The sequence below is a fragment of the Mesoplodon mirus genome (assembly GCF_964341445.2).
Source record: "Mesoplodon mirus genome assembly, chromosome: 18".
NCBI classification, from domain to species: domain Eukaryota; kingdom Metazoa; phylum Chordata; class Mammalia; order Artiodactyla; family Ziphiidae; genus Mesoplodon; species Mesoplodon mirus.
This window is the reverse complement of record NC_138994.1, coordinates 53,945,337-54,008,962: the sequence shown is the minus strand read 5'-3', so window position 1 is coordinate 54,008,962 and position 63,626 is coordinate 53,945,337. Positions and strand designations below refer to the sequence as shown.

General features: G+C 50.4%; 5 protein-coding genes across 7 annotated transcripts in view; 2 read left to right on the top strand and 3 right to left on the bottom strand.

Annotated features, from left to right (window-relative positions):
* Positions 1-3,523: 3,523 nt before the first annotated feature.
* On the bottom strand, positions 3,524-5,232 carry SEBOX (SEBOX homeobox). The gene is made up of 3 exons (XM_082604262.1): positions 5,170-5,232; positions 4,846-5,006; positions 3,524-4,673 (listed from the first exon to the last, which is right to left on the bottom strand). Exons 1-3 carry the CDS (start codon positions 5,198-5,200, stop codon positions 4,293-4,295), a joined length of 573 nt encoding a protein of 190 aa, XP_082460388.1. The 5' UTR covers positions 5,201-5,232; the 3' UTR covers positions 3,524-4,292.
* Positions 5,233-6,481: 1,249 nt separating this feature from the next.
* On the bottom strand, positions 6,482-9,652 carry VTN (vitronectin). Its single transcript, XM_082605027.1, has 9 exons — positions 9,549-9,652; positions 9,252-9,375; positions 9,039-9,158; positions 8,615-8,962; positions 8,398-8,537; positions 7,987-8,143; positions 7,668-7,820; positions 6,911-7,267; positions 6,482-6,679 (listed from the first exon to the last, which is right to left on the bottom strand). The coding sequence occupies exons 1-9, from the start codon at positions 9,561-9,563 to the stop codon at positions 6,567-6,569; spliced, it is 1,527 nt and encodes a 508-aa protein (XP_082461153.1). The 5' UTR covers positions 9,564-9,652; the 3' UTR covers positions 6,482-6,566.
* Positions 9,653-10,812: 1,160 nt separating this feature from the next.
* On the top strand, positions 10,813-29,814 carry SARM1 (sterile alpha and TIR motif containing 1). Its single transcript, XM_082605026.1, has 9 exons — positions 10,813-11,529; positions 15,957-16,572; positions 19,226-19,438; positions 19,745-19,836; positions 19,949-20,184; positions 22,336-22,438; positions 22,515-22,704; positions 27,312-27,433; positions 27,511-29,814. Exons 1-9 carry the CDS (start codon positions 11,060-11,062, stop codon positions 27,638-27,640), a joined length of 2,172 nt encoding a protein of 723 aa, XP_082461152.1. The 5' UTR covers positions 10,813-11,059; the 3' UTR covers positions 27,641-29,814.
* Positions 29,815-30,040: 226 nt separating this feature from the next.
* Positions 30,041-38,285, bottom strand: SLC46A1 (solute carrier family 46 member 1). Its single transcript, XM_082603522.1, is given in 6 exon segments — positions 30,041-31,690; positions 31,692-31,731; positions 32,269-32,425; positions 34,189-34,272; positions 35,396-36,248; positions 37,615-38,285. Coding segments are annotated over 6 exon segments (1,428 nt in total). The 5' UTR covers positions 37,843-38,285; the 3' UTR covers positions 30,041-31,624.
* A 13,892-nt stretch (positions 38,286-52,177) lies between these two features.
* Positions 52,178-63,626, top strand: part of SLC13A2 (solute carrier family 13 member 2) — a 43,787-nt gene continuing 32,338 nt past the window's right edge. For 2 of the 3 annotated variants that reach the window (XR_014291826.1, XM_082602882.1), the window contains exon 1: positions 52,198-52,231. The gene's annotated coding sequence lies outside the window, so the exon portion shown is untranslated. Of the gene's footprint in view, positions 52,232-63,626 lie in introns of all 3 variants that reach the window. The other variant, XM_082602883.1, reaches the window with a different exon arrangement.

The following is a 63,626-nucleotide window of genomic DNA, read 5'->3' as shown; positions in this document are numbered from 1 at the left end:
GCCTGTGCAGCACAACAAAGGGTAGCCCCTGCTCACTGCAGCTAGAGAAAGCCGGCGCATAGCAACAAAGACCCCACACAGCCAAAAATACAAATAAACAACAGAGAACCACAGAATTTTTAAATGCCACAAAAACTTCGATTAATTTTCCCAACCAAGCAATTCACAAAGACACTGATATTCAGGAGGATCACCTGGCCTGTCCAAGGCCACAGAGCTTATTAGAGCCAAGACAAACCCCTGGCTCTTGGCTGTCATGTCACCATTCTCCACACTTAACACTATTCAGTCTCTTCCTAAAGTTAGAAAATTGGTCAAATGAAAGTACGTATGAAGTACTAACATGGAGTGGGAACTCCTCACCATGTGCTTAATAATTGTTAGCTCTTTTTTTCTCTTCTTGACCTTCAGGAGTCTGAAGTTGAAGTATTCATTGTGTCTGATGCAGTTCCTAATTTTCTATATTCTCTCTCCTTTCTTTTACTTCATACTTAGGGTGCTCGAGGAAAGAGTGGACAATACTGCCTATACTTTTGTGGGGTCACTATTAAGCTTTGGTGTTAGGGAGCCTGACAACTCATGTGCCATAAGACAGACTTGGGGATTAAATTGATCATCACTTTGCTCTTTGGCTTTAGTCAGTAATATAGAACCATCCTCCATTTCAACTCTTCTTAGAGAAAACATTTCACACACTGACCTAAAGATACCTGGAGAGTTCTGATGATCTACATCAGGGATCAGCAAAAAGAGGTATTTTAAAAATATGTAGGGACTTCCCTGCTGGCACAGTGGTTGGGAGTCTGCCTGCCAGTGCGGGGGACACGGGTTCGGGGCCTGGTCCCAGGGGATCCCACATGCCACGGAGCGGCTACGCCCATGCGCCACAACTACTGAGCCCGCATGCCTGGAGCCCGTGCTCGGCAACAGGACACCACAGTGAGAGGCCTGCGCACCACGGCGAGGAGTGGCCCCTGCTCGCCGCAGCTAGAGAGGGCCTGTGGGTAGCAACGAAGACCCAAGGCAGCCAAAAATAAATAAATAAATAATAAATCTATTTATTTTTAAAAAAATAAAAAATAAGTATCTAAAAAAAGCATACCAACAACCCTTTTAGAAAGCAATTTATCTCAGCCATAAAAAAGAATGAAATAATGCCATTTGCATCAACATGGATGGACCTAGAGATTATTATACTGGGTGAAGTAAGTTAGAGAAAGATATAATATCACTTATATGTGGAATCTAAAAAAATGATACAAATGAATTTATTTACAGAACAGAAACAGATTCCTAGACTTAGAAGACAAACTTATGGTTACCAAGGGGGAAAGAGTTGGGGGAGGGATAAATTAGGAGGTTGGGATTAACATATACACACTTCTATATATAAAATAGATAAATCAACAAGGACTTACTGTGTACCACAGGGAACTATACTCAATATCTTGTAATAACCTATAATGGAAAATAATCTGAAAAAGAATAGATATATCTATATGTATAACTGAATCACTTTGCTCTACACCTGAAACTAACACAACACTGTAAATCAACTATATTCCAGTATAAAATTAAAAAAAAATTTTAAAGCACCAAAACCAAATAAATAAAGTTCAATAGGATCCCCCTAAAAAATAAATAAAAATAAAAGCCACCCACACAAAAAAGTGATTTATCAATATCTGTAAGTGATGTTTGTAATACATGCCAGTGTTCATCTCAGAGTTATGTCTAATAATAAAATTCTATATTGGAGGGAACTCCCTGGCAGTCCAGTGGTTAGGACTCTGCATTTCCATTGCAGGGAGCATGGGTTTGATCCCTGGTTGGGGAACTAAGATCTTGCAAGCCGCGTGGTGCAGCCCAAAAAAAAAGGGGGAAAGATGAAATTTGGTAATTTATCAACTCCAGGGTGAGAAGGGTGAGAGGCGTTGAACTAGGCAGACATGAGCCTTCACTTCACAGGCAACATGGAGACATCATGATTAGGACTTGTTGCTCCGTGGGACTGGGTTCAATCCCTGGTTGGGGAACTAATATCTTGCAAGCTGAGTGGTGCGGCCAAAAAAAAAAAAATTCTATATCGGATTCAACTTAAAAATCAGCTATAAGATGATTAAGTAGATTATAGTAATAAATACATTTTAAAATAAAAATTATTATACAAAGATATTATTGTGCAAAATAAGTTGTTATACAACCCTGAAACATGAGAGGAAAAAAAAAAAAAGCTTATACTGAAGCTTTGTGGAGAGTCATGGCTGTACTTACCTCTGCTAAACTCCGTGGGCCGGGGTGCCAACATATCTTCAAGTTTTCACAGCCTCCATGTACCTGGATTCAGGTTGGAAGACTTCCAAATTTTAGATAAAGAGCAGGCCTTCTTTTTTTTTTTTTTTTTTTTTTTTTTGCCAAGCAGTTTGTGGGACCTTAGTTCCCCGACCAGGGATCGAACCTGGGCCTACAGCAGTGAAAGTGCCAAGTCCTAACCACTGGACCGCCAGGGAATTCCCATGGAACAGGGCTTCTTAAATAGCTTCTGACCAGGGCATCTTCTCAGGATGCCATTGGAGTCAATTTCCCACACAGTCCTCTTTCTTGGGATGGCATCCTTACCTGATCCCAGCCCCCTACTCACAAGCCAATAGGTTTCTGTGGCATTGAGTAATTTAGAGCTCCTTTATGGGCTGGCTTCTGGGACTAAAGCAGTCAAAGCCTTAGTGCCTGCTGAGGAAATGGCCATGGTGCAGGTGGCCTCCATCTGCAAGAGCAGAATGAGAAATAGGAATCAGGTGACCTGTCCTCTAGTTCTCATCCCAGAGAAGGGAACTCCGCTCTCAGCCCCAGTCACTCCCTCTGTCTCACTATACTATGCTTTCTCCAGCACAGTCTGGGTCCAGGGCTTCCCAGGGAGAAAGGGAAGTCTTTGGCAGGAGGCCAGAGGAGCAAGAAGTTTGGGAACTTCCCAGTTTCTCATGGCCCGCCGTAGGGAGAGTGAGCGGGAACTAGCGTGCATTGAGAGTTTTTACAACGTGCCACGCACCACGTGAAGCCCTTCACCTACGTTATTGCTTCTCGTTCCCAAAACAGAGAGGAGATGAATATTATCATCCCCATTTTTCGGGTTCATAGACTTTTGCAGAATTCCAAGACTACATAGCAGCCAGGATTTGAATCCAGCACAGACCAACGGCAGATCCCAAGAGTTTCTTTCTGAGGCAGAACAGCTCCAGAAGTGGAGGCAGCTGGAGTATCCTGGAACAAGTGGGACCAGGAGCAGGGGATGCAGCTGAGGCTCCCATCTCTCCAGGGTCTGTCAGCCAGAGCCCTAAGCCCTTCGATTAACTCTCCCTCTAACCAATCCCAGCAGAAGCCTGGATAATACCTCTCACCCAGAATCTGGGGGGAACCTGGCCCTATTTAGGGATTAGGTGATGGAGATAAATTTCAAAAGCAAACGCCCCCCCCCCACGTCGTCCCAATTCATTTGCAGCACACAACAATCCAGATTAAGGTACAGAGTTTGGGTTTTATTTGGAGATTAGTTGGTATTACAGATGACAGTGATATCAAAACCCAATGCTACCACATGCACCACACCCACCCCATCCTGAATCTGTCAGGTTGTCTCTGCAGCCCCAGGTCAGAGGGCAGCCAATCTGATATTTGTGAAAATTAAATCAACGTAAGCCCTGCGTTCCTATTTCTACTTTATTACTTTAATATCACTCCCTCTTCAGATCCATGGTTCTGATTAATTCGTCCAGGTGGCAGGAGGACAGGAGAGGGGGCCCTGAACTGTAAAAGGATTGATCCCTGCAGTCTAAAATTAGGCTAAGCACTCTCCTAGCTCACTTGACAGTCAGTTAGGTAATAGCCTGAAGGGCCCTTGGGTGAGGGGCAGCTGCCCATTCTCCTTTAGAGGGAGGACGTGTTGTCAGCTGGGATGAGAAGAATTGGGGACCAGGCCTGGCAGGAGAAGTGGGAAACATGGGCTCCTACCTCATCCCTCTGTCAGGTACCTCCTGCCGAGATGATGGGCAGGTGTCCCTGGAGGGGCAGGGTGCTGGGTAGCAGAAGCCAGGCCCTTGTCACTCCATAGCACCCGCATCTAGGCTGGCCTGGAGGACAGCAGAAGAGAGGGATCCCTGAGCTAAACTTTCTTCCCATAAGAGAAGCCCCTTGTGTAAAAGGAGAGGGCAGGGGATCCACCTCTGGTGTGTTCAGTCTTAAGGGGCAGGATGGGCTACGGGAGCCAGAGGAAGGGACTTGCAAGTTCTAGACCTAGATTAGGAGTGGTCCAGGTTGGTGACAATGGCCGAGGCATAGATGAGGTCAGACAGGCTGCCCAGTGAGGTCTGGGGAGTAGCTCGCTCTGAAGAGACGTGGACCCCGGAAGCCCCAGCTGGTCCCCACGGGGCTGTAGCTTTAGCCCCTACCCAGCCCTGCCCTGAACCCAAGCCAGGAGCTGGACAGGAGGCATGTCGACACACAGAGGCACACTGAGCTGTGCTGTTGGAGGGTGGAGGCTGGCTAAGGGTGCGGGGCTCCCAGGACTGCTGGATGGTGTCCGGAAGAGAAAGGGATCTCTGGGGAGGCTCGGGCCTGGGACTTAGGCCTCCTGGCTTCCTATTCTTGATTCTCTTGGCTCTGCGGTTCTGGAACCACACCTGGTAAGGAAAGAAGGAGTCTCTCTGGTGCCAGCATCCCCTCCCCCCAGGTACAAGGAAAACAGAACCTGGAGGCAGGATATCCAGAGAGAAGGGACTGTGAGTCAAGCTTAGAAATCTGCTGTGTGAGAGCACCCCGACCCTGAGGAGGGGCGAGGGGGTCACAGCTCACCTGTATCTTGGCCTCAGGAAGGCAGGTGACCCGGGCCAGGTGCTCACGGGTGCCGATGTCGGGGTAAGGCCGTGCTGCAAACACCCGCTCCAACTCCAGCAGCTGTCCTCTGCTGAAGGTAGTCCTCTTTCTCCGGTGGGGACCCAACCCACTGGCATGGCCTGCAGGCCAGGACGGGGTTCAAGTCAGGACTCCTTGCAAGAGCCTCCACTGCAGCATCAAAGCCAACAGACCCTGAAGCCCCTACTCCCCACCCCTCTTTAACCTTCCCCATCATACCTTCCCCACATCCTTGCCCTGCCCACCCTTTCCCCACCAGATCACCTGCAGGGGACGCGTCCACTGGGCTGGCCATGGGGCCGGCACAGTTAGGAGCCCGATGGCCATGCCAAGGCTGTGCCCACACCGCTCCCCTCAGCGTGGAGTTTTATCCTGCTCAGAAGGCTGGCCCCGCCTCCAGGAGGCGGGAGGTTTAGCCTCCAGCTCGAGGAGGGCTGAGAAGCCCCGGAGGAAAAGGGGGCTTGCAGGGGTATGGGTGAGGCAACCCTGTTCCTCTGGGGCTTCACAAAAGAAGCTGGCCCCAGCCCGCCTCCTCAAAGCTCAAACTCTGGCAGTCTGTGTCCGAAATCCTGTACTTTGTGAAAATCCTCCCAGGGCTCCGTCCAGGAAGCCAACGAGATCCCTCTCTAGATGCTCCTCCTGGGGCTCTGGTGCTGGCTGCCTTGGGGGAGAGTGGGTGGAGTCCTATCCCACAACTGAGGATGGGGCTGGGGAAGCTGGACAGGATAAGAAGCTGGACAGCAGATGAGTGGCAGCCACCCTCCCCTCAGCAGGGCTGGGAGCAGATGTCGCCACCAGATCACCCTCAGTTCTGCTTTAGAGCTTTGCCTGCACCTAGCCCTTTGTCCCTGTCCCTTCAAGAGCCCAGATGGACTTCCTACAGTCCGGGAACTTGGAACCAGAGGAGGTTCCACAAGTACCTTTGAGGGGTTTTGAGAAAGATGTTTGTTTTTACAGTGTACTCATCGTTTGGAAGTCTTCTGGGCCACTTTTCTAAGAGAAATAGGTGCATTTGAATTTCCTTTCAGTTCCTGCCCTTCCCGTCTCTCCTGCCTCAGGGCTCTGTACCCCAGACCCAAGACAGAGACCTCAAAGGCCCATTATCATAGGGATAGGTTGGGGGGAGCACAGTGACCGCTTCCTCAGGGACCCAAGGGTCTGAGGTAACAGCATTTCAGGTCCAGGATGGGCAGAAAAGCTGAGCTGGGACCCTCCACCTCCTGCCCCCCTGCCCCTTCCAAGACCACGGTCAGTGACAAGAGGCAAAACAAACCCAGGGCTGGGTAGGGTAGCTTGGTGACTCCTGTCATCCTTAGAGGGGTCCAAGCTCCTGCTAAGCTGCTGGTGGGTTGCTGGGGGCTGCTCCGTGTGCGAGGAAGGCTTGCTCTCATGAGGCTCTCCCAACCCACAGCTTTTCTGGCTCATGGAGAGGGCCTGAGCCCAACACAGGTGGACACAAAGAAGCATCTTCTCTGTCCCCTCCCCCAAGTCACCCTGACTGCCCAAGTCCCCCTCCTTTACCCAGGCAGATCCCTGCCTCCTGCCTGTCCACCCCAGTCCGGACAGTAGTCTTAAACTCAGGGCCAAGGGATCTTTATTGAGCTGGGAGGAGGATGTTGGAGGAGGGAGCAGCAGAGGCCCAGCTGTTTGGACTCGGACTTCTACTCGTGGGCAGGGACTGGGCAGCCCAGCCAGTACTGGGCGATGGAGCGTGGGTAGGGAGGGATCACAGCATCCACTCGCCGCGTGCGAAGGTTCACTCGGTAGTACTTGTCTGGAAGAGAGTTTGGGAGAGGGTGCGTGAGACCCTGCCTGGCCCTGCCCATCCTGCCCTAAGAAGACCTGGGTCTCTCCCGGAAGGGTAAGTGAACATCCGCAATGCACCAGAGGACTCCCGGCCTGGCATTTTGGAGTCACCACTCAAGGGCTGTGTTCAACCCATGGGGACTAGGGACAGCAGGGATGACCCAGCTAGACCAGCTACAGGGCTGGCAAGGGCTCCCACCTCCTGAGAAGAAGTAGACGCTCTGGGTGGGCTCACAGTTGGCAGGCACAAGCCAGTCCATGTCGTAGTCATCATAGTTATAGTCTCCCAGGCCTATCTCCTCACTGGAGAACCAGGACAGCCAGGTGGAACGAGATTGCCGGTAGGGGTTCTGGCTGCGTCTGCGGCCGTGGCCACGGCCACGGCCACGGCGTGAGCGGTAGCGTTTACGATTGCGACGCACAGACTTGGTCATCTTGGTCCGAGAGGAGCGGGGAGCTGAGCCTGAGATGTAGATGTGGCCAGCCATGGCCGCATCCACTTGTCCAGGCAAACCACGCCAGTCCTGGCTGATGAGCCTGGGCTTTCCAGCACCACCTGTGGCAAGGAAGGGGTTAATGGGGAGCCTTGGAGGTCAAGGATGGGCTATGCCTTGTCCAAGGACACACAGCAAGTTAATGGCAGAGCCCAGCATCCCAGCCTTCCCACTACCTTATCAATACGCTTTCCCCTGGCCTCCCTCCACCATATCCCTCCCCGGTTGCCTCAGCTACAGCTCCTCCTTCTACTGGCTGTGCTAGGCAAAGTCCAAGGTGTGGGGTCCGGGTGGAGGCAAGCCTCCCCTACAAAGGTCAACAGAAGCAAAGTCTGCCCTGAGCAAACAGCTTTTGACTGATAGATGCACAGTCACAGCCCCTCAGGCCAGCTCAGCCTTACCTCTACCCTGGGGGATGCCAGCCCTCTGGATGGGGAAGCAAGACTTGCCCTCCCTCCGTACCAGAGGAGCTGCCCCAGAAGAGAAGTCTGAAGATGTCCTCCCAGCTGTCCCGCTGCATCAGGGCAAAGTGTTCAAACACGGCCGACTGGGAGCTGCCATCGCACTCCTCTTGCCTGGGCTGCTGCTGGAACTCATACTCCCAGTACTGTTTCCCTGGGGAAGGGTGGCCATGAGCAAGACTGGAAAGCCCAGAGGCTGTGGAAGTTAGGAGCTCCTGGCAAGGGGGGTGGGGATAACCTGAGGCCTGTCGCCAGTGAAGTTTAAAGAAGAACATGACTGCTGCAGCGTGTGCGCACCCTCCCTGCCACCTCCCGAGTACCCTTGAAGAAGTAGACCCGCTCCCGGCCACTGTAGCTGTGAGCAGGGAGGGCCAAGGCTGCGTCCACGTTGTCCGGAATGCCCTCGAAGCCTTCAGAGATGTTGCGGGGGAAATCGGGGTCCAGGACACCATCCTCAAAGCGCCAGTACCGACTGCCCTAAGGGGTCGGGAAGGAGGGTGAGGAGGCAGTTGGCTGTGCACAGAGGCAGAGTCCCCGCCCAAGGCGGCAGCCCTAGTTCCAGGCTTGTCACCCAGGACCTGGAGACTTGGGCTTTTGGGTCCCCATAGAGCCCCAGTCAGGGACCACAGGCCAGAATCCAGCCTTTTTGCCCACTTTGATCCCGGGCACAGCAGCCCTCAACCTCTGCCTAGATACGCTCGACCCTGACCCACAGCCCGTGGGCCTGGCACCTTGAAGAGGTAGGTCTTCCCCTGACAGTTGATGCGGGTGAAGGCAGCATCAATGGGACCCTCGATGCCCCAGACATCGCGGATGAGCTTGGGGTACCCAGGCCTCACTGCCTTTTCATCCAGCTCATAGCAGTAGAGCCCTAGAGGGAGGGAGGCTGTGTGAGGGAGGATGCTCCTGGGGCAGACCCCTACCCCCATAACCTGCCCCTCGAGTCACCTCGGAAGGCAAAGAGGGAACCATTCTTGAGGTCGGTGAAGGCATCAAAGGGCTTCCCACTGCACTGCTCTTCCTCTGCTGGGGACTCGGAGATCCCTAGATTACCAGGCTCGGGCCTGAGGGGCCCCACCTCAGGCTCTGAGGCCCCCCACCCAGGTCCTGGGGCTTCTTCCTCAGGGTTCAGAACAGGTGCCTGCTCAGAAGTCTCTTCAGGCTGGGCCTGCCAGACAAAGGTCTGGGTGGGGCTCTCTGGCGGTGCCTGGACGCTGGTATTGGATCTGGTCTCCTCGCGGTAGTCATGGAAGCTGTACTCGTCTTCTGGCAGAATGAATACATCCCCACGAGTCACTGCAGGCAGGGAGGGTGGTAGTGAGTCTCCAGCTGCAGAGGGGACCCCAGGCCCGCCCAGCCACTCTGAATGCACCTTGGGGCTTGCACTCGACCACGTAGTCGGAGCAGCAGCTCTGGTAGTAAGAGCAGAGCTCGTCACACTGACACTTCCTGTCGGCGTTGAAGCCCTCAATGCAGCGGCCCTTGCACGACTCTGTGGGGAGGGGGTATCAGTTGGCACGGCCAAGCCCAGACCACCCTTGCCCACCCTACCTTGACCCAAATGGCCACCAACACCCTCCGGCACCTTGGTCAGCCAGAACAACCCACGCCAGCAGGGCCAGCATCAGAAGGGGCCTTGGGGATGCCATGGCAGGTCCTCCAGCCTCGAGCCTGGTGAAGTAGGTTCTCTGCGGTCTCTGCTCTGATGCCTGAGGAAGGGACGGAGTGGCAAGACAACCAGAGAAGAGGAGCTGCCTTTTCTACTGCTCTGTTTGCTCAACCCCCAGCCCAGCCCCCAGTGCCCCAACCCCAGAGGCTGTTGCAGCAGAGGGTCATGTTCCTGGAACTCCGGGCCTGGGAGAGCTGTGAACAGGATCCTTACCAAGCTCAGGGGCATCTCCGAAGAGCACTAGCACAGTGAATCTGGAGGGCGGAAAGAAGGCCCACTCTGCCGCTCACGGGCTGTGGGACCTTGGGCAAACTGCTCTACCTGCCTTAGCTCTCTTTTTGGCAAAATGAGACTCATCATACTTGACTCACAGGGTGTTGGGAGCTAAAGCAGACAAAATGCCCAGCTCCTGGAGTAGCTCCAACTTCATTCTCCATTAGTGGTTATTGACCTGTGATCTGTTTGATCAGGCACATCCCTGGCTGGATGGTTCACCCACCCCTTGTGTATTTAGGGCAGTGAAAGAGGGGGTAGGAGCTGGGGACATTTTTTTTATCATAAAAGAACAAAGTTTCATTTCTGGGTTCATCTCCAGGGTGCACTGATGTCCCCAAGCTGGTCTTCACAGCACGGTAAGTTGGGTGAATATTAACCCTTTGGACTGGATGTGATTCCTGAGCCTTCCACTAATTTACTGCTTCTCAGCAGGCCACTCCCTGTCCCCACCCTCATCCTCCCCCATCGGTAACAAGTGGCCCAGTTCCCCACACTTTTAGGCTCCAGTGAGAAACAGGATCCCTCTACCTAGAAAATGCTCACTGGCACACAACGCCTGCTGTTGTGCCCACTTTCAGGGGTTCACATACCTCTGGAAGTCCTCCCACCACCTGGAGGGAGTGATCCTCAGAGATTCCGATGCTTTTTTTCTGTTCTATAATCAGAGGGGAGTGTGACTTTGGAGAATCTTCTCCATGGACCTCAGTCGGTTCGGGTGTTAAATGGGAGCCGTAATTGCTACCTCGTAGGCATGATGTGAGACTTAATTGAGAAACAGGCATAAAGTGTCTCAGAATTGCTATTATGATTGCATTAACCACTAGTAGGGCAAAGGCACACTCAACCGTGTTGCCCTCACATTCCAGTGTCATCCCAGTGTCTCCAACGTAAAACCGAAGCAGTCCTTCCGCCTCCCACCTCCTTCCCCTACAACCAGTTAGAGGGGGCAGGGGACGTGACTAGGGGAAGAGGCCTGGCCAGCGTGTGGGCGTAGCTGGAGAAGACTTGGGGGTGGGGCTACGCAGGCGGCAGGGGAGGAGCCCCTCGAGACCGAGAGGCGGGGCGTGGCTCCCTGACCACAGCTTCTCAGGGGCGGGGCTGCTGCAGAGCATCTCTGCGAACCTAGCCGGAACTGGAACCGCTCTTTGTTCTGGTTGCTGCTTTCTAGACCCTCCGGCCCCTGGATCCATTCCTCGCCTTCCCGCTCTCTCCTCTCGCCTGTCCCCTGCATCTGGGCCTGCATCCCCTTCCCCAACCTCTTCGTCCTATATCCTGCCCTCACCCCTCCCCAAAACTTCTGGTCGGTGCCCTTGCCTGTTACCCTTCTCTCCACCCTCCCTCTTGCATCTTCTTCCCCGTGGTCCCCTCTCGGTTCCTCCTTTTCCCAAAGTCTGGGTCGCTCCGCCCGGCCCCGCCTCTCCAGGGATGTCCCCTGAAACCCCGTGCCCATGGTCCTGACGCTGCTCCTCTCCGCCTACAAGCTGTGCCGCTTCTTCGCCATGTCGGGCCCACGGCCGGGCGCCGAGCGGCTAGCGGTGCCGGGGCCGGACGGGAGAGGCTGCGCTGGGCCGTGGTGGGCGGCGGGCGGCCGCGGGCCCCGCGAGGTGTCGCCAGGGGCGAGCACCGAGGTGCAGGGCGCCCTGGAGCGCGCGCTGCCCGAGCTGCAGCAGGCGCTGTCGACTCTGAAGCAGGCAGGCGGCGTGCGGGCCGTGGGAGCCAGCCTAGCCGAGGTCTTCCAGCTGGTGGAGGAGGCCTGGCTGCTACCAGCCATGGGCCGCGAGGTAGCCCAGGGTCTGTGCGACGCCATCCGCCTGGACGGTGGTCTGGACCTGCTGCTGCGCCTGCTCCAGGCGCCGGAGCTGGAGACGCGCGTGCAGGCTGCCCGCCTGCTGGAGCAGATCCTGGTGGCAGAGAACCGGTGAGGGGGCCGGGCTGGGGCGGAGAGCGCCGCGTCTTGTAGGGTCGCAAGGGCGGTCGAGTGCCTCGGTCTCCCGTATGCCTCGCACTGTGCCTTTCCTGCCTCACCTCACAAACCCCTGCATTATATCCCTGTTCGGGACCAGCGTGTCCATTTTACAGATGAGGAAACTGAGCCCTGGGAAAGTTTAGTGACTTGCCCACAGTCACACAGTGAACTAATGGTGCGGCCAGGATTCACTCCCAGAGCTGGTGGGGTGAGAAATGAGACAGAGAGGGGAGGAATGGAGTAGTAGGACAGGAATCTGTCCCTGGTTCTGAGGATGGAGCTGGGATCCCATTGCCAAAGCCCTATAAACCCACAGCCCTCCTCCCGATGGGCCTGGGTATCCTTCTGTGCTACCTTCGCTCTGCCATACCGTCTCGCTCCCACTAAAAGAGAAAGAGAACACATTGCTCAGAAAATAGGAGGGGGGACCCCTTTCCTCTTCCCCCAGGCTGAAATGAGTGCTGACCTAAGGTTATCTGCTGCCTTCATGCCACCCCCAGCAGTCCACTTCCTGCTTCCTTTTTCATTTTGCTTCAGGTAACAGGACAGACATGATCTCATGCTGTGCCTGCTCATGGGAAACAGGATGGGTGTTTTCAGTTGGGATGGATGGTGGGGGAAGAGGAAACTGAGGTGTGGAGCTAGGCAGGGGCCAGAGTATGTGTTCTCTACATCTTCCCCACACGTGCCAAGATACAGTAGGTGGGGTCCAACTGAAGCCTTGTTGCTATGCTTCCCTGCCTCTTGGGATCTCCCCTGGAATATGAGGACCACTGACCCACTTCCTTGCCCCTCTAATGCTGGAGGAGACCAGGCTGTCACACTCCAGTCTCATGCTGAATTCTCGGCCCCTTCAGGTTTAGAAGGGTTTTGGAAGGGTCACTTTCCATTTATGAAGCTCTCAGAGGTGTGATGGGCATGGATTAGGGGCGTTTTCCTTGCCCTTTTCAAAAAGTAAAGATAACCTTGTGGATGGTGGAAATGATACAACTTTCAAAGGTGCATGAATGAAGCAATTTAAGTTGGGAGGCCAAGTTAGGATTCTGCTCGTTCAGTAAGTCATTAATCTTCTATCTAACAACAGGTGTCCTGTTGGGGATGGGCTGTGAATGTGGAGGGCTAGCAAATGGAGTGGGTGCTCACTGGATGTGGTGGGCTAGCACTGAAGGGCATGTCCTGTAGGCCTGGTATGTGGGATAGGGCAGCTATAACTAGAACTCCTGGAGAATGGGTGCAGCCAACACCCTAAGAAGAGGAAGGCTGCAAGATGCAACTAGAACTGATATTTTTCAAGGTTGAAAACAACAATCCTCACCTGGTTCAGAATTACTGAGAAAGGAGGCACACTAACCGGTGTCTCTGGTCCCAAGGAACAACGTGCTGGTGTTGGCATCACTTCAGGACCAAGGACAGAACCCAGCAAGCCAGGTGCCGATCAAAATCCTCCCGGAGAAAGGCATAATCTCCCCACACCTCTGCACTGCTCTGAGAGGAGGCTGGGAGGGCAAGAAGGGAAGAGGGTGGTGACACACTGAGAATTTGTGTCTATGAAATTTTTTCCTTCCTCCACCGAGCAAGTTCCTCATAAAGAAGGTTCTTCCATCAGTGCACCCACTCCTTTTGCCATTCCCTTTCCTGCAGCTCTCTTCTTCCCTGGGTGCTGCCACACTCACTGCCTGGGAGCCTAGGTCACAGCTTCACTGACCCTCAAATACCAGGAGAAGGCCAACAGGGTAGGGCCCTCTGAGCCTGGTCCCACCACACTCTTACTGCTAGCCCTCTAAAGTCAGAGCCTGCCCCCTTCAGGAGACCATAATGAGGTTAAATGGCTTTCCCAAGAATACACAGTGAATAAGTGGAGGCGACAGGTTTTTAAAAGAAAGAAAGGAAAAGGAAAAAAAAAACAAAACTATTGCACATAAATTCAAGCGCAAGGTACAAAAAAGATACACACTTAAACGTTCTTCTTTCTGTTCTTCACTGGAGGCAAACCGGTGAAACAAGTTTCTTGTACGTCTTTCCAGAGAGAGTCTCTGCATATACAAGCACTTGCATATATGTGTATATTATATATACAGGCTTATATATGTGTATATACGGACAATTTACCCCTCTTTCGGAGCTGTGATTTGAACCCAGACCCACAGCCTCTCAGACTGTAGAAGAATTGGGAATTGAGTGAATAAATCTCACAACTAGCACAGAGTTCAACTCTATAAAGGTGCCAAGTGCATAGGGAAAGGTGAGGGCTGGGGTTCAAGAAATGCACAATTGCACAGTTCCCTGGTGGCCTAGTGGTTAGGATTCCGGGCTTTCACCGCCATGGCCTGGGTTTGATCCCTGGTCGGGGAACTGAGATCCTGCAAGCCTCGCGGCCAAAAAAAAAAAAAAAAAGTAATGTGAATAAAGTCCTCTTTCGGAATTGATGTTCCTGAACATGCCCTTCCCTTCATTGAGCCTCAGGGGGGGTGTTGTTGGATTAGATGACTTCTTAAGCACTTCCTGGTTCTGATATTCTTGGAGTATATATAGTCAGATTGTTCTGGAAGCATAAAGTGCAGACGAAGGATCTTGAGCCCTGGAGACAGACAGATGTGAGTTCAAATCCCAGCTATGCCTCTCACCAGCTGTGTAACCTGGGCATGCCATGTAACCTCTCTGAGCTTTGGCTTTCTCCTTGGTTAAAGGAACAACTGCAGTGCCGTCTGCCCGAGTGGATGATTAGAACCCATCTGTTCCTTTGGGCTGCAGAGAAGTCCAGTGATCAGCTCAGCAAAGCTGCCCTGGCCTCAGGCCATGTTCTGGGCTCAGCTGGGCCCTGCAGTGGACACAAAGTCATAAGCACTGTGGTCACTGTGGTGCTCACTGGGCAAGGACTCCATAGCTGGCTGGGCCTATAAGTCTTTGAGGGACATCATTGGTGGAGGTCAGGACGACAGGACACTTTCACCTCTGCCTGGAGTGTGGCAGCTCTCCTGTCTGCTCTCTTGGCCTCCAAGCTCTCTCCCTTTGACCTGTCCTCCCCACAGCAGCCAGAGCGAGTTTCCTAAAACCCATGTGTGACCAGGTCACTCCCCTTCCTGAAGCCCTTCAGTGACTCCCCATTTGCATCAAGATGAAGTCCAGATGCTTTGAGATGACTCAAGAGGCCCCCAGGAGCTCTTTCCTCACTCTTCCCTTGAAACTTCCACCTCAACCACTTGAAGCAGCTTCTGCTTTTTGCCCGTTTCATGGGTGTAAAGTGATAGCTGGTTTAATTTTTATTTCTCTGATTACTAATGAATTAGAGTATCTCTATTTGCTTGTTAACATTTTGAATTTCCTTTTGTAAATTGCCCATTTGTGTCCTTTGCCCCTTTTCTGTTGGATTTACTGCCTTTTGCTTGTTGATTTGAATATGTATTTATATAGTCTATACATGAATCCCTCGTTGATTTTATATTTTTCCTTGTTTGTTTTAGACATTGCAGACATCTCTGGCTTTCTTTCTCTTCCTGGAACGTGCCAAGCTCATCAGCCCTCGGGGCTTTTGTCCTTGCTGTTCTCTCTATTATGCTCTTCTTCCAGATACTTGCAAGCAGGGGTCTCTGGACATTTAACTCGCAGATGTCACTTCCTCAGACATATCCCTCCACCCAGGCACTCTCCATCACAGCACCTGGTTTTGCTATCATTTTGGTCAGATAACTCTTATCCTGTTCATTCGCTGTTTACTTGCTTACTGTTTGGCTCCATATTAGTTGTTATTAGCTCCAGTCTCTCTTAGGCACTGTTTAACTTCAGCCCCTATTGCAGCGCCTGGCACACAGTAAGTCCTCAATAAATGGTGTTTTGAATGAATGAATAAATACACCCCAGTCACACAGCATAGAGTGAAGAGAATTTTGATGAAATGAACATTTATTGAGTCTTTCCTATGTGCCAGGAACTGTGCCAAGCACTTTACATGCATTTTTACATTAGTTCTCGTAATAACTCTATGGGGTGGGTATTCACTTTATCCTATTTATGAGATGAGGAAATCTATAAAGATAAAGGAAGGTACCCAAGGTCCCACAGCTAGAAAATGGTAGAGAAGAAACCAGGACCCAGGAGATCTGCTCTAGTGCTAGAATTCTTAACCACTATGCATGCTGCTTCTCCAGGGACGGGTGTCTGGGAAGAAATGGGTGTGGCCAGGATGGAGCACCCTTATAATCAGAGAAGTCTGGTTGTCCCAGGGCAGGAGATGAGGGAGGTGGAGGAGGCAGGGAGGACCAGACTCATGTCCTATTTGACGCTAGCAAGGCCCAGAAAGCATAAGTAACGAGGCCCTGGGTTAAGATAAGCACCCCGGGCTACGGCACCTCCACTTACTCCCTCCCGCTTTCCTTCGGCAGGGACCGAGTGGCGCGCATCGGGCTGGGCGTGATCCTGAACCTGGCAAAGGAGCGGGAGCCGGTGGAGCTGGCGCGGAGCGTGGCCGGCATTTTGGAGCACATGTTCAAGCACTCGGAGGAGACGTGCCAGCGGCTGGTGGCGGCCGGCGGCCTGGACGCGGTGCTGTACTGGTGCCGCCGCACGGACCCGCCGCTGCTCCGCCACTGCGCGCTGGCGCTGGCCAACTGCGCGCTGCACGGGGGCCAGGCGGCGCAGCGGCGCATGGTGGAGAAGCGCGCCGCCGAGTGGCTCTTCCCGCTCGCCTTCTCCGAGGACGAGCTGCTCCGACTGCATGCCTGCCTCGCCGTGGCGGTGCTGGCCACCAACAAGGAGGTGGAGCGCGAGGTGGAGCGCTCGGGCACGCTGGCCCTCGTGGAGCCGCTAGTGGCCTCACTGGACCCCGGCCGCTTCGCTCGCTGCCTGGTGGACGCCAGTGACACCAGCCAGGGCCGTGGGCCTGACGACCTGCAGCGCCTCGTGCCGCTGCTTGACTCGTCGCGCTTGGAGGCGCAGTGCATCGGGGCTTTCTATCTCTGTGCCGAGGCTGCCATCAAGAGTCTGCAGGGCAAGACCAAGGTGGGTGCGGGTGTGGGGTTGGGTGGGGAGGGGGTTAGAGAGAAACTGGGAAGGCTCCCCAGAGGAAATGACATTCAGCTGGGACTTGAGGGACTTCCCTGGCGGTCCATTCGTTAAGACTCCACGCTTCCACTGTAGGGGACACGGGCCCGAGATCAATCTCGGGTCGGGGAACTAAGATCCAGCATGCCGGTGGCACAGCCAAAAACAAAACAAAACAAGAACAAAAAACAAACAAACAAAAAAACTAGGACTTGAAAGACACATGAGAGGTGAAATAAGGAGAAAGATGAGGGACCCATCATTCTGGCCTTGAAGGCAAGACCAGGGTTTTATGTAGGGGACATACCTCTCTGTATGATCTCTGTGTTCCACAAAGATCACCCTGACTGCTGCATGGAGACGGGGTAGGCAAGGGTGAGGCTGTAGGCAGGGGGGTCAGATAGAAGGCCATGGCAGGGGGCAGCTGGGATGGTGGAGGTGAGGACCAGGGCATGACAGCAGAGGCAGAGAGAAGCAGACTCCAGAGGTACTGAAGAGACTTGGTGGGTGGCTGGGTGAAGGAGAGCGAGCAGCTGAGGATACTCCTGGCTTTGGACATGGGCAACCCAGTGGACGGTGGCACCTGGTACTGAGATAAGGTGAACTGGGTGAGATAGTTTGAGGGTGGAGAGAAAGTGAGTTCAATGGGACAGATGGAGTTTGAAGTGCCTGAGGGATGACAACCTCGGGTGCTCCAGTGGGCCATTCTGTCATTTGGGTCTGGAGTCCAGAAACAGATGGAGTGAACAGAGGCTCCTGCATCCATGGGTCAGCTAGATAACTCCCACCCGAGTCCCAAAGGGTCCCCAATCTCAGGACCTGATCTGCAGCCTTTGCCCTCTGCTTTAAATTGCTGTGTGACTGTGGGTACCTGGCTTCCCCTCTCTGGGCCTTTATGTGCCTCACTTTTTTTTTTTTTTTAATGTGGGATATTCTTTTTTCTTTTTTTTTACTATTTATTTATTTATTTGGTTGCTCTGGGTGTTAGTTGCAGCAGGCAGGCTCCTTAGTTGCGGCTGTGAGCTCCTTAGTTGTGGCATGCAAACTCTCAGTTGCGGCATGCATGTGGGTTCTAGTTCACTGACCAGGGATCAAATCCGGGCCCCCTGCATTGGGAATGCGGAGTCTTACCCTCTGTGCCACTAGGGAAGTCCCCATATGCCTCACTTTTGACCTCTGGAAAATTGAAGGAGTGGACCACAGTAGCAGTTCTTACCCTGGATGTGAGACTAGTAATAGTTAAATTATCGAAAGTTTCTGGTGTTAGTTTTTTAAATATTACAGAATTAAGATTATCCTATAATGTCACTCTCCCTCCTTTGTATTCCTCTGGAGGTTTGGGGGGTTAGTGACCGCTGGTGCACACTGCATGAACCACCCTATCTGTACAACAGTGGTCATCTGGGGCTGGACAGGGGTCATCAGAGGAGTGTGTCTCACAGGTGATTGTCACCCATCACGTGTGTCCCCATAGATCCAGAAGAGACTGTTGTGTTAGGGGGTCTCTGAGGCCTCTTCCAAGGTCCAATGTTCTAGGAGCTTTTGATTCTCCTCTCTGCACGCCAGAGTTGGGCCATGGGAGGGCTGGCTTTACAAAACAGGCCATTCTGTTTTGGGAGGAGGGATTTAAAGGGAAGTAGGGAGCGAGGACTCCAAGGAGTGGGTCTTGGCAGCAGCCATGACCACCAGCTCTGGCACCTCTTTCCCAGCAAGGCCAAGTGAGCGCAGTTCAATATAGACATAGTGAGCCCTCACTCTGTACCCTGCAGTGTGCCAGTTATGGGACTCCAGGGGTGACTAAGACATGACCTCAGCTTACAGTCCAGTAGAAATTGCATTATCAATTAACAGCAGTAGCATTCAGAGTGTAGCACAAGGCCTAACTGGAGGTATGGGCCAAGCTGTGGGGCAATCAAAGCAGGCTGCATGTTGGAGGTGCCAATCAATCTGGATCCAATGGATGAGTAGGATTCCCACAAGCAGGCTAGAAGAACTAAGCGTCTGGGGACACCACAGGTTGAGGCCCAGAGGTGGGAGAGCCTCCATGGGTGGGTGGCTTGGTGAAGGGGGTGTAGAGTGGGGATTGGTGGGCAGGGGCTGCACTGTGCCAGGCCTGGCAGCCATACTGAGAACTCGACTTGATTTCAGGGCAGATGGAAGCTGTAGAGGGGAGGCACGAGAGGGACTTACCTGGTCAAGAGTTGAAGGAGGGCCTCCCTGGTGGCGCAGTGGTTGAGAGTCCGCCTGCCGATGCAGGGGACACAGGTTCGTGCCCCGGTCCGGGAAGATCCCACATGCCGCGGAGCGGCTGGGCCCGTGAGCTATGGCCGCTGAACCTGCACGTCTGGAGCCTGTGCTCCGCAACAGGAGGGGCCACAACAGTGAGAGGCCCGCGTACTGCAAAAAACAAAACAAAAAAAAGTTGAAGGAGCTTCTGGAGGGGGAATCCACAGGACCTGGTGATTTACTGGATGAAGGCAGGGCAAGGCCAGACGGTGGGGCCAGACGGTGGGGTTCTCAGCGGTGAGAAGAGGCGAGGGGAGGGACCAGGCACGTTTGGGGGCGGCTGGTGAATTGGTGGATCCAAGACATCCTCTCCGCACTCCCCCAGGTATTCAGCGACATAGGTGCCATCCAGAGCCTGAAACGCCTCGTCTCCTACTCCACCAATGGTACCACGTCGGCGCTGGCGAAGCGCGCGCTGCGCCTGCTGGGCGAGGAGGTGCCGCGGCCCATCCAGCCCAGCGTGGCCAGCTGGAAGGAAGCCGAGGTCCAGACATGGCTGCAGCAGATCGGCTTCTCCCAGTACTGCGAGAGCTTCCGGGTAGAGCCGCACGGGGTCGCCGGCCGGCAGTCGGAGCAAGCGCATCCCCGAGGGCCGCGTGGCCGCTAGGGGCGCCCTGCACACAGGCGACCGCGCCCCATCCCGGCGCAGCACGCCAGCGGCACCAGGGTGGACTTTTGGGGGTGGGGAGTCTGTACTCAGTGTTTTTCGGGGTCATTCGGTTCTCATCTGGGTCCCATCCGCCTCCCCCACCGCCATCTCCAGGTCCCTGCTCTTGATCTTGCGCTGGGTGGGGCCCAAATGCTGAGGATGGGAGCCTTTCCTTACATCTGACCCCGCCTCCAGGAGCAGCAGGTGGATGGAGACCTGCTTCTGCGGCTCACGGATGAGGAACTCCAGACCGACCTGGGCATGAAGTCAGGCATCACCCGCAAGAGGTACGGAGCCTCCAGCCCGCATACTCCCCCGCCCCGGGCAGGTCTAACACCCCCTCCGCCTCTAGCCAGTGCCCAGTCAAGATCTCAGCATCCTCTCCTCCCTTGGGTGCAGATTCTTTAGGGAGCTCACAGAGCTCAAGACCTTCGCCAACTACGCTACATGCGACCGCAGCAACCTGGCTGACTGGCTGGGAAGCCTGGACTCGCGCTTCCGTCAATACACGTATGGCCTGGTCAGCTGTGGCCTGGACCGCTCCCTGCTGCACCGAGTGTCGGAGCAGCAGCTCCTGGAGGACTGCGGCATCCGCCTGGGCGTGCACCGCGCCCGCATCCTCACGGCCGCCAGAGGTCAGCCTGCCCACTTGGGCCCCTACCCCTGCCCCTGCCCTGGAGGGGTGAGGGGAGACACACGGTGGGGGGCTCAGAGCCTCACTGCAGGTTGATGGAGCATGTAGGCTGTGCTGCACTGGGCTCTGAGGATGCAGAGATGAATATGTTGCACTTGGCCCTCAAGCAGTTCCCAGTCTGGGGCTTCCCTGGTGGCGCAGTGGTTGAGAGTCCGCCTGACGCCGACACGGGTTCGTGCCCCGGTCTGGGAAGATCCCACATGCCGCAGAGCGGCTGGGCCCGTGAGCCATGGCCGCTGAGCCTGCGTGTCCGGAGCCTGTGCTCCGCAACGGGAGAGGCCACAACAGTGAGAGGCCCGCTTACCGCAAAAAAAAATAAATGAAAAAAAAGAAGTTCCCAGTCTGAGGTGGTAGGAGGGTGGGAGGAAGGCAGATGTATAAACAGGCACATGGCTGCAGGAGCTGGCATGCCCAGGACTCCAGTGGGAGCCTAGAGGAAGCACCACCTACCCTGTCCGCCCAGGCCTAGGCTTTGGAGAGGAGAGGATGCCTGACCAGGTCTTGAAGGATGTGTTGGGGGTGGGGAAAAGAGTGGTGGCCTCAGGAACAGCAGCCCAGGCAGAGGGAGCCGTACATGCAAGTGTGGAGGCGAGACAGCCTGGGGGCTGGGTACAGGGGATGTGGGCGAGAAGACAGAGGGCTTATCCTGTTAGTCCACAGCGGACAAAGTATGGGTGCTTTAGGGAGGTCGTGAGAGCAGAGTGGATCCTAGGGCTCTAGCAGCCCTCTTGATTTATTAATTTAATTTACTAATTTACTATTTGGCTAATATTTATTGTCAATTACTAGAGGCCAGGTCCTGATTAAGTTTTTAACAGATATTATCTCATTAATCTCTACATCCATTCTGTGCAGTGGATGTTTGTTTTTTTAAAGTCAGCTTTTAAAACTTTTTAAAGAATAAAAGTGGTATAATTTAACTTAAAAGTGTCCAGTTTGAACAGTTTTGAATGTATACCCCTGTGTAACCATCATCATAATCAAAGATAAAGGACAGTTCCATCGTGGGTGTTAATTTTACAGAGGATGAAACTGAGATTTAAATTCATTTTGTAAGGTTATAAGTGATTAAATGACAGAACTGGGATCTCAACCTCTGCCTTTATACCTCGTAAAGAGACAAACGTTGTCTGTGACTGTTGTCTGAATGCTGTAAGATGGGTTCTTTTCATGCATGCATGCATTCAATAAGTATGTACTAAGCCCCCACAGGGGACAAGGGACTGGGCTTTGGCCCCATTCTTTTGCTTCAGCCAAAGCAGATTAACTTCTATCATTTTTACATTGCAGCTCTCAATAAATCCCCAAGATTTAATTTTTTAAAAACAAGAGGCTGCTACAGCAAAAACAGCTTACAAACACCTCCTGTAGGGAGTAGGGAGCCATGCACAGTTTTGAAGTGGGGGCAATGACACACTCAGATTTGGATTTTAAGCAGAGCTCTCTGGTGCCTGCGGCAAACAGATTAGACTGGGCAGGTGTGGATCTGGAGAGACCACTGAGGATGCTGGAGTTGGGGGCCTGGACACAGGGACGGCCCTGAGGCTGGAGTCCAGGATGTTAGTAGGTAGAATCCACAGAGCATGGTGCCTGATCCTGAGCATTGAATGTCAGCTCCATGAGGGCGGGGTTTGTTTTGTTCATTGCTGTATCCCAAGCACTAAGAATAGTGCCTGTCACACAGCACTTAGTAAATATTTGTTGAATGAATGAATGAGAGGCAGGAGTTGAGGCTGATACCCAGGTTTCTGGCTTTGGTGGGAGACTAGGAAGAAGGGGGGTCTGGGGAGGATTTGGGATGGGTTGGGTTTGGAGTACCTGTGGGCAGCTGGCTGTGCAGGTCTGGAGCTCTAGAGAGAGGGCAGTGCTGGAGGTGTCCCCAGAACACAATGCCTGCCTCCTGAGAGGGCCTCACTGATAGTTTGCAGCCTGCCTTCCTGTAGGCCCCATCTCTCCACCTCTCTGACCCTTTTTGGAGCAAGCCACCCTGCCTGGGCTGGGCTGAGAGGGCTGGGTGTGCAGGAGATGATGTACCTCGTGGTGAATGATGGGGAAGGCCCACCCTTACCAAGCCGTCTCTTGTCTGCTTCAGAAATGCTACACTCCCCACTGCCCTGCACCGGCTGCAAGCCCAGCGGGGACACCCCAGACGTCTTCATCAGCTACCGCCGGAACTCAGGCTCCCAGCTCGCCAGGTGAGGAGGGGCGGACAGGCAGGCTGCCTGGGACCTTGTGGGGAGGCCATGGCAGTGACACGGGACCTCTTTGCAGCCTCCTGAAGGTACACCTGCAGCTGCACGGCTTCAGTGTCTTCATTGATGTGGAGAAGCTGGAAGCGGGCAAGTTCGAGGACAAGCTCATCCAGAGTATCATGGGTGCCCGCAATTTTGTGCTGGTTTTGTCAGCTGGGGCTCTGGACAAGTGCATGCAGGACCACGACTGCAAGGACTGGGTGCACAAGGTAAGTGCTGGCCTCTGTGGTCCCAGCATTGGCCTGTGGCTCAGGGCACAAGGTCCCCGTTTCATTCTTTCTCACCTGCATATACTCCAGCAACCTCCATAGCCCAGCTATGGGCCCTGACTGTAATAGGACTTTAGCAACTTACTTAGGCTCTCCGAGCCGCAGTTTTCTCATCTACAAAATGGGCGTAACTTACCTGTCCTATTCACCTCGTAGAATTGTTGTGAGGGTCAGAGAGGGATGAACACGCTTTGAAAAATAACCTCTGTGAGGGAAGGGGGGCAGGAGAGCATAGTGACAGGCACAGTGGAATGGCTAAGAACAGAAAGCTGTGAGTTTAAATCCTGGCTCTGGCTTTGGGCAAGTTACTTAACCCTAATGAGCTTCATGTTTATCACCTGGAAAGTGGGATCGTTATAGTACCTAACTCCCTAGGATATTGTTAGAAAGATTAAAAGAGGTAAAATCTGTGAAGTGCTTAGCAGAATGCCTGGCACCTAAGAACTGCTGTATGATAGCAGCAATTACTATTATTAATATAATTATTGTGAGTACTACCACTGTTTAATTCCCCATTGTATCCTGAGTGCCTAACGCATAGTAAAAACTTATTGGGAACTTGTAGAATGGATGGATGGATCTGTATCACATCTGTAGGTTGTTAATCGTTACTCGTTAGTCAGCAGGAATTGAGGCCAGGGCAAAGGGCAGCAGTTGTCATATGGATAGGGCCCTTGTCCTAAAGCAGCTAAGGAGACAAGAATATGCCCAGAATGACTAGATCATACATAAATTGGTGTCAACGTAAAGCCGGGTAGGCGAACCTCTTACTAGCTATAAGAATATGGAGAAAGGAAAAAAACATCAAGGGCTGGACTAATCCAGGGAGGCTTCGTGAAGGAAGCAGAACTTGAGAAGAGTCTTAAGAATTTAGGCCAGTGGAAGAGAAGGCATCTCAGACAGGGCAACAGCAGGAGCAAGGTAGGCATGAGAAGGGTGCCAGAAACCTGCGTTATCACTGGTATCGCCTTCTCCATTTTACGGATGAAGAAACCAAGGCTCAGAGAAGTAGAATAATTTTTCCCATGGCCACACTGCTGGGGCAGAAATCAGAACTGGGCTCTGAACTCCTGTCTATCTACCTCCAAAGCCCATGCTCTTTCTTAGGATCCAGCTTTGTCCTATGACTCAGATCTGAGGGGTGGGAGGGGAGGTGGTGAGATAGGATTGGAATCAGCTGACACCAGAGTGACTGCATCTCTTCCCAACACCAAGTTCAGTGATGTCACGCCAGAAGCTTGAAATCAGCCATGGTGGGAGTAGTTACACTAAAGAAATTGGTAAAAACTACAAATCAGGATTTTATTTGTTTGGTTGTTTTTTCCCCCTCTGGAGAGCTAGTTGTTAAACATGTACCAGCACACCACTGGCTGGATAAGAACTAAGAAACCAGGTTCCTAAAGGCAGGGAGAAGACCTGTGCTGAAAGCACTGGCAAAAGGGATCCCATGAGGGCAGTGATGCCATACCAGTGGGTTTTAGGGAGAAGGCTCCACACTAGGGTGCAGCCCAGATTGACAGTGGGGAAGAGGGTCAGGCCCCAGAGGCCGTGTAGGAGGGTCTGAATACTGGGTTTGGTTTGGGGAGGGGATGCTGGGTCAGAGAGAAACCCTGGAGGATCGTGGCTTAGAGCAGGTGGCAGGCAGCCTTCTGAGAGAAAGAGAGGAGTGTCTGTGAGCTCCGTGAGAGCTCAGACCTTGCCTTGTTCATGCTGCATCCCCGATGCCTAAAACCATGCATGGTACAAAGTAGGCTCTTGAAGAGTTTTTAGAATAATTGAATCAGTGATTAAATAGATGAGTGATTCTGATAAAGCTGAGATGGCTGGGAGAAACATACGTATCTACTAGGTTTACTAGGTCAGAAGACGCAACTCTAATCAAGTTTTCATATTTAACTGGCTTCATGATCTTGAACGAGCCATTATGCCTGTCTTGGCCAGCCTCTGAATCGGTACAGTGAGCAGTGTGCTGTCTTTGCTTCTGTGTAATTCTGGATGAAACAAATGTCTAAAGGTTCCCACATAAATTGCTGCAGGGCCAGAATTCATCCAAGTGCTCAGCAGAGAGGCAGAGGGCTTGTTTGAAATAGCCTTGGACTTGGAATCTGAATGCCTGAGTCAGAGACCTGGCCCCCTCCTGGGCTGGGCGTGTATGTGCCTTGGGAGCAAGTCCCTCCCTTTCGCTGGGCTTCCTTCTTCTCAGTTGTAAAATGGAGAGGTGCCCCAGAAGCCAATCAGGGTTGAAGTTATGCAGATTCCTTCCCCAAGAAGGCTCTGTTCCACGAGGGTGCCTGGCGTCCATCACCGTCCCAGCCAACGGCAAGGAGGGAGGAGCGGGCAGGTGGTGGGAGCCTTTGCCTTGGACCAGTCCCAAAGGCTCCATCAGCCCTCCTTGGTTGTTTTTAGTGCTGAATTGCCTCTGGTTTTAAAACTGCTTTCCTCAAAGCCACATTTAGTGGGTAATCAATATGGAAAACCACAAGTGAACTGCACTCAAAAAGTCCAATCCTTGTGGTACCCCCTTGAAAGGAAAAAAACATTCAATAAGCACTTACCAGAGCACCCGTTAATAGCAATATCCTCAGAACAACCTAGTGAGGTAAGTTTTACTATCCCCACTTTACAGAGGAGGAAGTAATAACACGTTATTTATTAAGCATACACTGCATGCTAGTCGCTAGTCTAACCACTTGCCATGGGATAGCACGGTTATTTCTCCCAGCAATCCTATAAGATAGGGACTATCAGTAACTCTATTTTAGAAATTAGAAAACAGAGGCTTTGAGAGCCTGTTGTTTTTGCCTCAAATGACAGAGCCTGTGTCAGAGACTTGATGTGAACCCAGATCTGATGATTCCAGAGCGCAACCCCTAAATGCTATGCTGTCTCTTTCATTCATTCATTCAGCCAGTCAGCTGTTAAGTATTTAGCAAAGGCAGACTACAGGCAAGGCTTTGAAAGATCCTGAAAGATGTGAAAGATCCTGAGATACAAGGTGAGTGAAACCTGGACATGGTTCCCACCTTTATGTCTGGTGGGGAAGACAGATATTAAGTAAATTACTCATTAGTGAATTTAAATTTGTAAGTGTAGCATGTGATGCGGAGCCTATGAAAACCTATAACAGGGGATCTGACCTGGTCAGGAAGTGAGGGAAGACTTCCCTAGGAAATTTGATTGAGCTCAGATCAGAAAAATGAGTTGGTATTAGCTAGGTGAAACGGCAGGGAAGAGTGTTCTAGTCAGAGGAAGCAGCATGTACAAAGTCCCTGTGGAGGGAGGGAGGTAGCAAATCTAAGGGACTGCAAGGTCTGTGTGGCTGGGAGGACAGCGCAGGGATAGAGTTTGAGAAGTGAGCTGTGGCCAACCGCACAGAGCCTTGAACTTTATTCGAAGAGCCATGTAGTCGTGAAGTTTTAAGTAGGGGGGGTGACATGATCAGATTTGCATTTTGCAAAGAGTAGCTAGGTGAAGGGGCAACATGGAGAATGAATTAGAGGAGGCAAGAATGGATGAGAAGAGACCTCGTAGGGGCTAATGGTAATACGGGGTTGGAGCAGGGCACCGGTGGGGGTGGAGGTGGAGAAAAATGAGAGGATTTGAGAAATAAGCAAGGACTACAGCTGGCAGGGCTCAGGATGGATCAGTTTGGATGCAGGGGGTGTGATGTACTTCTTGACACCAAATTTGTGTGGGCTTTTTCCCATACCAACAACCAGTTCTCCATTTCACCAGCACCAACTGGCTGTCCCACAATTCAATTCAGTTCTGACACTAACTACCCACCGGGAGCCAGTGTCAAACTCCATGGTTTAAGGGATCAGTCTCACAAGTCTGCCCTCACTTCAGACCCAGTCGCAAGGCCCAGGCCACCTGCACTGCTGTCTGACTCAGCTACAAATGCAGGGGTTCCTATGACCACCCCCCTCAGGCTCAATAATTTGCTAGAATGACATGCAGAATTCAGGAAAGCACTTTACTTAACTATTACCGGTTCATTTTAAAAGATACAACTCAGGAACATCCAAATGGAAGAGATGCACAGGGCAAAGTAAGGGGGGGTGGGAGCGTGGGCAGGGCTTCCATGCCCTCTCCGGGCCACCCTCTCCACACCTAGATGTGTTCACCAACCTACCGGTCCTTAGGGGTTTTATGGAGGTCTCATTATGTAGGCGTGATTAAGTCATTGGTGAGTGAACTCAGTCTCCAGCCCCTTTCCCCTTCCTGGAGGTGAGCGGGGCACTGAAAGTTCCAACCCTCTAATCACAGCTTAGTCTTCCTGGCCACCAGCCCCCATCCTGAAGCTGTTCGGCACAGCCCCACCCACCAGGTCATGTGAGAGGGCTTTAGGAGCTCTGTACCGAGAACCTGGAACAAAGGGCAAATGTAGATTTATCATACCACAGGGGATGAGGGAGAAGTCAACGTGGACTTCATGGCCAACATCCCCCCTTGGGCTCGCCTGGCCCCGAGGTCCCTGGATGGGGCCCGCGTGTCCTCCTCTTCCCCCTTTTTTTTTTTTTTTTTTTCCTCTCTTCTTTCTCTAGGAGATTGTGACTGCTTTGAACTGTGGCAAGAACATCGTGCCCGTCATTGATGGATTCCAGTGGCCAGAGCCCCAGGCCCTGCCCGAGGACATGCAGGCTGTGCTCACCTTCAATGGCATCAAGTGAGAAGGGGGCGGGGCGGGTTACACGGGCCCCCAGCCAGCAGCTCCCTCTGACCCACCAGCCTCTGCACCCACAGGTGGTCCCACGAGTACCAGGAGGCCACCATTGAGAAGATCATCCGCTTCCTGCAGGGCCGCTCCTCCCGGGACTCATCTGCGGGCTCTGACACCAGTTTGGAGGGTGCTGTACCCCTGGGCCCCGTTTAACCAGTCCCTAATTCCCAAGCCCTGCCGTGACCCCCCATTTCCATCATCCGCCCAATGGAACAGCTCCTCAAACTGGCTTCCCTGGGCTGAGACAGCCTGGGCTCTTCTCAGGAAATGGCTCTCTGCCTCCCCCAACCCTCACTGTCCGCCTCAAACCCAGCTTCCTCAGTATCTGGAAAGGGAAGGGAAGCCAGGCACTGGGGGTGCTAAGACCTCCCCTAGGCCCTGCCCCCAGGTCCTGTCTCGGGCGTGGGAGGGTCATTGCTCAGCTCTGGAGACTCTGGAGACTCTGGAGACTCTGGAGAATGAGGGTGTGCTGCATGCTAACCCCTCTCCTGCCCTACCAGCAGCCAGCTTGAGTAGAGTGAAGGCAGGCAGCCTCGGGCAGGGCTCAGTGCAATGGCCAACCCTCCCCACCAAGCAAGGGCTCGGGCCCGGGAGCCAGCTAAGGATGAGAGGCTAGCCATGGCTCTCCACCGAGACTGCGCCTGGCCCCTGGGCTCACCACTTCCTGCCATCCTGTGGCCTTGCCCTGTAACCACTCAGTGCCCTTAGCTGGCCTGGTCTGGTCCCAGGTCCACTCCCAGCCTTCCTGATGTGCAGCCTCCTTCGCCACATCTGGGGTCAGGCTGAGACTGAGCCGGCCCTCACTCTGGCTGGTCTGCAGCCGTGGCCAGTGCTCACTGGTGCATGGGAGCCCCCTGCTTGAGGCTGAGCAGGGGACGCTGCTTCTCGAAGAGCAGCTAGCCACCCTACCTAGCCTTGGTGCTGTGCGCCAGGCCTCTGCCCAGCATGGCCCAGCTCCCTTCCTCAGCCCCTCACCCGTCCAAGGCTGCCCCCACACTGGCTCAGGGGGAGCTGGGACGAGGCAGCCCCCCTGTGGCAGTAGCCTGGGCAGAACCTGTAGCTCCCTGGGAAGAGGCAAGATCCTGAAGAAGGGCAAGGGGTGCATTCGAATCACCTGGGAATTTTGTTAAAATCCCGTTCAGGACACCTGGGGTGGGGCCCGAGTTCCTGCATTTCTCACAAACTCCCACTTGGGCTGAAGCTGGTGATCAAGGAATGATACCTTAGGAAGCAAGACTGAAACACAAATGCCTCACAAACGTTGGCCATTTCCCTGACACTTCACTCCATGGTCTCTAATCATCAGAGCAGCCTTACCTGGTATTATCTCCATCTTATAGAGAAGGAACTGAATGTCGTGCCCAGTTTCCCAAGTCACCAGTGGCAGCCCCAGGACCCAGACCTGGCCTCCTGGCGCTCAGTCCACTGCCGGGGGGACTCTACTGAGAATCATCCTGGAGGTTGCACCCTGGGCAGGGCTGTTGCTCCACCGACGGCTGGCTTCCCTCTTGCCCCAAAGAATCTAGCCGTTGGGGGACAGGCTTTCACAACAGAAGGCTGACTCAGGGGCTGTAAAGAAATAACCGAGCAGGAGTGTCCCTTGGCCCCTTCCTCCACCAGGGTAGGAGAGCAAGAAAGCATCCTCCTTCCAATAAATGCAGGCTCCAGCTAATGGGCTCCGCGGGCACCTGCCCTGCCCCTCCCCTCCTGAGGGCAGTGGGTTCACACCTGAAGGCTGGCTCAGCTCCCAGAGCCGCCTCCTGCAGGTGCCGGCCAGGCCCCTCGGAGCTCTTGAGCCACATCGTCAGAAAGTCAAAGGTCTCGCTCCAGGCCTGGGACTCCTTCCTTCCACTCGCCTCCCTGCCAAAGGTACTGCCTCCAGCCAGTCCTCTGACTGCACTTGACCCTTTTCCTCCTTGCCGCACGAATGCCCACTGGTGCCCTGGATACGACGGTGACTGAGGCAGACTGGATGTTGCCCTCAAGAGCAGAGATAATAACAATACAGTGTGATGAGTCTCCTCCAGGGGAAGCCTTCTGTGTTTTTGTCCCCAATCAGTCCCACTCCCTCCTGAGGTCCCTCATGGGCAGTACTCAGGCTGCCCAGCACTGTTTCTTTTTCTCTTTGGCACACTCTCTACTGCTGCCTGCCTCCTGTCTGGGGAATCCCAGCCCAGCCTCTGGGCCCCACCGGAGCAGCTGAAGTGACGACCTTCCCCTGGCCAGGTCAGTGTGTTCAGGGGCCAGCCTCCCCTGCCATTAACAAACACTGCCCAGATCGCAGCCAGGGCAGGCACCCTGGCCCGCACCTTCCACCTAGGCCTGGTCTCACAGGGCCGGTCCTGAGACAAAGGGCTGAGAAACAGCCTTTCACCACCCGCCCCCCAGCCCGCTCTGACATTGCAGCCTGGTCTGCGGGGTCAGGGTTTTCTGCTTGGCTGGGCTGTAGCTGCTGCTCCCAGGTCGGGGCTGAGTCAGCCTCACCCCACCCCTCTCCAAGACCAAGAATTGCTCATGACCAAGAAACACTCAAAAGTCAAAAGTCCAGCTCCAACTCATTTATCCTTCCCCTAGGTCCATGAATAGAGGCATTCCATTCTAGAATGTATGAGACAGGAAGGATCTTAAAACAGTATTTAATCTAGTGTTTCCTAACTTGTCCAACCATCATCAGACAATTAGAGGCATTGCTGATCTAACCCTTCGTAGAGCCTGGGCCTGAGGCCAGCCCAGAGCCTTTTTCCTACCATCCTCACTGCTGGGACAGTCAGTGGAGGGGGCCTCTCCTCGCTTGATCTCCCAATGACAGGGAACAGTGAGATGGGAATCTGGAAACAGGCCCAGGCTACAGAGGGCCACAGCTGACCCAGTTTGCCCTGGGCCACCCCCATTTTACCTGCATGATTTCTAGCCAGAAAACCGGCTAGGAGGGCAGGTGAGAGAGAATGAGGGTAGAAATACCAGCAGGGGGCCATGCCCTGTGGCCAATTCTGTTTTGAAGAGTCAGGTGTCATCTGATTTGTTTGGGGGCTTATGGCCCTCATCAAAGCCAGTGCCTTAATACCAAATCCCATTCCGCCTTTCAACTTCAGGTCCAGGCTTTCCTAACGCCCTAGAAATGGGCCCCTCATTCTCTGGGGAGTCGGGCCCATCTCCAGGTTCCTGTTGAGCTACAGATGCTCGAGGGATGGTGTCAGCACATGGCCCTGCTGAAATGCCCAGCAATGGGAGGTGTTAGAGGGCTGAGTGGTAACAAAAACTGATTCTGCTTGGTTTGGTGTAGCCAGGAAGACCAGGGCAAGGTGTCTTCAGGGAGTAGATCTCTGACCCTGAGGAATGAGCGGCCAGGGCTCTGCCCGGAGCTTCTCTGCTGACCTGATGCAAGCGTGGCAGCCCTTTGCCTCCCAGCAGCTCCGGAGAAGAGAATGGGCAGTCAGATGAGGACTGAGCTGGCCACGCCCAGTACCAATCCCATGGCAACCCAGGGGCCCCTGTCCCTTCCAGCAGCCACTGCTGTCTGACCTACGGTGGGCAAACTAGGAACAGGAAAACAGAAGGCCCCACAGCCCAATGCCTTGGGGGCCGGAAGGTTCATTCCAGGATGATTATACAGACTTCTTCTTATGATTGGCACTGCTAAGCCCAGGGGATTGATTCCCACACAGAGATAGCAGCACTCTCCCTCCAGGTGGCACCAAGTCCCTCCCACAACCCTCCCTCCCCCCAAAGCTGGCACTGACCAGTGGTACCGGATTCATCACTAAGGAGTGACTGGTAGCTGCTTGGCCATGAACTGAGCACTGTGAGCTGCACAGTTTGGGCTGGAAGCAGAGGTGCTACCCTCATGCTTCAACTGGTCCCTCCAGCAGGACCTCTCCTCTCCCCTGGAGGGTTCTATGTGATTGATGAACTAAAGGGTAAACAGATCCCTGTTCCAAATGGCTCCCACACCGCCTGCCCTGAGTGGGACTGTCTGGGTTACAATTCCACATGCTAGAATCACAGGCAGGCACGGTGTGGATGAGGTGGGGGCCTTGGTCTAGCTTGGACCACCTGGTCCAAGGTGAACACTGCCCTTTGAGGGGAGCTGCCGCTGCTGCTGAGGACTGGGATCCGGAGGCATACACTTCCAGCTGGTTAGCGCTCACGTTGCTCCTCTCGCCCCCTGTCCTCTAGTCCAGGCAGATCAGGGGCTCTGGGAAAACTGCTGGAATTCAGGGCAATGATTAGCCCTTTCCAGTATCCTGTGAGAGACCAGAGAGAGGGTTCAGATTTAACACGGGGGGACCCTCAACTCCTGGAGAAGTGACACAGGCTTTACTGGATGGGCTGGTCCAGGTATCCCCCTCCCCAAGCTGAGAGGTGGAGGACAATGTCCCGAGACAGAGGGCTCTGGGAGAAGAAACAAGTGGGTCAGGTTAGCGTGTGGCCCAGTCACAACTAGCTGAGGAAGCTCTCCAGGCTTCCCTTTAGCACATTTCTGCCACCGTAGTTCCATCTGTAAAATGGGAATGGAGGGGGATGAGGGGAACTGGGTGCGAGAACATAGCCTTGCCAAGAAGCACTGTGAACCTGACCCTTCCCCTACCGGCCTCTGCCTTGCTCCGGGGGAATCGCTCCCAGACGATTAGGCAACCATCTGCAAGGGGAGAGTCAGGCTGGGACTGAGACACCCACAGGGGAAGAGGTCCAGGACTGAGGAGGTTGGAAGGAGGAGGAAGAAGAGGATACCGTTAGGGTAAAGGGCTCCATTTTGAGCCTGGGTCAGGGCCCTGCATTACCCAATCAGGACGGCCGGGATGAAGAGGAGGCCAGCTCCCAGGAGGAAAGGGAAGCCCTTCATGAAGTTCAGGGTGGCTGGGTAGAGCGAGTTGAAGATGCCGGAGGCTGTCAGCATGGCCAAGCCGTTCACACAGGCCACAGCAGAAAAGAGAGCGCCTGTGAAGAAATAAACACCACACTCAGGAATTTGAAAGACCTAAATGCAAATCCTGACACCACTACCTAGCAGCTGTGTGACCTGGAGCAAGTCACTTAACCTCTCTGAGTGTCACCTTCCTCAGCTAGAACTCCTACATCATGGGTTGTGATAAGCCTTCGAAGAGGTCATGCATGGAAAGCGCCTGTGCTACAAAACAAATGGCTGTTATTAAATCTATATATTACAAGTACATGTGATGGCTTCTAGCAAAAGTCTGATAAAGTCTGATAAAATGGTTTTAGGTTTATCCCCTTTGGAATCATCTCCTGTTTAGGATAAATTTCTGGGCTACTTCTCAGTTTCAACACTTATTAGCTGTGTGATCACCGAATAAGACACTTATCTTTCTGGGTTTCTGTCCCCCTTCTGTTAAATAAGGATAATACCTTTCATAGATTGTTGGTAACACTATAATCGTATGTAATGCACCTATCACAGGGCCTGGCCCCCTGGAGGCAGCCAGTTAGTAAGAGCTGTTCTTTTCTCCTGTTCCCCTTGGCATCTCTGGGCACAGTGAAGGTGCTAGAAAAAAGCTTATTGAGTAAATGAATGAAGGCACATGGGTTCTGAGGATAAAAGAACCCACGGTGGGCTATACATGGCACCAGAGTCTCTGCCATCACCAGATCCTACTTCCAGGGCAGATGGGAAAAAGTGGATGAGCCACATGTTTCCGGATTGGGATTTAAAGACCAAGAGGCCTGAGAAGCTACTCTTTACAGATATGACAGCATGGGACTTCCCTGCTGTCACAGTGGTTAAGAATCCGCCTGCCAGTGCAGGGGACACGGGTTCAAGGCCTGGTCCAGGAAGATCCCACATGCCACAGAGCAACTAAGCCCATGCGCCACAACTACTGAGCCTGAGCACCACAACTACTGAGCCTGCACTCAAGAGTCTCTGAGCCACAACTACTGATCCCTTGTGCCACAACTACTGAAGCCTGTGCACCTAGAGTCTGTGCTCCGTAACAAGAGAAGCCACCGCAATGAGAAGCCTGAACACTGCAACGAAGAGTAGCCCCCGCTCGCCACAGCTAGAGAAAGCCCGCGTGCAGCAACGAAGATCCAATGCAGCCAAAAATAAATAAATTAATTAAATTTAAAAAACTATAAAAGAACCCCTCCCCCACACACACACACAAAAAAGAGCAATTCACATGTGTTACAGATGAGGAAACAGGCCCAGATCACAGAGCCGGTGTGACAGAGCCAGGACTAAAACCCAGATCCCCAGACCTGCTGCTCTTAGAAACAGACCTGGGTGTGCATCCTAGTTCCACCACTTACTGAGTGACCTCAGGTGAATCAATTTAACCCTCTGGGCCTCTGCTTCATCTGCCGTGTGGAGACAGTGAAACCTACATCACAAAGTTGGACACTCTGACCCCAGGGAAGCAGGGAACTCTGGCATCGTCACATCCATTTTACAGATGGAAAAGCTGAAGTCTGGAAAGAGTAAATCCTCTGCTTCGCTTATCCAAAAGAACATAATCGTATGCTGCTGACTGCAAATTCCAACTCTGTGGTCTGAAAATCCAAATCGCTGTGGTTCTCTGCCAGCCCTGGGCACTGTGACAGCAATGCGGTTGTCTTGGCTACTTATTTCTCCAGGGTGGGAGGGAGGAAGGTAAGCTGCCTCCTGGCCCGTGGCTGCCCTCTGCGCAGTTCAGGAAACACTGGGCATGAGGAACCAGACACAGGCTAACCCCGATATTCACCCTGCTCTGACTCTCTCACCAGCCTGGAGAGCTTGGCCCGGATGATAGGCGTGACGACCAACGACAGGAAGAGGAGCCCGTACCCTGTGAAGAAAGAAACAATCATCAAGGAAATGGGGTTGGGGAGAGGGGTGCCCAAGTGAGATGTAGCAGAGGTCCTGTACCTACCCCATGAGGGACTCGGGTTAGACACAGGAAGAACTTCCCTGATGGGGAAGGAGACAATGATGGGGCACAGCAAGCACACAGTAAATGCAAGTTCCTTTTCCCTTGACATTTAGTTACTCACAGGCTTACACTGTTTCCTTCGTAACCATTTCTCTCCCTTGTGCAACTGTTACCTCCTCAACAAAAACTGCAAACTGCTAAAAAAACAGTGGTGCCTCTGAAGTGCATTCACGATGAGGCCCCCCAGGGCCCCTTCAGGTGAAAGGCCCCCAAATCCCAGAGCAATGACAGTGTCTTCATCATCTCTGTACCCCCAAAGGCGTTGAGCCCAGCACCGAGTCCATGGAAGATGCTGTGGGCAGGAGAAAAAGGTACCTGGCCCCCGTCAGCACTGTCCAGGCGAGCAGCCACATTAGGACATCCGTGATTCCAGAATGGCTGACTGTACACATTTTAGGGCTCTATTAAAATAAATCTGTCCGTTCAGGAAAGTTAACTTCCTCATTCCCAGCTGCCCCCTCCCACCAAAAAAAAAAAAAGAAAGAAAGAAAAGAAGAACTAACACAAGCAGGAATTTGATAGCTGCGGTCTGAGAAGACTGGCTTTTTTAAAAACCCAAAGAAGCTGACCAAGGATATTTGAGATAGGTCCTGTGGTTCTTATCAGAGAAGTGAGTATTAAGGCATTAATGGCTTGGACTCTGCTTAAGAGGACCATGAATATAGGCTGTGGGAGGCCAAGGAGTGGAGCAACCAATGTAAGAGCAAGTTTTCTGTCTTTGGCTCTATCTTACTAACAATATTTATGGTTGGTAATGTGCATGAATTACTTTGGCTATTGAAGGTCTATATTTTCTGTATAACAAAGGTGGCATTTTTATGAGGTTTCTTAGTTGCCTGTCCTCCAGGGCAGGCTAGGGGCACAGTGATGTTTCCAAAGACATGGGCATGAACTACATTTGGTGGCAGCAGGTGGCCAGTCCCCAGTTTTCACCCAGCAATTCTGAGACAAACTGTCCCTGAACCCATACACACATTACCTGTGAACATGAGGGGTGTGATGGTAGCAAATGCAAAGACCACCATCCCCATGATGTTGAAGGCCAGACCGATCTCAGCCACCCAGGTGTCGGCCAGGCAGTACTGCAGAAGCCTCAGGCCCAGCAGGCTGGTGAGGTATGGGAGGTGCTGAGCTGCAGAACCGTAGCCAATCAGCCTAGAGTCCCAGCAGAGGGGTGTGCTCAGCTCATAGAGGGTCAGGATGTCCTGGACCCCAAGGTGCACAGTGATCACCACGAAGATGGCCAACGAGTACAGGGCTAAGTGCTTCCTGGACTTCTCCGGGGCCTGGGTCACATAGAGCTGGACGATGGATCGGTGGTGACGGAGTGTGAAGAGCCGGGCAGGTGTCGGCTCTTTCACTGTCTCACCAAAGCAGAATGCTGCATAGAGAGTCATGGCAATCAGCAAGGCCAAGGCCAACCAGAAGGGGTTGGCATAACCCTGCTCCTGGAGCCAGTTGCCACCAATAAGACTCGCCAGCATCCCTGCCACCCCGATGCACGCTTCCAGCAGGGCCATTCGGATGGTACGGGTGTGGCTGGAGCTGACATCTGCCACAGAGGCAAAGCCAGCAGCCAGGAGGCCACTGAAATCACCGAGGAGGGCACAAAGAATGCGGCCCAGCACGAAGTAGCCAACGTGGAGCTGCAGCTGTACCACAAAGATGGACAGCACGGTCTGGAGCAGCAGGCCGAGGGAGGCCAGCGCCAGCAGCGGGCGGCGGCCCACACAGTCACTCCAGGCACCCAGCAGGGTGGACGAAAAGAGTCCCACCAGGAAGCCACCCATGTTCATGTAGAGGGTCCAGTGGGAGGTAAGCGTCTCCACTTCCTGCAGAGGTAAGAGTCTTATTACCAGGATGCCGTTCCCCACTCTGGGCTGCCCATCGCCCACACCATCACCAACCTGGGAGATACAGGGATGAGGACTTTCTTTGGAGCCCTAAACCTCAGAGAATTTTAGTACAACTCTTAAAAACTGACACTGGAGGGGTATGGGAAATGGGCAAGATCCGTTCTCTTACTTTTAGCACTGTGAATGAAAAATGCCGCCTGCCACATCAGCAAACAAAGGATGCTGCGGCCGTCAAGCCCTCAGCCACTACTGCCGCCCCTGATGCTGAGCCCTGATGTAACTCAGGATGGAGACAAACAGGCTGCCCACCGCCAAGCCCTCAGCCACTGCAGCCACCCCCAAGTACAGACCCAGACCCAGAGAGCTAAGGTGCATATCAGAGGAGTGACTTCAATAAGCCCAGGCTCCTGCATCTTCCCTTACTTAGAAAAGTGCTAAATTCATTGACTTGTGGGAATTCCCTGGTGGTCCAATTTTTAGGACTTGGTGCTTTCACTGCTGGGGCTGGGTTCAATCCCTGGTTGGAAAACTAAGAGCCCACAAGCTAGGTGGTGCAGACAAAAAAAAAAGAGTCCAGTAACTTGAGATGTCTGGTTTTCCTCAATTAACAGTAATCTTTTGATGTTCCAACTACCTGGTTTTTATTGCAAAACTCCTATATATCCTGGCGCCTCCCTTACCTCTTGGGAAGAGTCCCTCAGAGCTATCTCAGAGACTGCCTCCCAGGCCTGAGTCCTCAGAAAGTCCGCCAAATAAAACATAATTCTCAACTTTCAGTTTGTGCTTTTTTTTTTTTTAATTTTATTTATTTATTTTTGGTTGTGCTGGGTCTTCGTTGCACGGCGTGGTCTTCTCATTGTGGTGGCTTCTCTTGTTGCAGAGCACGGGCTCTAGGTGCGTGGGCTTTAGTAGTTGTGGCACGTGGGCTCAGCAGTTGTGGCTCGCGGGCTTCGCGGGCTCTAGAGCACAGGCTCAGTAGTTGTGGCGCACGGGCTTAGTTGCTCCGCGGCATGTGGGATCTTCCCGGGCCAGGGCTCGAACCCGTGTCCCCTGCATTGGCAGGCAGATTCCCAACCACTGCGCCACCAGGGGAGTCCCTCAGTTTATGCAATTTTTCAGTGGACACCCTCTTTTGTTAACTCTCAAACTCGCTTTACCTAGTTCAACTTTAAGCATCCCCGCAGCGCATTTCTCAGTCAAGCCCCAACTTTGCTCCGGCCCCGCCCACCACCCAATATCCTAACCCACTGGGCTGCCCCCAACCTTTACGCAGGCCCCGCCCCCACACTCCAGCCCAGGGCCCGTCCCTGCCACGCTCCTCGCTTCTCCCCGCCGCCCCTACCTGCGCGGTGGGGTCCACGCTATGGTTGGTGCAGCTGCCTCTGTCACGAGTGCCGTTGTAGCCAAGGTCGGCACTGAAGCGGTGCCACAGGTACTGCGTGGTGACCGGGCCCTGCAGGACCAAGGCGAAGTTGGCAAGGAAGATGAGCGGCTCCACGCAGCCGCGGCACAGCACGGGCCCAGCGGGCCAGGCGCGGGGCTCGCCCCGGGAGTTCGCGCGCCCCTCCATGCTTGTGCGCTTCTGAGCTGGCGCTAGGCTTACGGCTCGGCTTCCTGCGCCTGCGCCCAGCGTCTTTTTCTGTCTTTCTTTCTTTTTTTTAAGCCTGGTGGGGCGGGGCCAGGAGTGGTGGGCCCTCTTCCTCTCGGCCCCTCCCTCTCTGGGCTGTGGGGAGGCGAGGGACACCGTACCCCTGGTTTGCAGAGTGACCTCAACTGCAGACCGTGCCAGGATACAGCCCTGCACTCCTCAGGCGCAGAACACCCATAACAGTAGCAAGAATATCAATAATTAACATTCATTGATCGCTTATTATGTGCTGGGCACTGTACTAAACTCTAAGTGCATTAATGTCCCAACAACTCTATTGGCTAGACGTTATCAAGACTCTCAATTGACCCATGAAGAAACAAGGACATCGGACACTCAAGGCTGAGCTAGAAGGACACTTTTTTTTTTTTTTAATTAAAAAAATTCTTTTTGTTGTTTATTTATTTTCTGCCGTGTTGGGTCTTCGTTGCTGCACGAGGGCTTTCTCTAGTTGTGGAGAGCGGGGGCTTCTCTTGTTGCGGAGCACGGGCTCTAAGCACGGGGGCTTCAGTAGTTGTGGCACTTGGGCTCTAAAGCACAGGCTCAGTAGTTGTGGCGCACGGGCCTAGCTGCTCCACAGCATGTGGGATCTTTCTGGACCAGGTATTGAACCCGTGTCCCCTTCACTGGCAAGCAGACTCCTATCCACTGCGCCACCAGGGAAGCCCAAGAATACATGACTTCCGACGTCTATGCTGATGTTCTGCGCTGGGACGGGGGCGACTCAGTGGATAAGAGTGCAGCCTCCAGCTCTCCTGCCTCAGTTCCATCACCTAGGCCCCACTGCTATCTCGGACATGCCACTTAGCTCTTTGTGCCTCCCTTTCTTCACCTTTAAAATGGTGGTGCTAATAGAACCTGCCTCAAAGAGTTGCTGTGGAAGAACAGTGTCTGATACATTGTAAGTGCTATTGTTATAAATAGGCTGTCCCTTGCTCCCCTCCTGCCGTAGGATCTTTTCCTGGGAAGCTTATCTACTTCCTGGGGCTGGGCCCTGGCTCTGCAGTGCCCTTGGAGGAGCAGAAGAGGAGAAGAAGAAGGTGGAGGACCTGGGAGGCCCTTAGGTGTGACCTTGTGCTCCCTGGTCCTCCTACTATAGAAATAGGGGCATAAAGCAGTTGGATCTCCTGTCTGGGCCTGTTTTATTGCCTGTAAAAGAGAATGGTATTACTTGGCTTTCTCCCTTATCAGTGCATTTGTTGAGGGCTCCTTGTATGTCAGGGACAATGCCTAGGGGAGGCTCTGGAAACAGCAATGCAAAGAAAAGAAATGTTGCCTGCAATTCCAGTTCTACAAGGATCAACCATTAGCTGCTGCGGTCCCCCACCATCCATCCACCCACAGTGCACCTGAGGGAAATTCTGTGCTTTGGACACCGCCCCTAGGTAGTTAAGAGACACATCTAAAGAAAAAATTCAATGACCCCAGATTGCTGTGTCTTCCCAAACATAGAAAAGTACTCAATCATTAACTTAAGATGCCTGTTCTTTGTGGTTAGCAGTAATCTTGTTATGTTCGACTAGGTGTTTTTCTTTCCACTGGGTTGGGCGACTGCAGTGGCTAACGGCTTGATCCTTGTAGAACTGGAATGACAGGCAACATTTTTTTTCTTTACACTGTTGTGTTTCCAGAGCCCCTCCCACCCCCCAGCATGGTCCCAGACGTACAAAAAAAAGTATATATATCCCGGGACCTCCGTTACCTCTATGGAACAGTTTCTCAGAGCTCAGTGAGAAACTGAATACACTCAACTCACAGCTCTTATGTTGTGCATTTTTTTCAAGTTGACTGCAGTGAGGAAACAAAGCCCTCAACCAGGCCCTGCAGTTTCTAGAATGGTCGGGGAGAGACATCAAAGAATCCCACTAGGGCTTCCCTGGTGGCGCAGTGGTTGAGAGTCTGCCTGCCGATGCAGGGGACACGGGTTCGTGCCCCGGTCCGGGAAGATCCCACGTGCCGTGGAGCGGCTGGGCCCGTGAGCCATGGCCGCTGAGCCTGTGCGTCCAGAGCCTGTGCTCCGTAACGGGAGAGGCCACAACAGTGAGAGGCCCGCGTACCGCAGAAAAAAAAAAAAAAAAAAAGAATCCTACTAAGATTTCAACTGCGGAAAGCGCTTTAAAGGAGAAGAGTGTGGGACTCTGAGGGTACTAATTCAGGAGCCTGACCTGGTCTGGAAGGAGCGGAGCCAGGAAAGGTTGCCTTCCCTGACAAGGGGGCAGCTGAGTGAATTTCTGGAGGCAAGCCTTGTGCCATGACCCACAGGCCTGATTCTTGGGGTGGTGAGGGCTCCGTTTCGGGCCATGATGGCTGTGCGTGGGCTTGTTGCTGGCTTATTGACTCTCCCCCCTCCCCTGAGCCGAAAGGAGTCCGAGCCTCAGACTAGGTAGATGCTGGCTAGATACCAGTGGACTGAAGGATGCCCAAGCTCCCCACAGCCATCACCACCCTGTGATCTTCCTAGAGACAGGAAATTGCACATTAAACATACAAGCCCCTGGGTTTTCTCCCTCCCCTCCCCTCCCTCCCCCCCACCTGTACAAAAGCTTGGCCAACTTAGGTCAGCTGCAGTGAGGAAGGGGTGCCCAGCTGAAATCTTAGAATCATTTCCTAGATAAAGAACTAAGACTGAGAGATGGAAGGCCAAGGTCCATCTCTGGGAATGGGACAGGGTGTGGCTTGTCCCAGAGCTGGAGCCTGCGGTGCCCACGCGGCGAGAAGCCCCTTCTAACCAATAAAATAAGAATATTTGCAAGGCAGCACGAGAACGTTTTTAAGCAAAAAATTCTCTCTCTGCCCATTTGAGCCACTACCCCCTCCCTTTAGTGTGCAATGAGCAGCTGTATGAGACATTAACTAGATGCCCTGAGAAGACACAGCAATGCCTAGTCACCCCCCGCCCCCTGAAAAAAAAAAGCAGTTTTCTCCTGGCACAAGCAAGGTAACTCCTTAGGAGACATTTCTTTCTTAATCCTGTAAAGAGGTCAAAATAACCCACTACTCGCCTTCTTGGACTATGGAAACTGTCAATATGTTACTTTGATGTAGAACCTTTTGTCTCAAAAGCTTCTATAACAGGTAGAACAGTCCTCAGAGCTTTCTGAAAGACTGTCTCCCAGGTTACAATCCTCAGATTGGTTTTTTTTCTTCTTTCTCTTTTTAAAATATTTTCAACTCTTCTAATATAAACATGCATTTTAGTCATGGAAAATATAACATTAAAAAAAATCTGATGTTCTTCTACTTTAAACCTAATCTGGCTCTGTTGCCAGAGATCAACTGCATGTCCCTTGGTATTCTGGTTTTTTTTTTTTGGCCGTGCCAGGAGGCTTGTGGGATCTTAGTTCCCCGACCAGGGATCGAACCTGGACCCTCAGCAGTCAAAGCGTGGAGTCCTAATCACTGGACTGCCAGGGAATTCTGCCCCTTGGTATTCTGGAGACATCAAAAGGAGCTGATTTCCTTGAACCAGGCACTGTGTGGGGGCATTACATATTATCTTATTCAACCCTCACCACAACTTTATGAGGTAGGTACTATTATTTTTACAGATGTCATATCTGTGGCTTAGAGAGATGCAGGGAAAAGTCCTCCCCACCCTGGGTATAGGTTTTCTTCTCCTTATACCAACTCCAGTGTTTTCTGGATCCCAAGCCTTAGTATATGTTAGTCCTTTTGCCAGGAATACCCTTCCCACCTTGCTTGGCCTAGTCAACTCCGATTCATCCTTCAAGACCCACCTCTGGACCACACTTCCAGGCAGAATTAATCATTGCTTAGCATGTGCTTCCACAAGACTATTCAGACATCTAATCCTGGTTTGAGACTTCACCTGGTTATAAGTACATGTTCACAGGATTGTCTCTTCCCAACCCCTACCCACATCCTGCCTCCAGACTTGAGGGCAGAAGACATTGTTTTATTCATCTCTGCATCTCCTAGCAATGGGCCTGGCATGCGATAAACTGAAATGTTAAATAGATTTGATGGCATGCACCAACCTCAGTCAATTGATTGCAGCTGCCTGGATTGCAACATTGAGATGGGCTGCTTCTCTGGCTTGGTGCGAAGGAGTCATGTGATCCATTAGTTCTGTCTGCCGTGGCCTCAGGAATGAAAAGTATCTAATGACAGTGTTGTCTAGCCCTGGGCTATGTGCTCAGTAAGTTTTGTTGAGAAGCTTTGGAGAAGCCCCTGGAAGCTACAACGGTTTCTTCACTCCCAGTTGGTTCATGCCCGTAGAGCACCGTCTTACAACCAACCACTGTGAAAGAGATGATTGCAGCAAGGATTCCTCATCCAAATGGCAGTCTTGTCATGACTTCCACCCAAAGCCTCTGCTTCCTTTTCCCAAGTGGCCAACCACAGCTTCTGGAGAGCTGTTCTTGTTTTAGATATTACAAGGAAGGGAGAAGAGAGCATGAGGGTAAAGACATTTCCTGTTTCGAGTTGTTGCTTCTCACATGCCAACTCTGAGCTTTGTGTGACTGTGCCCAGGTGCCACGGTTGGTGGTTGCTGTTGAACCGAGCTTGAAGATGGGCAGGGATTTTACCAGAAAGAAGTGAGGCTGTCCCAGGTGAGGGAACCAGCTGAGCCTTAGACAGGAATGCTGTCCAGGATCCAGAGAAGTGCAGGGCTGCAGGCACAGCTCCCCAACCACTTACCCAACAGGGGAGCTTCCCCAGACCACTTCCTGTCTTGGGACTCCTGCTCTTGGTCTCATTTTAAACACTTTGTCCCTGATAGAACCTTCTCATCTTTCCATCCCTCCATCTGTTCACTTAGCATCAACTGCTTGCCAAGCTCACTGCCAGGTGCTGGGGTTACATACTAGTGTTTACACAATCCCTTCCCTCAGGGAACTCCCAGGCCAGTGGGAGGCAGCACTACCAGTTCCAAATTACAATAATAAACGTATTCAGGTGGGGCTTCCCTGGTGGCGCAGTGGTTGAGAGTCCGCCTGCCGATGCAGGGGACGCGGGTTCGTGCCCCGGTCCGGGAAGATCCCACATGCCGCGTAGCGGCTGGGCCCGTGAGCCATGGCTGCTGAGCCTGCGCGTCCGGAGCCTGTGCTCCACAGCGGGAGAGGCCACAACAGTGAGAGGCCCGCGTACCGCAAAACAAACAAACAAACAAAAAACCTGGGAGGTTGTAACTCAGTGAATTATAAGAGTATCCTGTGGCAGGGTTAAGGCTGATTAAAAAATAAACTCCAGGGCTTTCCTGATGGCGCAGTGGCGCAGTGGTTGAGAGTCCGCCTGCCGATGCAGGGGACGCGGGTTCGTGCCCCGGTCCGGGAAGATCCCACATGCCGCAGAGCGGCTGGGCCCGTGAGCCATGGCCGCTGAGCCTGCGCGTCCGGAGCCTGTGCTCCGCGACGGGAGAGGCCACAACAGTGAGAGGCCCGCGTACGGCAAAAACAAACAACAAACAAACAAAAGTATGCAGTTGCATAAATCAGTTCAGAGAACGTCCTCACAAGGAAGTCAAAGAAGGATTCACAGCAGAGGAGCTGAATTTTGAAGCATGAGGTGGTGAAATGGAGTCACCAGGAGAACAGAGAGAAGAAATAGAGAAGGGCTTTCTGCGCCCTGGGAAAGGCAGGTCCATGCAATTATCCTATGAATAGCACAGTGAAACAGCATTCTGTTGTGTGTCTTCAAATGTGTTAATTTATTCAATGTAAATGTTTAAAATGTACTATAAAAACCTGTCTTGGGAATTCCCTGGTGGTCCAGTGGTTAGAACTCCGTGCTTTCACTGCTGAGGGCCTGGGGAACTAAGATCCCACAAGCCATGCAGCATGGCCAAAAAAATAAAAATAAATAAATAAATAAAGCTATTAAAAAAAAACCCCAAAAAACCTGTCTTGACAAGTGTTCATTTTTATTTTCCCTGGATTCTCAAATAAGGTAATTGAACCCAGGCCTCTTGATTTCTGGGAGGCCCTGCAGGAGTTCCTCATGGCTGACCCAGTTGGGCGGTGACCATGAGGGTAATGTCTAGGGGTTCAGAGGGAAGGACAGTTTTGGTCAGACCCTTCCTCAGTTCCGGGCTCAGAACCCCAGCGGTGATGGTCTCAAGCACCTGGTTTTCTGAGTGCACCAGGGAATGAACTCACACAAGACTGGGGTGCCAACCAGAAGGCTGTTCATGGACTGTACTGGCCACCTTGCTCATCTAGGGCTGCCCATTCCCGGTACAGGGAAATGGGTGATGGAATTACTGATCAGAAAGGTGCTGGGTGAGCAGGAATCAGAGCCAAAGGAAGGAGGATGGTTGAGGTGTTGGGGGCAGGCTATCTCCTCCCTGCACAAGGGAAGCCACCACTGAGAACAGCTGTCTGGGGACTGAAGTGATTGTGACACCATCAACCAGGCTCGCTCTTCCCTTCCTTGGTGGTGTTCATGTACCCTGTTTTCCTAGGCTGACCATATAAACATGCTCTTTTCATAGATGTATCAATAGTGCTGATAAAGTAATAATTGGCTTCCATTTTGGGGACTGCTCTGCGCTAGCCATTAAATAAATATGATCTCTTGGGAATTTCCTGGTGGTCCAGTGGTTAAGACTTGGTGCTTTCACTGCTGTGGGCCCGGGTTCGATCTCTGGTCAGGAAACTAAGATCCCACCAAAAAAAAAAAAAAGAAGAGACTGTCCCCTGTTTTGAGGTGGGGCGTGTGTTCACCAGTTCACCACTCCCCTGCCATCACCTTCACTCATGGAAAGAACACCTGGCCTTGTAGGCCAGCAAGATTGTAGCCCCTTTACCGAGCTCTGCCGTTGTCTGGGAACAGGATCCCAAAGTTACTATGGGGTCTGTATTGATGGTTTCTGAACAGAAGGCAGATGGAATCACTGTGATACTATGTCAAGCTGCTATTCCAAGAATCTGAAAAATATTCTGTTTCCTCCCATACTTTGTTGATTTAATTAGCTGCAAGGCCACCACAATCTGGTATTGCTACACCTTGCAACAAAGGAGAGAGAGTGTGAAGCCGGGAAGTCAGCAGGGGCCAGATGATGCCCTTGCGGAGATCAGTTTGGATCTTACTGAGTTCGAGGTGGCCGTGTGTGACATCCTGGTGGAGGGGGGCTCCCACGGGCAGGTGCACCCAGAGCTCGTGAGAAAGGGCAGGGCTGGGAGTCAGCCACCTCTGATAGAGCCATGGGGGTGGACAGACCCTCCTGACGGGACAGGACAAGTGACAAGGAGCCTGGGCAGGAGGCAGTGAGGTGCACGATGAGTTCAGATGGACAGAGGAAGAGGGAGGAAGAGGAGAAGCAGAAGAGAATGTTGAGGAAGCCAAGAGGGAAGAATTTGCAGCTGACATTGGTGACAGGTGGGATACGTCAGTGCTGGGCACCCCAGAAGTTTCAGCCGGTGAGACAAGGGAAGGGAAGTGTTGTGGTCTGTGCATGGGTTGGAAGAAGAATTTCCAGACACAAAGTATTTTAGGAGAGAGTTTTTTGAGAACAAAGAGCAGTGTTAGTGAGGGGCGCTGCAAATACAGCGCGCCAACTTCCTGATAGACAAAGGAGAGCCAACCCCCTTTGTGGGCCAGCAGCCAACTTTCAGAGCCTCAAGACAAAGAAAATTCCTGCTGGCAGGATGGCATTAGTTGATTGGTCAGGATGCTACACGGTGAATATTTTACCTAATATGGGGTCGGGGGCTATCTGGTTTAGGTCAGGAGAGCCCATGGCAACCGTTGCTATGGGGCCTCGGTTATTGGAGATTTTTGTCCTGTGCCCTGGATATTGGGCTCCACAGGAAGGGTAGAAGTCAGATCACAATGGGTTAAGGACAGATCAGCCGGGCATTAAATACGAAGGAATGAAGCAAACGTGGCCCTTGATAAGCTCACCCTTAGAGAATGTAACAAGCAAGATGCAACACATCTGGGGTGAGATTAGCTCCTCTTTCAGAGGTGGGGCTGAAGCTTTAGGGACAGGCAGGCCTGATATCAGAGACTAATGTAATTTCAGGGAAGCATATCTGAGGCTGAAACCCAGTCAGTGGGGGAGAGAAAGCAAAAGGTGCAACCCCAGCCAACCCTGGCCGGCTCGCGGACGACAGCAGCAGACGCACTCTCCCACTCCCACAGCGTAACCTGTCAAGGCAGACAGCTGTCCTCCACGGTTCGAGCGCTGACCCTTTCGTACTTACACTCCAACGCTTCTAGGTCGGCTGTCAGAGGCTAATCTGGGACACCTTCGCAGCCCTCCCAAACCAACACTTCAGGCTGTCTCACTAGCCTTCCCCATTCTTAGCTTTTCTATGCAGTTATTTTGACATCTGGTTGACATTTGCCCTTATTTTATAAGACTGAATGGGAAAAGGGAAAACCCTGAGCTGGCCCCGTTGTGGTATACTTCAGATAAAAGACGGAACGCCACCAGGCACCTGAAAGCAGTGGGTTTGGGCCAAGGTGAGTGCTCACTGCCCTGAGAGTGAATGGACAGGTGTTCAGCAGTGAAAGAAAAGGGCAAATTTAAAAGAAGACTTGTGGGACTTCCCTGGTGGCACAGTGGTTGAGACTACACGCTCCCAATGCAGGGGGCCCGGGTTCGATCTCTGGTCAGGGAACTAGATCCCACATGCATGCCGCATGTGGGATCTAGTTCACATGCTGCAACTGGGGAGCCCACATGCCACAATTAAGGAGCCCGCCTGCAGCAGCTAAGACCTAGTGCAACCAAATAATAAATAAATTAATTAAATATTTTAAAAGAAGACGTGTGACTCGTACAACTCAACATCAAAAAACCAAACAATCCTATTGAAAAATAGGCAGAAGCTCTGAATAGATATGTACCCAAGGTAGACATACAGACAGCCAGCAGGCACATGGAAAGATGCTCAGCATCACTAATCACCAGGGAAATGCAAATCAAAAACACAATGAGCTGTCACCTCATGCCTGTCAGGATGGCTGTCATCAAAAAGACAACAAATAGGGGCTTCCCTGGTGGTGCAGTGGTTGAGAGTCCGCCTGCCAATGCAGGGGACATGGGTTCGCGCCCTGGTCTGGGAAGATCCCACATGCCGCGGAGCGGCTGGTCCCGTGAGCCATGGCTGCTGAGCCTGCGCATCTGGAGCCTGTGCTCCGCAACGGGAGAGGCCACAACAGTGAGAGGCCCACGTACCGCAAAAAAAAAAAAAAGACAACAAATAACAAGCGTTGGTGAGGACGTGGAGAAAAGGGAATCCTCGTGCACTGTTGATGGGAATGTAGATTGGTGCAGCCACTATGGAAAACTGTATGGAGGTTCCTCAAAAAATTAAAAATAGAACTACCATACAATCCAGCAATTCCACTCCTTCCACTCCTGGGTATTTATCCAAAGAACAAAAACACTAATTAGAAAACATATATGCACTAGCCAATATTCGGAAGCAACCTAAGTGCCCATCAATAGATGAATGGATAAAGAAGATGTGGTATATATATACAATGGAATATTACTCAGCCATAAAGAGAATGAAATCTTGCCATCTGCAACAACATGGATAGACCTAGAGGGTATTACGCTAAATGAAATGTCAGACAGAGAAAGACAAATGCTGTATAATCTCACTTATATGTGGAATCTAAAAACCAAAACAAACAAACAAACCTAACAAAACAGAAACAGAGTTATAGATACAGAGAATAAACAGTGGTTGCCAGAGAGAAGAAGGGGTCGAGGGAGGAAGAAATAGGTGAGGCGATTAAGAGGCATCAACTTCCAGCTGCCAAATAGTAAATGTGTCATGGGTATGGAAGGTACAGTGTAGGGAATATAGTCAATAACTATTTAACATCTTTATAAGGTGACATATGGTAACTAGATTTGTTGTGATGATCATTTTGAAATGTACAGGAATATCGAATTACTATGCTGTGTAACAGGAACTAATGTAGTGTTATAGGTCAATTCTACTTCAAACACAAGCAAACAAACGAAAAGAGATTAGATCTGTGGTTCCCAAAGGTGGGAGGAGGGGGAATTGGAAGAAGGCAGTCAAAAGGTACAAACTTCCAGTTGTAAGGTAAATAAGTGCTAGGGATGTAATGTACAACATTATCCATATAATTAACACTGCTGTATGTTAGATATGGAAGTTAAGAGAGCAAATCCAGGGCTTCCCTGGTGGCGCAGTGGTTGAGAGTCCGCCTGCCGATGCAGGGGATACGGGTTTGTGCCCCGGTCCGGGAAGATCCCACATGCCGCGGAGCGGCTGGGCCTGTGAGCCATGGCCGCTGAGCCTGCGCGTCCGGGGCCTGTGCCCCCCGGTGGGAGAGGCCGCAGGGGTGAGAGGCCCGCGTACCGCAAAAAAAAAAAAGAAATTACCCTAGAAATATAATTTTTATTGCTGCTACTGTTTAATCCATCTTTAACTTTTTATGATTATGAAAATGTTCAAAGGCACACAAGACAGAGGAGCACAATGAACCCCCCATATACTCATCACTTAGATTCAGCAATTACCAAAATCGTGCCGCAGACTCATTCAATTTTGTCCTTTGCTGAAGTATTTTAAAACAAATTCCAGACATTATGGTGTTCTGTTCTGTCATTTCATCCCATATTTTACATTTCTAAAACATATAGACATTTTCTCACATAAGCCCAATGTTATTATCATACCTTAAAATATAACAACAATTCTTTGCCATGATCTAATACTGGGTATTCAATAACTGTTTCCAAAAGAAGTCTTTTTATGACTGATGTGTTTGAATTAGACTTCAAACAAGCCCACACAATGCATTTTAAGGGCACCTTATGGCTCTTAAATCTCTTTTGTTCTGGAACAGTCTCTCCGTTCCCTACCATCCCCCGCGTCTGCTTTTTTTTCATGTCAGTAACTTGTTGCAAAAACAATGTTTTAATGTTTCTCCAAAAACATCATGTACAAATTAAACAATGCTGAGTTGTAAAAAAATACTCATAAACATTTATGTAATATGGAACTTTATAGCATTCATGAGCTCTACAAATGGACTCTACCATATGACATGTAAATCTATTTATCAACTTTTGTATCCTTAACTTCCGCAGTATGTAAGAAATAAGGCACTTCTTGTAGTGGAAAAATGTGTCATATGAAAAGAGTGGACCAAAATAGGACGAGGAAGACGTCCAGGAAATGGAGATCAAAGTGAAAGATTAAATTTGATAATTTTTTAAAATTAATTTTTATCGGAGTATAGTTGATTTACAATGTTGTGTTAGTTTCATGTGTACATCAAAGTGAATCACTTATACCTATACATATATCCACACTTTTTTAGATTCTTTTCCCATATAGGTCATTACAGAGTACTGAGTAGTTCCCTGTGCTATGCAATAGGTTCTTATTGAAAGTTGGTAATTTATCCACTGCAGGATGAGAGACGTTGAACTGGGCAGACATGAGCCTTCACTTCACAGGCAACATGGAGACCTCAGTTGACAGTCCTTGCCAACAAGTTGCTCAGAGTCTTCATAAATAGCCTTACAGTGTCTACACACACACACACACACACACCTTCATTCTCCTTCTCCCTTGGTGACCCCTGATGACCTTCCAGCCTCCAGGGCCCTTGATGAGTGGGGTAGAAGTGCCTGTTGACGGGCACATGTACTCTGGTCCCTCTTTAAAGATCTCTTTAGATTTTCCGAAGTTTGATTCCCTACTAAGAGTTAACACATTGGTATTTGGAACTGCGAGGCAGTCCCTTCTGGGCCTGGTTACTGCGTGTCAGCCTCTGAAAACCAGATACAGGGCTTCCCTGGTGGCTCAGTGGTTGAGAGTCCGCCTGCCAATGCAGGGGACGTGGGTTCGTGCCCCGGTCCGGGAAGATCCCACATGCCGCGGAACAACTAAGCCCGTGCACCACAACTACTGATCCTGAGCTCTAGAGCCCGCGAGCCACAACTACTGAGCCCGTGCTCTGCAACAAGAGAAGTCACTGCAATGAGAAGCCCGCGCACTGCAACAAACAGTAGCCCCCGCTCGAGGCAACTAGAAAAAGCCCGTGCGCAGAAAGAAAGACCCAACGCAGCCAAAAGTAAATAAATAAATAAATAAATAAATAAATAAATAAATAAATATATATATATATATATATATATATATATATATATATATATACACACACACAAAGCAAATCTTACTGTGTCACTTCTCTACTTAAAAACCTTCAATAGTTCCCTTGGCCTGACCGCTGAGGCTCTTTCTGATCTGGTGCCAGCTCCCTCACACTCAGCACCCACTCTATGCAAGACACTCTGCCCATTTCCCATAGAGCCCTGGCACCTGCTACTGCCCTTGCCTAAAAGTCCCTCTCCCAGGCCCACCACTCCCTCCCTGCCTATTTCCTGGAATAACTCCTTCCTACACATCCTTCTAGACTCACCTCAGATACCCCCCTCCTCCAGGAAGCCCACTCCCCATCTGGAGCAGGCACAGCCACAGAGCTCTGCTGCCCCGAATCAGGGCACTAAACTGTAACTTACGTGTCTTTCCTTATCTAGCCGTGTCTGACATGCCAGGAATAATTGTCAGATGATTGAATAAGTAATTGTTTATGACCTGTCTTGCAGGAACAGATCGCTCTACAGGACGCCGTGTGAGCGTCGCCTGGCTTGTCCCCATTACCTGATCTCATTAATTAAACCATAATTGGGGGGGTGGGAAGCACACTCTCACTGCCTTGCTGGCTCCTGCTGTGTTTTTCTGGGAATCCCCAAGCTTTCGTCTCACACTCTGCTCCTGTGTCCACCATGTGGCCCACGTGCAGGGGGTTCGGGACCCATTTGCAGGCCCTTTCAAGTATCCCTTACACTTGATGTCATCTTGTGAGATTCAGCCCATGTGTCACTTAGCATTCTCTAGTTGCAAGGAAAAGAAACATTCTGGCTGTCTTTTTAAAAAGGATTTCTTTAAAGGCCCTGGAAGGGTAACTCTCAGAATACAAAGAAAGCCGAACAGCCAGGTCACAATTAAGACAAGATGCAGGACAGTTCTGGGAATCCAGGCAGCAGGAACCATCAGACACACTTTTTTGGACACTGTTGTCAGGAGAAAGCAGCTGTAACCCTATTCCATTACTCTCAAGAATCCAGTTCCTAGGAAATGGAGAGGCTGGCTGGGTCACGTGTGCCCCTTTTGGCATGGGAAAGGCATCCTTGATTCTCCCAAGGTTGTACGCAGTGGGGCGTGGGGCGTGCAGAGCAATACGCTCTTATCAGAAGGTGAGTTGATTGCCAGTCAGGAGAAAACCCTGATCTCTACCCAGCTGCAACTTGGATAGATTCCGGAGATAAAGGAAGCCCGATGGAAAAGATTAAGTGCAGTTTGCAAAGGGTAACCTTGGGTCCAGCTCCAGCAGGGTCTACCCAAGGCTCTCTTCTGAACAGCACAGCACTGGGGCAGATGGTCCTAAAAGCAGCCAGGCAGCCAGTATGGTTCTAGGGCACCAGTCTTTTCAGAGCAGACCCCACCAAGGCCCAGGCTAGGACTTAGGGACCGTGCACAGGCTCAGTGACAACCAGCCCACAAGTAACACCAGGGACCAGGCTTCGGCAGCAAGACTAATTCCAACCTCCGTGGCCTGGGAGGTTCCCTGCTTCCTGGTGACTGGGAACCTTAGCTGTCCTCTTCCTTTTCTCCTTGCATCCTGCTTCTAATGGACTTTCTCTCTAGACCTGACCCAAGCTCTCTTGCTTGCTTCCTGGTGGCCATGCCTGGTATGACAGTGCTCTCCAGGCTCCACAAATGTCCCCAATCAGCAGATAGAGACCTCACTCTACATCTTGAAAGTGAACCCAGCAGATTAAGCAAGGTTATTTTCTAAACAAATAATTGTCAAGAGAGAAGATTCTTTACAATGGGTTGATTTATGTAATGACAGGTCCTATAAAGGTATGAATATGAACAATTACCTCTAGCAAGCCAGTTCCAAGTCATCTCTATTGAAAAGAGTAGAAGTGCATGACCCCAGGACTCTCCTAGAATCTTGCAAATGTCAGACCATAAGCCTCAGTGAACCTCCCAGAGACTAGCCCTCTTGGTTCTGTGGGGCTTTTCACTGGAGAGAAAAGTACACACTATTGAAGTGTTAGCCTGTCAACACATCACATGCCCTTCTACCAGGAACTTCCTTCTCAGCACACACACCTCATTTCCCAGGCTTCCTTGATCACAAGACTTCTTATCCTCTCCAGACTTGATTGCCAGCATTTCTTCTTCAGATTCCATCAGGCTTCAATCCACGACCTGCTATTTGCAATCGCCATGTAACTGGTGTTCCTATTCTCAAAGAAAAGGAGGAAGAGGAGGTAAGAGAGGAGGCGGAGGAGGAGAAGGATGGGGTTATTGAGAGGACAGGACCACCAGTTGACCCGCAAGCTAGACCAGGGCAATCGGAAGCTCCTCACACGCTCCCCTGTGCCTGGAATATGCCTTCAGCTTGCCTTCCCCTCTAGAAGCTTCCCCCTCCCTGCTCCCACCCCCCAGGAAGCTGCCCCAAGGACACAGCCTTAAAATACTCGAGTGTTTTGAGACCATCTGGTTGGTATACACGACTGAGCCCAGATAAGGCCTCTACATAAATTTTAGAGATGCTGGCTGGTGGGTGTGGAGATCTACTCCTCTTGCAGTCACCCAAAACAAGCCTGATATGTAAGTTCCCATGATTTTAAACCTGTCACCTACCCCTCTGGAGTGGCTGTCTGTTTATTTGGTCTCTCCTTGCCCTCCGTGTTCAGGGACCAGTTTGCAAACCAATAGAAGGAGCAGTCACTGTATTAAACACTTAACAATATTATCTCATTGAGACCTGTAGACATTCCCATTTTACAGGGCAGGCCCAGAGGCCCCACAGCCATCAAGAGCCAGGAACATTTACAAGTGGGGGTTAGGGGCTGTGGGAGACTCCTGACAAAATGGCCATACCCCCTGAACTGGCCTTGAGCTGGAAATCCTACCCTGGGAGAGTCATTCCTCTGAGACGTTAAGGCTTTGGGGCTGGGAATTCTCATTGCAAATGGTCATTAATTAAGGATTCATTGACCAGACTGTTTTATCAACGGAGTCATGTGTGTGTGTGTGCGTGTGTGTGTGTGTGTGTGTAGAAGAATATTAACAAAGTCTTTTTTTTTCTTTTTTAAAATTTTTGGCTACGTTGGGTCTTCCTTGCTGCACGTGGGCTTTCTCTAGTTGCGGTGAGCGGGGGCTACTCTTCGTTACAGTGTGCAGGCTTCTCACTGCCGTGGCTTCTCTTGTTGCGGAGCATGGGCTCTAGGCGCACAGGCTTCAGTAGTTGTGGCACACAGGCTTCAGTAGTTGTGGCTCATGGGCTCTAGAGAGCAGGATCAGTAGTTGTGGCGCACAGGCTTAGTTCCTCTGCGGCACGTGGGATCTTCCGGACCAGGGCTCGAACCCGTGTCCCCTGCATTGGCAGGTGGATTCTTAACCACTGCGCCACTAGGGGAGTCCAATAAAGTCTTTTGTTGTTTTTGTTTTTTGTTTTTGTGGCCACGCCATGTGCCTTGCAGGATTTTAGTTCCCCGACCAGGGATCAAACCGGTTCTACAAGGGATCAAACCTGTGCCCCCAGTGGAGTCCTAACCACTGGACCAACAGGGAATTCCCAACAGTCTTTAAAAAAAGGATTTTTACTTCCCTCTGTCATGCAAACGCTTGCAATCTGTAGAGAAGGATTTAATTTTTTTAATTAAACTTTTTTTAAGATCATTGTAGATTTACGTGCAGTTGTAAGAAATGTTCTATCTGTATATTCTCTTCAATTAGATTTCTCTTCATATCTTTTGCCTACTTTCTAATCAGATTTTTTTTCAATGTAGAGTCTTGAAAGTTCTTTTATATCCTAGATATTAGTCCTTTGTTGGATATGTGGTTTGCAAATGATTTTTTCTCAGTCTATCGCTTATCTTTCATCCTCTTAACAGGGTCTTTCACAGACCAAAAGTTTTCATTTTGGTGAAGCCCGACTTAGCAATTTTTGCTTGTATGGATTGTGTTTTTGGTGTCAGATCAAAGAACTCTGCTTAGCCCTAGATCCTGAAGATTTTGTCCCATTTTTTCCCTAAAAGTTGCATAGTTTTCATTTTCATAGTACATGATCCATTTTGAGTTAATTTTTGTATAAGATGTGAGGTTTACGTTGAGGTTTTTTGTTTGTTTTGCTTATGTATCTCCAACTGCTCCAGGACCATTTGCTGAAAGGCTATTCTTGCTCCACGGAATTACTTTTGCTCCTTTATAAAAAATCAGTTGGGGGAATTCCCTAGTGGTCCAGTAGTCAGGAATCTGAGCTTTCACTGAGGCCTCCGGTTTCAACCCCTGGTTGGGGAACTAAGATCCCACAAATGGCACAGAGCAGCCAAAAAAAAAAAAAAAAAATCATTTGAGCATATTTGTGTGGGTCTACTTCTGGGTTCTCTATTCTGTTCCATTGATCTACGGGTTTATTCCTCCACCAATACTGTCTTTTTTTTTTTTTCTCTCGGCCTCACTGCATGAGCTTGTAGGACCTCAATTCCCTGACCAGGGATTGAGCCCTGGCTCTCAGCAGTGAAAGTGCAGAGTCCTAACCTCTGGATCACCAGGGAATTCCCCACCAATACCAGTCTGGATTACTCTTACTATAACTCTTGAAGTTGGGTAGACTTGTTCTTGACACTTTATCTTCCTTTTCAAAGTTGTTTTTAGCTATTCTAGTTCCTTTGTATTTCCACATAAATTTTAGAATAACCTTGTGTATATCTGCAAAAACTCCTGCTATAGGGCTTCCCTGGTGGCGCAGTGGTTGAGAGTCCGCCTGCCGATGCAGGGGACACGGGTTCATGCCCCGGTCTGGGAGGATCCCATGTGCTGTGGAGCCACTGGGCCCGTGAGCCATGGCCGCTGGGCCTGCGCGTCCGGGGCCTGTGCTCCGCAGCAGGAGAGGCCACAGCAGTGAGAGGCCTGTGTACCGCAAAAAAGAAAAAAAAAAACAACAAAAAAACCTCCTGCTATAATTTTGATAGGAGCTGTATTAAATCTGTACGTTAATTTGGGGAGAATTGATATCTTTATTATGTTGAGCCTTCCAATATATAAACACTCTGTGTACACCATTCATTTAGATCTTCTCTGATTTCTTCCTTCAGCATTTTATAGTTTTCAGCATACAAATAATGTATACGTTTTATTAGGTTTATACCTAAGTATTTCTTTTTTTTTTCTTTTGAGTGCTTGTAAATGGTATTGTATTTTAAATTTCAGTGTACTAATGTACGAATGAATACATATTCACTAGTTCTAGGAGTTTCTTTTTTCCTTTTTTCTCTTTCTTTCTTCTTTCTTTTTGTGAATCCCTTTGAAATTTCTTTCTACACAGGCAATCATGTTATCTGCAAATAGGGACGGTTTTCTCTTTCTTGCTGATCTGCATGTCTTCCATCTCCTTGTCGTGTCTTATTGGACTGGCTAGAACTTCCAGTACTTTGTTGAATAAAAGTGGTGAGAGTAGATTGTCTTTGTCTTGTTCCCAGTCTTAGGAGAAAAACATTCAGTCTTTCACCATTAAGTATGTTCGCTATAGGGTTTTTGTAGATGTTCTTTTTTTTTTTAATTTAATTTTTTTTTAAATTTTATTTTTTATTATTTTTTAAAATTTTTGGCTGCTTTTGGGTCTTTGTTGCTGCATGCGGGCTTTTCTCTGGTTGCAACGAGCAGGGGTTACTCTTCGTTGTAGTGTGCAGGCTTCTCATTGCGGTGGCTTCTCTTGTTGTGGAGCACGGGCTCTAGGCACGTGGGCTTCAGTAGTTGTGGCTCACGGGCTTCAGTAGTTCTGGCTCGTGGGCCCTAGAGCACAGGCTCAGCAGTTGTGGCACACAGGCTTAGTTGTTCCACGGCAAGTGGGATCTTCTGGGACCAGGGCTCGAACCCGTGTCCCCTGCATTGGCAGGCGGATTTTTAACCACTGTGCCACCAGGGAAGCCCCATAGATGTTCTTTATCAAGGTGAGGAAGTGCCTCTCTATTCCTATTTTTCTGAGAGTTTTTATCATGAATAAATATTAAATTTTGTCGAATGCTTTTTCCGCAGTGATTGATATGATCATGTGATTTTTCTTCTTTGGCCTGTTAATGTGATGCATTACGTTGTTTAATTTTCAAATACTGAAACAGTCTTGCATGCCTAGAATAAACCCCTCTTGGTCACAGTGTGTAATTCTTTTTATATATTGCTGAATTTTATTTGCTATTTTTTTAAGGATTTTTTCATCATGAGAGCTATTGGTCTGTAGTTTACTTTTTTAGTACTGTCTTTGTCTGGTTTTGGTATCAGAGTAATATTAGCTTCATAAAATGAATTGGAAAGTGTTCCCTCCTCTTCTATTTTCTGGAAGAGACTGTAGAATTGCTGTTAATTCTTCTTTATATACAAGTTTCCCCCGCTATCTGGAAGTAGAACGTTCCTATGAAACCTTTCCTAAGCTAAAATGGTATAAATCAAAGAAACACACATCTTGCTTCTTCTTTAGGACACATCGTGCTAACAGATGCACAAAATAAGTTGAGATAAAGCACAGATGCTCACAGACACAGTTCAGAGCTATGGCAGCTTGATGCTGAGATGCTGAGTGTAGTTACCAGAAAAGAATCTTGGCAGTGCCTCTCCTGCTGCCCAGGGTTGTGTGCTGCTTCTATGATGCTGCAAAACAAACTCTGGACACTATTTTTGCTTTTAGCATTTTTTCGTAAAAATGAAAATCCTCTTCAGATTTCTTTTGCTTATCGAAAACAGGTACTAATGTAGGTCTTTTATAAAAGTAAAGTGGTGGGCTTCCCTGGTGGCGCAGTGGTTGAGAGTCCACCTGCCGATGCAGCGGACGCGGGTTCGTGCCGCGGTGCCGCAGAGCAACGAGGCTGCAGAGCAACGGGGCCCGTGGGCCGTGGCTGCTGGGCCTGCGCGTCTGGAGCCTGTGTTCCGCGGCGGGAGAGGCCACAGCAGTGAGAGGCCCGCATACAGCAAAAAAAAAAAAAAAAAAAAAAAAAAGTAAAGTGGCATAAAGTAAACTTTTGATAATCGGGGTATACCTGTATTTGGCAGAATTCTTCAGTGAAACCATCTGGGTCTGTAAATTCCTCTTGGGGGAATTTTTAAGTTACAAAATCAATTTCCTTAATAGTTATGGGGCTATGTAAATTTTATGTTTCATATTGGGTGAGTTATATTAGTTAGTACTTTTTGAGAAATTGGTCCATTTCGTCTAAGTTATCAAATTTATGTGTGTAGAGTTGTTCATAGTATTCACTTATTCTTTTGATGTCTGCAGGGGCTGTAGTGATAGTCCCTGCTTTATTCTGGATAGGCAAAAATGTGATCTCTCTTTTTTCTTTGTCAGTTTTGCCAGAAGTTTCTCAACTTTATTGATCTTCTCAAAGAACCAGCTTTTCTTCATCCCATTTGACCTTCTCTATTTAAAAATTTTCTGTTTTCCATTTGCAGCAACATGGATGGACCTAGAGATTATCATACTAAGTGAAGTAAGTCAGACAGAGAAAGACAAATATGATATGGTATCGCTTATATGTCGAATTAAAAAATAAATAAATAAATACAGGGCTTCCCTGGTGGTGCAGTTGTTGAGAGTCCGCCTGCCGATGCAGGGGACACAGGTTCGTGTCCCGGTCCGGGAAGATCCCACATGCCGTGGAGCGGCTGGGCCCGTGAGCCATGGCCGCTGAGCCTGCGCGTCCGGAGCCTGTGCTCCGCAACGGGAGAGGCCACAACAGTGAGAGGCCTGTGTACCACAAAAAAAAAAAAAAAAGAAAAGAAAAAAAAATACAAATGAACTTATTTACCAAACAGAAATAGACTCAGAGGCATAGAAAACAAACTTATGGGATAAATTAGGAGTTTGGGATTAACATATACATACCACTCTAACATAAAATAGATAACTAATAAGGACCTACTGTATAGCACAGGGAACTATACTCAAAGTTTTTTAATAACCTATAAGGGAAAAGAATCTGAAAAAGAATATATATACATACATATATATATAAATACACACATATATATACACATATATATATATAACTGTGCTGTACACCTGAAACTAACACAGTGTTGTAAATCAACTATACTTCAATAAAAAATTAAATTAAATTTAAAAATAAACATTAAAGATACTTTGTTAAGTATAAGTAAATACATAAATTTTCTTTTTTCAACTTCATGGATTTCTCCTCTTTATTATCTTTATTATTTCTTTCTTTCTGCTAGCTTTGTGTTTATTTTGCACTTTTTCTAGGTTCCTGAGGTGGAAGCTTAGATTATTCTTTGAGATTTTTCTTCTTTACTAATGTAAGCATTTAGTCCTGTAAATTCCACTTTCAGCACTGCTTTAGCTGTGTCCCACAAATTTTGATATGTTGTAATATGCCTCATCTTCATTCAGTTCAATGTGTTTTTTAAATTTACTTTGAGACTTTGCTTGGACACACGGACCATTTAGAAATATGTTGTTTATCTTTCTGAGTGTTTGGAGATTTTCCTGTTATCTTTCTGTTGTTGATTTGTAATTTGATTCCACTGTGGTCAGAGAACACACTCTGTATTATTTCAACTCTTTTAAAGGTGTTACAGTTTGTTTTATGGCCCAGAGTATGGTTTATCTTGGTATAAGTTCCACAGGCACTTGAAAAGAATGCGTGTTCTGCTGTTGTTCGGCAGAGTATTCTGTAAATGTCAATTAGATACTGTTAGTTATGGCGTTTTTTAGTTCTATATCCTTGCTGATTTTCTGACTAGTTGTTATATCAGTTGCTGAGACAGAGATGTAGGAGAGGGGAAAATTATATAATTTTAGGACATCTGCAAGCTTTGTGACTTTGAGAAAGCCAACTAAGCTCTTTTAGTCTATTTCTTCATCTATGAAATGGTGACAAAAATACTAAACTCTCAGGATTATTTGGAGGATTTAAATAATGAAGTAAATAGTCCAACAAGTGCCTGGCACTGAATAGGGATAACAAGATCTTAATCAATAGGGTTAAACTGACCAAATCATGTTTCTATCCAAACAGCTAAGGGAAGAGCATCCAAAGAAGAAAGGTAACTGAGAGGGCATCAAGGGGTTTTTGTTTGTTTGTTTGTTCATTTGTGTCACACTGAGCGGCTTGCAGGATCTTAATACCCCAACCAGGGATTGCTCCAGGGCTGCTGCAGTGAAAGCACCGAGTCCTAACCACTGGACCGCCAGGGAACTCCCAAGGTATATATATATATATATATTTTTTTTTTTTTTTTCCTCCGGTACACGGGCCTCTCACTGTTGTGGCCTCTCCCGTTGTGGAGCACAGGCTCCGGACGCACAGGCTCAGTGGCCATAGCTCACGAGCCCAGCCGCCCCGCGGCATGTGGGATCTTCCCAGACTGGGGCACGAACCCGTGTCCCCTGCATTGGCAGGCGGACTCTCAACCACTGCGCCACCAGGGAAGCCCCCAAGGTATATTTTTAACCCCAAAGTCCATCATACCCAGGCTCAGGCCTATCCCTCCAGAGGTCTCCCCATCTCCCACCCTGGCCTCCTGAGATCCTTCTGTCTGCCGACTGTAAAAGGTCTTGGGACCCAAGGATTGTCCACTGAATGCATTCTCAATTTCTGAGGCTCAATTATTTTAACAGTAAATCTATCAGCGAGAATCAAGTCCAAATTTTAAAAATAGATATTTAGTACTTCACCTAGAAATAAAGAATGTAACAAAATACACTTTGGGGCTGGCTCCACCTCACCTCCTCTTGGGGCTCTATTGCAGAGAAACAATAGTCTAGCAACCAAAATCATTAAAAGTAATCCTAACATTTACTTACATTTTTCAAAGATCCCCTTCATAAGCTACAATAATATCTCTTGAGATCTCCATTCCCGGGATAGTCTTTTTAATAAATGGTACTGGGTCAATTGGAAAGCCATAAAGAAAAAAAAAATTAGCCCCTACATTACATCTTACACAGAAATAAATTCTAGATGGGTTGTTTTTAGAAGAAAACATAGGAGAATGCTTTAATAGCCTCAGAGTAGGCAAAGAGTTTTTTTCAGTGGGACACAAAGAACACTAACTATAAGGGAAAGAATAGATAAATTAGACTACATTAAAAATTAAAACTTCTATTTATCAAAAGACACCCTTAAAAGAGTGAAAATGCAAGCCATAGAATAGAAGATAATTGTAATACATTTATCTGGCAAAGGACTCACATCTAGGATATATAAAGAACTCTTAAAAATCAATAAGAAAAATGTAATTTTTTAAATGGGCAAAAGACTTATACAGACATTTCACAGAAGAGAATATTCAAATGGGCTGATAAATAAATGAGAAATTGCACAACTTCATTTGTCACCAGCAATTGCAAAATGAAGCCACAATACAATGTTACTACATACCTGAATAGCTAAAAGTAAATATCAAGTCTTGACAACATAGCCAAATATCTGGAAACAACTCAAATGTCTATCAGGAGCAAAACAGAGAAATTGTGGGTGTACACACAGGGGAATATTATAAACAGCAAGAATGAATGAACTACAACTATAGGCAACAATATGGGTGAATCTCACCAACAGAACACTGAGGGAAAGAAATCAGAGACAAACCAGTACATACTGTGTGAATCCACTTCTGTAATATACAAAGAACTGTCAAAAGAAATCTATTAATTTTACCACAGGCAGATATTGTTATCGATGGAAATGCTCAATAAACAACCTGTAACAGGAACAGAAAAGAGGTTTTTTTTTTTTTTTTTTTTTTTTGCGGTACGCGGGTCTCTCAGTGTTGTGGCCTCTCCCGTTGCGGAGCACAGGCTCCAGACGCGCAGGCTCAGCGGCCATGGCTCACGGGCCCAGCCGCTCCGTGGCATGTGGGATCCTCCTGGACCAGGGCACGAACCTGTGTCCCCTGTATCGGCAGGTGGACTCTCAACCACTGCGCCACCAGGGAAGCCCCATCTTTACAGTCTTGATTGTGGTAAAAACCCATCCACTTCTTTGCCTTGTTGCCTGACCAGTGACCTGCATCTGTCCTATCTGAAGATCCAGGGACCAGCTTCAGAACATGCTGGAAGGAGGGCCTGGCTCTCTGGTATGAACCTTGTAAATTATCCTATGGACATCCCATCTACTCACCCATCCATCCATCCACCCATCTACTCATCCATCGTTTCAAAATGTATTTGTTGAGTATCAGCTCAAGAGGCTGAAGAGGTGCATATGGACACCCATACAGACAGACCCTGACTTCATGGAACCTCCTCTGGTGGGGGATGTAGGGAGGTTGACAGGAGAATGAAATGCAGTGTGATATGTGCTGTGACAGGGTCTTCTGGCGCTAACTTAAGAGCACTGCAACCGCAACTGCTTTCTCCTTCACCCTGTGATGAGAGTTCACAAAGGAAGTTTAGTTTTAGGCTGAGACTTGAAAGATTAACAAGACTTAACCAGTAAAATGGGGAGAGAGATGCAGGGAGAATGTGTCTGAGAGAAGCAAGGGCATAGACAACTCCCTGGAGATCATAGAAAATGCAGTTGAGGATCTGAAAGCAGTTGAGCCAAGGCAGGAGTGGTAAGAGCTGAGGCAGAGGAATGCAAGGAGAGGATCTTGTAGGGTTGTTTAAGCACCTTGCAAGGTGCTGAGGGGGGATGTGAACATGTATAAGACAAAATGAGAGGACCCAGTTTGAGAGGCAGTGGAAGACAGGGGAAGAGATCAGGGCCCCTGGAGTCAGATTCTGGGTGAACAAGATGCTCAGCCCCCTGCACAGTGTGGGACCCTGTCCACATCACCCTATTGTCTCAGGACAAGCCAGCCACCCAGGAGGAGCGCTTCCGGTGCTGGGGAATGCATCACCTCCCACCCAGCTCTGTTTTTTCTCTTGGGGAGGGGGATTCCTTGAAAATAGCACCAGTGAGGCTCCCTAACCCTGCTACCTGTGGTCTTTCTCTGTCCTTGAGAATACCTCTGCCCTCTTCTTCAGTCAAGGATTTGAAGACAACCCTCACACCCTATCTTCTCTCCTCCAGGCTGGGTAGTCTCAGGTCTTACCGATCATTCCTGGGGCTCCCTGCTGTGTCCAGCCACCGCTGTCTTTCCAGGTCCACTTAGGTTGTACCCCTGTGGGCCCCAGGCCCAACCTGCTCAATCCAGTTCCTCAGGAGCCTCTGTCTGAATGTCTGGCTCCCATGTCCAGGTGTGAACTTCCTAAAACTCACCTTTGGGCCACAGCCTCAGCCCCGGCTCTATCTCCAGCTTATCTGCCAACTGCTCCTGAGGATAAACCGGTTCTTGTGAGCCATAAAGCATCTCCTCTGACCCTGGGGCTTCCTCGGCTATTCTTAGATGAACTTCTCAAGCAGGGTCAATGGTCACAGGGCATTCCTCCCTGAGACAATGCTGACGGCTGTCACCCAAAGGGTGACAAGGACTGTAGAAGGATAGTCACAGCACCTGCCGTGAGTTGCTCATAGTCCATTAGGCGCCACAACAACAAGAATAGTTATTTATAGCACTAACTGAAGGAAAAGGAAGTGGGGCAAATGAGAATTGAGCTAAGCCTGGTAGAGGAGGGCCCTGCCTGTGATTGCCGGGCAAGGGAAAGTTCTTGTAACACACGTGATAGACGGAGACTTCCCGCCTTTGAGACGAATTAGTCACTGATGGGGCCTGGCTGCTGGGAATGTGATAGTCCCCCTACACCAGTCCGCAAAAGAGAGTCAGCAAGGGTCCCAAGAGTCTATGACTTTGAAGGGGGCTGTACGTACAAAGCCGGGGGGTCTCAGTGAAAGAGTGGTCATCTAATTTGCAGTCAAATGCTTTACCACTGAGCTATTCCCCCACAGGAGCCATCTAATTTGGAAAAATTGAGTTTTGTCCCAGCACCATCACAGGGGCCCAGGGCCTGGAGGGTGGGCAAAGAGCATGGATGGTCTTGGATATGAATCGGGTTCTCTCTCAGCTCACATGCGCTGGCAAGGGACTTCATTGCTCTGAGCCTATATCACAAGGTTGGTGTGGAGAGCTGGGTAAACTGGGATGCAGATTACACACATAGTGGATGTTGTTCCTCTGTGGGGGGCTCAGCCCTGCTCCCCTTGTGGCTCCTCCAGAGCCGCAGGCCAGGGGAGAGGCCTCCTCCAAGGGCGAGACAAAATCAGGGAATGTCTTAAGTCTCTGAAACCGTTTGTCTCTCCCCGTGCTTCTGGACTCTTCCTCACCTTGCCCTGGGCAGGTGGCAGGTTGGCTGCCTGGGAGTGGAAAGGCCATAAATAGCCTGAATGGGGGCTGGGCGGGGGGATGGGGTGGGGCAGTCTGTCCTGTTGCACTGTAGCTTCCCACCCAGCCTGGCCCCAGGAGCCCTTTGACCTGGATCCATGCACAGCTCTCTGCCTACCCTGCAGAGGGCACTGGGGTCAGGGCAAGGTGGGGAGGTCTGTCTCACACAGACCTCACTGGCTCTAGGAGAATCTCATTGGCATCGCCGCCCAGGCCAAGCTGCTGTACTCCCTGGAAACGTGGTCACCAGCTCTCAGACCTGGTCCCACACACCCACTTTCCAACCACTCAGAACCTTCTTCCTTTCACATCTTTGCCCAGGCTGTGTTGACTTCCTGAAACCATCTCCCTGAGACACCCTGCCTTCTTGCCCTGGCA

Coding starts and splice junctions, on each gene's coding strand:
- SEBOX (XM_082604262.1), bottom strand. CDS start 5,200: ATGGCCAGCCCAGTGGACGCGTCCCCTGCAG. Junction 5,007..5,169: donor AGTGGACGCGTCCCCTGCAG/GTGATCTGGTGG, acceptor CCTGGCCTGCAG/GCCATGCCAGTGGGTTGGGT. Junction 4,674..4,845: donor TTCCTGAGGCCAAGATACAG/GTGAGCTGTGAC, acceptor TTTCCTTACCAG/GTGTGGTTCCAGAACCGCAG.
- VTN (XM_082605027.1), bottom strand. Junction 8,144..8,397: donor GGAAGACCTACCTCTTCAAG/GTGCCAGGCCCA, acceptor CCGACCCCTTAG/GGCAGTCGGTACTGGCGCTT. Junction 6,680..6,910: donor CGTCTACTTCTTCTCAGGAG/GTGGGAGCCCTT, acceptor ACTCTCTTCCAG/ACAAGTACTACCGAGTGAAC.
- SARM1 (XM_082605026.1), top strand. CDS start 11,060: ATGGTCCTGACGCTGCTCCTCTCCGCCTACAAGCTGTGCCGCTTCTTC. Junction 11,530..15,956: donor ATCCTGGTGGCAGAGAACCG/GTGAGGGGGCCG, acceptor TTCCTTCGGCAG/GGACCGAGTGGCGCGCATCG. Junction 27,434..27,510: donor CTCACCTTCAATGGCATCAA/GTGAGAAGGGGG, acceptor CTGCACCCACAG/GTGGTCCCACGAGTACCAGG.